Raw genomic sequence first — 72,089 nt, forward strand, 5'->3', positions numbered from 1 at the left:
GCCCAAAGCCAACATAGGTGATCTTTGCAACTATGCAACAGCCCAAGTTGCTTCTTTGCCAGAGGTGGACGTGATGAGGTTAGAGCCTCGAGTTCAAGAACACATCGAGGCAAGGAAGCATAGATCCGGTAGGAGAAGAATGGACGACCACAACCACACTTTTGAAGTAGAGACACTCTCAATGCAAGAAGAAGGATGATGGCAAGCAAAACTCAACGTGATCAACACACACGGTCGAGATTGGACAATGATGGTGACGATCTTTGGTCAAATTTAGCAAAGCAAAGGAGAAGGAGGTGGGGATAATAGAATGAAAGACTGTTTGAAGGTGAAGTAGAGCAAGGAGAGGATCTAGTAGTGAAGAGAATGAAGAGAGAGAAGCCCAACATCCACCACCCACTCAACGCAGCTTTGTAAAAGTTGGGGCAACTGGCTTTGTAATAAACGCCCATTCAAAATGCTAGTTGCAATTTTTTTATCCAAACAAAACTTTCTAGACTTTTAATATTCTAACCTAAGTTTGGAACATCCCAGAATGTTATCCAAACACACTAAATGTCTTTGATTGTTACACATAGGCGGCTAAAAAATATGAATTTGAATCTCCCCAATGTCTTTATAAATATGTGAATTTTTATATTTGATATGAACTTAAGAGTCAACTTTTCGCTATATTTATAAAACCCATATATAGTACAAAGTTAAGATTCAGAATCAAGGGATGCGGACCAAAAAATAATATAATAATTTTAAAAAATGATTACATTAGGCAAAAATATAATAACATAAATACAATTATGCATATTTTTTTGGGGAAAAATATAAGGATTTGTTTGGGAAAAAATGTGTTGAGAAGGTTGAAATAAATCTGAGTTTGGTGGAAAAAGAAAAATATTACCTTAAAGGATGACTTTATTTGTTGTGCTTGGATTTTATTATATAATAAACAACTCTTGATCCATTTTTTTTAATAATATGTCAACTGACTTCAAATTTTTTGGTTTAAATTTAATGGAATATGAGTTAAAATATCATTTATTAAAAACATTTTGAACCCAAATATTTTTTATTAGGTCTGAAGGGTTCATTCTGATTCCTTTCTATAGTTGATAGTTAAAGACATCCCATTTTTCCTATACTTCTCGAAATGTAGGGCTTGGAAAATGGGGGTGAAAGGAATTATAATTTATAAAAAATATAAAAATAAAATTTATCAAATATAAATTGTCCTGATCTCCTAATTCTATTCATTTCAGGTTATCTAACTATTGGGAAAGAATGCGTCCATAGTCTAAATAGAGTTTATATGAATTATAATGTACACAGAACTAACTAAATAATAAATTGGTTTACTTGCATTATATGGAATATCAAAACAAGAAAAGACTTGGAGTGTATTGTGATCCTGAATTCTAGAATTCAAGGTTTTTTTTTGGCCAATCATATCTATTTTAAATCCCAACATATGTTTTAAAAAAAATCCAAAATCTTTATATGCGAAAGCTTTCGCGACTGCATTCAGAACGTTTCTAAAAAATAATAATAATAACAGAGACTGTCTTGCATAGTAAAGCTGTTGTGTTTGCGTCCTTCTCTTCTTTCGTCAGAGTCAGATTATGTTTATATGCACACGAAGGCATTATAAAGTCACCAAAATGAAACCCTAGTTTCCTCCCCTCCCTGCTTCTTTATTCTATTCTCCCAACTTTAATGTCATGTTTAGTTACCAGAAAAGAATGGAATATAATAGATTAAAAATATATAAAAATAAATTAAACCATCATTCCTTTTTACGGTAAGTATGAAAAAACTCATTAATATACACTATAAATGTGAGAATCATCATATCTTTTAAAAATTTCATGAATCACAATTCTTAATTTCATGAACTAAATTACCTCACTTCTTTATAAATGTGATTTACTATTCCTTTTGATTATCTCATTTTTAGCTTTATTTTTTCAATTCATTCCATTCCATTTCCCTTTAATAACCAAACATGACCTAATTTCTCCTCCTTTTCCTTCCTTCCTCTCTACTTTTAGCTTTTTTGATTGATCAACAACATAGATCAGATTGCAACCTTTTTCATTACTTTTAGCATTAAAATTGCATACGTCCAACAAAAATATTAGAATAGATAATTTGGGCCAAACTCGCTTGAAAAAAATTTAGAATTGGATTTGGCAAAATAATAATTTTTTAATATTAAGGGGTTTGGGCTTGGCCTGTATATTGAAATGAAAAAAATTATATTTTTCAAAAATATATGAAATATAATAATTATTAATTAATTTTTTAATTTTTATATCATTTTATACTAAAATATCATATATTTGTATTATTATAGTTTTCTTAAAATTAAAAATATTTATATTTTCAGATTTTTCTTATTTTTAATCAATAAAATATTTTAAAATAATATTTAAAATATATTTTAATAGTAATTTTTATATTTTAAGACTCATATATTTTTTGAAAAAAGTTTTGAGTCTTATACATTGTTTAAGTATCGAAAAAATATAATTTATATTTTTTATGAAATGAAATAATTAACTTTAAAGTAAAAATTAAATAAAAAGTAATTTAAAAAATATAATTTAGACATGTATGGATTCTTGACTCTATTGTTAGATCAACATAATAAATAAAATAATATTCTTAAATAATTATTTGGTATTAAAAATTAAAAATAACCTAAAGTAAATACTCCTTATATATAAGGGTTAAACAATATAAGAAGCTAAAGAAAAATAACATTTTACTCATAATTAAATGATTTTTTCTATAATATAATGATGATTTTTTTTTTCATATTCTTAAAAAGGAAAAGTTTAGTTTACCCAAAAGTTATTGAAATTTTTTAATTAATGAGGACAATAATTTTAAGTTAGTGGTTTAACTATGATTGAATTAAGATTAATTTGATCATAATTAAAATATATAAAATATTAATATATAACCATTATAAGAGTACTATTTAAACAACTGTAACATGGATTTATAAATAAAGAAAATATTCATGAATAAATTATACATAATACAATAAAATAGTAATAGAGTTACTTAAGTATAAAGTTGATAAATTATTTTAAATTTAAAATAATATTTTATGCTTAATAGAGATAATTAAAAATTAAAATTGATTCAAAAAATAGAGAAAAGAATATTTTTAAAAAGTTTTAGCTATTCGGGCTGGCTCGAATTAGCCCAAAGGTGTTAAGATTGGATTTGATTATATAAACTTTTTGTATAAGGTAGGTTATTTTAAGCTCAATTTGAATATGCCAGGCTCACTCGAATTAGTGGCTCTAAAAAAATGCAAAGCAATTTGCTTTGCTATTCTTGATCAATATTCTAGTTGACTAAAAACTAAGGAGTTATGAAAAATAAAGTAATGAAAAACTTCAAACAGCGCATTGTGTACCTACTATCACGATTATCATTTTTATTGCATACGTTATACCAATTTGGTATTAGCGCGGAAGAAGAAAATGATGCCCAGGAAATTACCACCGTTCAAGAAGCAGGTGACATGATTGAGAATCTAATTGCATCTAAAAGTGCTTAAACTATCAAAGAGAGGACTCTGAAGTGAATTTTACGGGTTTGCCATATTGGCTGAAGGTAGGGATTCAAAATTATTGATTTTATCTTACTTCAGTATGAGCTGTCTCTCCCATGACTATTCAATATGCAATTTGTAGAACTTGAATGACTAATTTTTGCGCATGTAAATGTCAAATGATAAGATGTATACATTCCAATGCAATTTGCTATTGTTTCCACAATGAAAAGATCCTCCCTATGCCCACTGAGTTTAATTACCCAGACGTACACCATGCATGGCCTCACGGTTACTCTTTCAGCAATTAATGGTTCTGTAACGATCATCAAATCTGATAACAATTTAAGAACGCAGAATATATTGGATAAAGGAATCATTGCCTCAATTTCTCAGTATCGGGTTCATATAACAACAAAATAGTCACTCAAATAAGAGTAACATTACAACTGAGAAACTAGCAACAAACAAAAGTGACATCACAGTGCAGAAAAGGAAATTGCTCAGGGAGGATGAAGAAGGGCAGACGGAAGGAAAGGGGCCACAAAATTCTTCTCGGCCTCCCAACACTGCTTTAGCCCTACATATACCCAATTCCTTTCCATTAAACCCATTCCTTTTGAGCCCAAATGTAGCTACTGGCCCATCAATTGATAACTCATAACCCGGTCCATGAACTTCTTAAGCCTGTTCGTTTCAGATTCACTCGAAGCCATGGCCACTCATATGGCATCATGCTAAAATACATCGGGATAGAGATTTAATTATCGGGCAGAATATTTGGCAATGCCTCTTTTCCTAGTTGACTAGTTAATAATTCTTTCAGATTCACTCGAAGCCATGGCCACTCATATGGCATAATGCTAAAATACATCGGGATAGAGATTTAATTATTGGGCAGAATATTTGGCAATGCCTCTTTTCCTAGTTGACTAGTTAATAATTCTTTCAGATTCGCTCGAAGCCATGGCCATTCATATGGCATAATGCTAAAATACATCGGGATAGAGATTTAATTATTGGGCAGAATATTTGGCAATGCCTCTTTTCCTAGTTGACTAGTTAATAATTCTTTCTTTAACAACAAATGCAAAGTTCATTAACAGAGGGGCAGAGAGTGACCCTTTTGACGCAGGCTATAAATTACCACACTGAACTATAGTCACGTACTGGATATCCGAAACATTTGAATTTCTTTGACTGATATGCTGCAAATGTTTCGGATAGACAATCAAGGTGGGTCCGGACAATCAAGGTGCAATGTTGCTATTTTCATTATTCTTCTATATCATACTGTGATAATTTCTGTGAATTCCTATATATGATAGATCTTCACAATCGCAACCCGTGTATACTGTTAATTTTTTTCTTCCAGACACAAAGGATATATATATGACTAAACCATCTTAATCACAAGTCTCCCAATAACTCCGTCCAATTTGTTCGCAATGATCTCTCTGATTATTATTTTATATACAAAACAATCACGAGCAAGGTAAGAATTAAGATAACTATTCTTCCATCATGTACGTGAGAGGAACGAGAACAAATTCTTGCTCTTTCATTGAGTCAGAGTGAATGTATTAAATATTTATTTTTTGGCATCAATGATGCCTGACGATACTTGCATTATTTCCAACGGCATTTGTGCTTTCTGTCTTCCCATAGCTTTTATTGCTATTTGCCAGCATTTAAAGATCAGTCACTTGAAGTGAGGATTGGGACCTCGCGGGACCCAGCACGACGCGTCTTTTTTATGTTTTGTCTAAACATGACTGCTCGCGATTCTTTCATCTTCGGATTTCAATGAATTAAGGAAATGGTTGTTAAATTTTTGAGTTAGACTCTGAGTTTATCATTTTTAATTTATAAAATTATGTCAACTTGCTCATAAACTATGCCGCGAAGCAAACTTGGTTAAAATTGTGAGTTGATTTTTCGAGTCTATAATTTTTATATTTTTAACTTACAAAATCAAGTCAACTTATTTATATACATGAACTAAATATAAATTTAATTAAACTTGTGTGTAACTCTGTTAAACTTGCTAAACTTGCTGATTGTTTATTGACTTGAGTGGGTTAAGTAGATATGGGGTAAAACTCAATTAAGGGAAGCGGTAGGACCCAATTCAAAAAAATAAAAATAAATAAAACTAATATTAATAAAAAAAGAAATACCAAAAAGCAGTTGTCCAATTTTAAAATTTCTATGTTGAGTATGATAATCTATCAATATAGATTGATTTAATTTTAATAATTTAGATTTAATAAAATTTTTAAAATTATAATCTATTTTGAATTTTAAATATATCTAAATCAAATTATGGTCATATCTTACATTTTAATTATTTAATTATGTACTTTTAATGGGTATTTATTAATAGAAACAAACTCTTATGAGTTTATGATTCGAATTTACATTTATGTTATGAGTTTACTTAAATTTGTGAGTTTGACAATTTTGATCAAGGATGTTATTGTTAAATTATATAATATTAATAAGCAATAAAGGTATCTTTTTAGCTTAACCATTCAAATTCAATTTTTGGAATAATGACAATGAGTTAAATTGAGCATCTAAATTCAAAAATATAATATTTTCACTTTCACTCACGATCACTTTTGTTGTAATGTTCCCTTTTAACTTTTAAAAATTATATAATTTGGTTCCACCGTTAACAAAAGTTTACTATAATCACTTGTTGACAAAAAAATGACAAAAAGGGACCTCGAAATTACACAAATGGATACAATAAATTTTTCTTGATCTATTTTTGTAATTTTGTAAGTCATTGTCTATAATTTTTAGGTTCTTCAATGTAACTTTCTATAATTTTTGTAACCCTTTTCTATTATTTTCATGTTAATTAACATTCAAAGTTAACTTTGTTAACAATAAGGATCATATTGTGCCATTTTTAAAATTTAAAAATAAATATTATATTAAAATTGAGTTTAAGATCTCATATGCTTATAGACCCATACTTTAGGGGCCAATTTTATGTTTAAGCCTATTTTTAATCCTAATATAACACCTCACATTCACTTTAAAAAAGAAAGTTGTGAATTCTAACCTCAAATGATGGAGGGTTGAGTGCGTTCATAAGCCCGAAAAAGTAAAAACATGTGAGGAAGGGGAAGATGTATGTAAAAAGTAAAAACATTCTCAAAAAAGTTTATAGTATACTTATATTTTCCTATCTCATGTGTAGATCAAAACACACCATTTACGGCATTGTACCCCTTACTCCTCCTATCCAATATAAAACACACGGTCTTCGGCATTGTACCCCTTACTCTTGCTATCCAATATACTTCATTTGATCTCATTTATAAAGTACATTCTAAAAGATTTATTTAATCTTATTTATAAGTTAAGATGCAATTTTTAGGAAATATTAAAAAAGAATATGACATCATTTTTTGAATTTCTTATAGAGCAAATGACAGTTTGGTCACAAAACAATGAATTAATACTAGTTCAGTCCTTCATAAATTTTTTTACAAAATAAATTAGAAATATTAATTCAAACAGTTACAAATAAAAATTTATGTTACAATCTAAAAGTTAAATTTGATATTTAAATATTTATATGTAATTGAAACTCTCAAATTTATAATAATTTGGATTGATATTTTTAACTTACTTTTTTTTAAAAATTGTCGAGAACATAACTAGTATTAATTCACTGTTTTGAAACTTAACTATCATTCTCTGTTTTTTTTTTTTTTTACATAGGGGCATTTTTTAAATTTTATATACTTTTATTTTATTTATTTTTTTACATTGATATTTGGGAGATTGGTGGGAGTCACTTCTCAAAGGCACCGAAGGGAATATTGATAAACCTGACACACTTACATCAAATTCATTAAAATATTGTCAAATAATATATTTGCGTCAGAATCAGTTTTTAATAATTTTTTGAGAATTAATTTTCATTGATCAATTTCATTACTGAAATTATTTCTTAAAGAAAGGACAATCGTAGAAATGTTTGGGATCCCCAGAACGCCAACAACATGTGCTGGAATTTTCATGAATCAGCTTTGAATCACATATCTCGTAACTTGGAGCTACCATCATAAAAAATACTCAAACTCTACCAAAATCATCATTCTCAAGCCTCCGACTTGGTCTTGGATCGGACACCAGTTCCTGCCACGTTACACACGTGTGTTATGAATTAAATAAAACAACTCTCTCTTCTTATATAAATACTTGTGATACTATTATAAATACGTGCAAATTGGATAACATTCTTGTTCGGAACTTGCATCCATTAATTGCTCTTCAATCAACCATCCATACTTTTCTCCAACATACTTCTTGAATCACCAACGTTCCATCCAAAGTAAATGCTTCTTTTATTATTATGTTTAACACATTTTGCCAAAAAAAAATTCCTAAAACTCATTAAAATTCTGTTTAAAAATTTAATAAAATTTTAATTTTGTGCTATTAAATATCTGTGTTTTAATAACATACTTTTTCTCACCAAGATAAAAAGAAAAATTTGCAATAAAAAAATTGATAATATACATTTTATAATTATGACAAAAAATTTTAGGTCCTTTTTTATAATTTTTTGGGTCATTATCTATAATTTTTAAGTCCTTAAGCATAATTTTTTTGGTCCTTTTTGTAATTTTTACGATCATTTTTTGTTATTTTTAATTAACTAACAGTTAAATTTTACTTTTGTTAAAAATAGGAGCTGGATTGTACTGTTTTCAAAAGCTAAATAAAAAATTTATACAACAAATAAATTTAGTTGCTTGGTGTTACTCATAAAGTTTATAGGATAATTAATTTGCTTATTTACCTAAAAATCAATTCAAAAGAAATCTATTTCTATTTTTTTTGATACGAGAGTTTTTTTTTCAAAAATATTCCTAACTTGTTTTCAAAATGTAGAGGTTTTGTATTTTTTTAATTAAACATTATTATGAGATCTAAAGAGATTATGTAATTATTTATATACATAAATTATGTTACTTCCTACATATTAGTTCAAAAGAAATAAACCACACTTTTTTTAAATTTCTCAAACAAAATATATATTATATTGATATTAACTTGTAAATTCCAAAGAGAGGGATGAAAACAATGATGGTGTGGGATTTGAGTGCGCCAAAAACATATTATAATATTACCGTTTAAGATTTAGAAAAATCATAGAACCTTATTTTTGTCATCGATTTCATTCAGTTTCATAAACCGTGAGCAATATGTTTTTTTTCTCTCTCCTCTCATCATTAGTCACGGTAACAAAGACATGCTCGCGAAGAAGCCGAAGGAGGAGCCCTCTCTCTCTCTCTCTCTCTCTCTCTCTCTCTCTCTCTCTCCCCCCTCCCTTCCTTCATGGCAGCTTCTTCCTTCTTCTCTTCACTTTTCCTCCCCTAACCCTAATTTTCATCTCTTTCATAGCTCCAAAACTCCGCCAATTCTCGTTCTCCTCTCTCCTAGAGAAAATCGTTCACCGTACACAGCGACCGGAGAGATTTTCTTGAGACTTACTTCGCTACTGATTAATGGCTGGAGCAACGGGGCACTGTTGTCGGGGATTCCAGATCTGTGACCATGTTTGAGCCTGAGGTCCTGTAGCAGCAGAGGCTGAGCGTCAAAGGTGCGTGGTTACCAGTCCTCGATTTAGTATATCCGAAGCCGGCCTTTTGTTTCTTTATATATGTATACAAGAAACTGTGTATCTCACGAACTAGATAATCTAGATCCCATCAAAACATTTTTTTTTTATCTCGCTTTGGGATTCTGTGGCACAGTCTGTATCTGAACTTCCATTCCGTTTCACCCAAGTTGGTTGGTAGGAATAGTAGTTTTCTGGCCAACAAGATCGAAATGAAGTTAACATCTATTTCCCAAGAAAAAGACCCAGAAAGTTGGATGAGAGTACCATTTCAATTCCTTCAAAATCGCAATAATAAGCTTCGGTTTCTTCAACACAGAGAAGGCGAGAAGCGAAATACAAGTCCGATGGCACTAAACTTGGCGAGGTCTAAACGCAGATGAAACCAGCTGATCAGAAAGCAAAACATGAGTCCCGCCAGAGCAACGAAGCAGGTCCACCAGATGGATATATATTTTCAACGCAGAAACAAGGTATATATGTTAGAGTTCACCAAGCTCTTAATCAATCAAGTCAATATTGGTACCAGAAAACAAACGGATTAAACATTTTCATTATTCTTGTAATTATCATGTAATTTCTGTGAATTCCTCTTGTAGATCTACACAACCGTGTAATGTTAATTTTTTTTCCTTTCAGACACAAATTAAAGGCTCTGTATATAACAATTCTCCCCAATAAATCCGTCCAACTTATTAACAATGATCTCTCTGATTATTAGTTTATATACAACAATCACGAGTAAGGTAAGAATTAAGAACTATTCTTCCATCTTTTTCTTTGTTTTTTTTTCCTTTTTAATATAAGGTCATCACTGTATCCCACCATGAAGATGGATTATTGAGTTTGCTTGGCGAGCAAACTCACATATTCATCGGCTTAATTCTCTAACTTCTATCATTTTCATGGTGACAAGATGAAGGTAAATGAAAAATACTCTAATAAGGGAACAACTGCTCCTGGCCAAAAAGTAGAAGGTATACTTTCTTTGACCCAATATAGATTGTCACATATTCTTCGTTTTAGCATGATAAGAAGCTCGTACATTTATCTTGTTATCATCCTTCTTATGGGAAAATTCAAAACTACAAATGTAGAAATTACTCCACAAATTTCATAACTTATAACTCACTAGTGCAAATTTGACTTTTTATGGGGATACTTTTTATATAGGTTGTTTAGCAAATGATATAGAAAATCAAGATGGTAGCAATTTTATAATTATCAACTTGAATTGAAATTTACATTAGTTCTTAAAAAGTAATATTTTATACATCGGTTGCTTGATAAACTGATGTAAAAAGTGATTAAAAATTTAAAAATTTTAAGAATTTATTACTTTATACATGGGTTCCATAAGGAACCAACATAAAAAGTCTTTAAAAAGGTCCCTTGCATTCACTGATCTCCATCATCACTCTCATCAATGCCTCATCATCGTGGTTAACCCACGGTGCTCCTATTCACTGTGCCCAAAACTTGTTGGCCTTCGTTGATGCTCTTTCTTCATTATTTTGCTTGTATTCCTCCATTTTTGCCAAGAGAAGAGAGGTAATGTTCTATGGGTTAAATGCCCTATTTGATTTAGGAGTTTTAGAATGGTTGCTCTCTAATTTAGCATGCTATACGAATCCTTCATGTATATCCTTGATTTAATGAATATTCCGCTTTAGAATGGTTGTTCTCTGAATATATATATATATATATATATATGCATCATATGTCATCTCACTTGATTTGTTTTATTCCTATTTAGCGTTTGTGTTTCTTTCCTTTTTCCCAATGGCTTGTGCGTATATTCGCATTCAATTCAAGCTTTAACAACTACAGCTTTGATTAGATGTTTTGGGTGTTGGATCTATCGCCTTTGCATTCTTGCCAAAAGAATAAGAAAGGACTACTGGTTTTATTTTGTTGCATTATTGAGTATTTGGTTTGTATTTGATGGAATCTGTACAGCAATGGGAATTGTAAATTAGAGCTGCTTCACAGAGAAATAAAGGAAAAAAAACAAAGCTAAAGAAGAAGACTAGAACAAAGGACTTGGAATTAGGCATTTTGGTGATGTCCCTTTTGGAGAAGCCTGCACTTAGTGGTAGTGGTACATTTCTATTCTATCACTTAACAAGTATTCATTATTTTGTGTTTGTTTAAGAATATTGGCCTATTCAGATGTGCATATGCGAATGAAAAAGAGATACAACAGAAAAGCAAGGACTAGGAGTGTTGGGTAAATTTACTTGTATCACTTCAAGCTTACTAATATAGCCGTGGTTGATCTTTGAATCACTTTCTGATTTTTTTTTAATCATCTACTTCTATATATAGCTTTTACAGAACATGAACTAGCACTGGTACCTGATTAATTAAGAAAGATGAATATATATATATATATATACACACACACATATATGCTGTGACTTGTTAAGTGGGTCCAAAAGTAAGGAAATGTCTCAGTTTAGTTTTTTTTTTTTTTTGCTTTTTGATATTTCTGATGCTGTTTTAATTTCTAAAAAGGGCGAAATTTAATTTTGATCATTTCACGAATAATATAACATTCATGAACCCTCTCATACGTTTATTGGAATTGAGAAGTACAAATTGTTTACTTTTTTTATGCTTGCATACGACGGGTGAAGGTAATTTTTATAGTTTCTCTTTTTTAAAAAAAAATTCTACTCCTCTAAATCCTTTATATTAATATATTATAGCTGCAGTTATGGGAATCTTGAGCTCAATCATTTCGCATCAGTAAAGCTTTCCACTTGTCATTCTACTTCTTTGTTAGTCCATCTACTATTAATGAATAAGCCAAAAGCTTTCATTCTCCTTTTGGCCATTTCAGCTAATATATAGTATTTCAAAATTGCCTTTTCTTTTTATTCCATGTTTCTTTTTAAATGTCCGGATTCAAATTCATTTTTGAAGTGCCTAATAATATGAAGATGAAATTGTACTGGCTCTTAATAATAGAATGTTCATTTTCTGGAAGTCAGTTAATAATCTTATTGTTCTTTCATTATTGTACTCCAAATAGGAAAGACTGAGGATGAAATAGACAATCCAAGGAACGAAAATATTTATTGGTTTATTGTTCTTCCTTTTCATTATAAATTTATTGTATTCTAAATGTTGAAAATATCATTAAACTTGTCGAAATATTAGAATTTATTGTATTTATTATAAAATTTATTAAAATTTATGCAATGATAATAAAATAGGGTCTTTTTAATGATCATTTTGTTTGTTTCAAAAGATGATTTTGCACACCAGTTCTAGTTAGAACTGATGTTAAAAATAAACTTTTTATATTGGTTCTTATTACAAACGATGTAATTATGGCTTGTACATAAGATGATCATTTTGTTTCTTTTTATGCCTTGTACATAAGATGAGAAGGAATTAATTATAACATATTATAAAAATCCATATCAATCGGTCTAGTTGAACCAAAAAAAACAGTAAACCAATATCTTGATTGGTTTAATAAAATATTTTATGATTGATTTGATGACAATACAATTTTAACTATTAATATTCTAATTATTGTCTTATTGCTTTGGTTTTCAATGCTTTTAAGGGGAAGGAATGAATGAAATAATTTGTCATTATGCATTATTATAAAAAAAATAAAAAGAGCAAGATGCTAGGTATCGATGGAATTGAAGACTACATCCCACGGGAAAAACATATCACACATTTGGAAAGGACAATTAAAAAAAAACAAAAACAAAGCTCAAGCCTCAAGTTATCCAAGCCAGCACGCCAAGACAAACCAAAGCTGGGATTCAGAAATTTTTTTTTCCCCATTCTTTTTACAATCAAAAGCTCAAGCCTCAAGAAGTACTAAAAAAAAACAGAAGAAAAGAAAAGAAAAGAAAACCTCAAGCCCCAGGTATATTCTATAAAAGCCTCAAGAACTTGGCCACTGAAAATGATCTCTACCTCATACAGCTGATAAAGTAGCTTCCTTATCTGACTAAAAATTGGCATAAGCGGGTGACATGGTGCGCGGTCCTGCGTGATGAATTTAATCCCTTCAAGTGAATCTGTATGAACTTTAATCTTGCACAAATTTCGTTCCTTACAACTGAAGTCCAGCTTTGATACCTTCAAGTTCTCCTTCAGTAGAGAAACCATTTCCCAGCATCTGTTGGAAACCCAAGATCTAGTCTCCTCGGTGATCTCATGTCTCAATATTCCAGCACAAGTTTTATGACCCGAAGCATCCACCGATTCTATAAGTCCCTCGTAACTCGTGCATGTTAACATGTTAAGCATCGTCCTCAACCTTTGTTGGAGAATATATATATATATATATATATACATAAAAAATATCACAAGACCTACCATTCCTAATTATTGGAGAACAGCTGCAGCCGTTAATTACGGGACGTTGAGGTATGACAGTCGAAGGTGGCCCCCACCCTTTGTTGGTGCCTTCCGGCTGTCTGATTGCGCATTAGACAAATGTCTGATTCCGGCTGTCTTACATGAACATGATACACTAGATTTAAATTCGTATTTCCACTAAATTCATAACAGCTGCAATTATTGTATCGGAAAGAAAGAATTAGAGATGATACTGAGGACAATGAAGACGAATGTTTAACTAAGACATTTGGTCTCCCAATATTTAGTTTTAATATATAAAAGAATATGAATATGGATGTGAAACCAATATACCATCATATATTTTAATTTAGGAAAAAAAATTGTTTATAAAATATTTATCACCAATAAAAAATCTCTTTGAATTCTGAGTTGGTAGATTTCCGTTTCTATGTTTCAATATTTCGGCAGAAAAGTGCTTCCACCGAGGCATTCTTGCATGTAGCAGGCAGATGGAAGAAAGAGAGTTACATGAATTAGATAAAGCTCAGTCGAAACTGGAGGATGTAGCGCCAGAGGTCCAAGAACCCTTGCCTTGGAAGAAGTGAACCTTGGCACCCCTGAGGAGCCGAGGTTGTCTACTGCGGAAGCCAGCCCAGCACACACAAATAGATATTTAATTGCAGACTCTTTCAGCTTCTGTCAACTTCTCACGAAACCTCCACGAAATTCTATCTGCCCTAAAGAACATTTAGTCTCACGGTAAGCACGTGCAGAGCTTCTTCTTCTTCTTTCTCCATAGTAAGTGAGTTGATTAAAAAAAAAGCTTATTTAATTTGCCCCCATTAAGTGAGTTTAGGAGGTTTGTCTGCAGTTCTTTGACATACCGCACCCCCTCAACCAGGGTATAGGGGTAATTCAATGTGGATAAGAGGTGTGACCATGGAGAAAGAAACAAGCAATATATAGTTGAATGCTGAAAATAATCCTGCCACGTGGAGAAGAGAAAGCTGGAATTTTGTACCTCACTTGTCTGGAAGATATATATATATATATAGTATATTTTTTCAAACTATTTAAATTTAAATCTTATTCTTGTGTTTTAAATTAAAATATTATGAATTTAATCATTAAATACTTTTTATCTTTATTATATTATTTTTCAATAAAAATATTAAAAATGGGAAAATATATTTTCGGTGAGTAAAAAGTAAAAACTGTTCAAGTAAAAAATATTGAAAATTTAAAATTAAAACTGTCTTAGTGAGAAAAATCAACTTTTTTATGCTTTTCAGAATCTCAAATCAACATTGTTATGTCTCTGAGTATAAATTATTAAAATAATATATTTATATATACACATATTTTGATAGAAACAAATATTTAAATACTTTTTAAGCAAATATGGAAAATAAAATAAAAGCAAAAAGCTGCATAACAATAACTCAGCAAAAATGACAAAATGATCTGCTACTAAATTCCTTTTTGTTTTTTATATAGTGACTAACACATTTCTTCCACTCCTGCTATCTGATTAACGAGAGATTGCCTCATTCTATACCTTGTTATGTGAAAAAGCAATATGCAAAATCAAAATTAATTACCCCCGGGTGGGGGCGGGGGGAAGCTATTTCTTAGCGAAACATGTAGGATTAGGAACGGCAACTCAAACAAGGATGGTCAGTGAGTAGATTTGTGAAGATAATTAGAGGGAAGTGCGTGGATGAAAAGTGGCCGATATGTTGAAGTGATCGCCCGAGAGAATCATTGCTGGAAACTGGAAAGGAGGAAGCTTTGGGAGATTTAATTTGATGATACAAAGCCGTATTGCTTTTGAATTGTTCAAATACTCGAATCCATCTATGGCAAAATTGTAAAATCATGCACCAACCACCACTCTACTGAGTAGCACATCATCATCATCATAATGGCGCCATAGTATATAAGACAGGACTATGGTGATAGCAATTCATCTTTTGAATCATTAGTTACTAGTGAGAAATTATTTTTTATGATGCCCAAAATCTAATTTGGATAATTCCATGGTCGGATTAAAAATTACAAAATTGAAGTTAGAATGAACTAAGATTTGTAAATTGAAGTTAGAATAAAAGTTTGTAATTTCAACATTTTTGAAAAACAAGTGAAGAAAGGCAAGATGTATGTAAAAAAGAAAGGAAGGCAAGAAGAGTGTATAAAATATGGATTTAGATTTACAGGACAATGCGTGATCAATTGGGATTTAAAGCGCAAAAAGTGAGCGGCGTGCAAAAAGAAAAAGAAAAGGAAGAAGAGTAACGTACTACAATACAATACAATAAATAAATAAATACCACAAAGTACGTCCTTCTTTCCCGTTGATGGGGGGAGATCTCATGGGCGTTGTGTGTTCAAATTGTGGAACGGATTCGAGTGTGGGAGCATCTTTAATGGTTGCCATGGAACCTCGAACAATTACCAAACCTAACTGAAAGGGGTCCGCTCACACAGTTTTGTTTCTGCTTTTACGATTTCTGACCTTTTCAAACTGTGACACAAAGCTGTTATATATGATTATGGCATATATCATAGAAAGAAGGAGGGTGGTGAAAAACTGACACGTAGCGTCACAGTCGCAAGTAATCAATGAAGAAAATAGAAGGGAGATACTCATACCGGAAATGAGTTGTTTATACGTTGAGTGGCAATCATGAGTGCAATTCTACGGCAACATTCAACAATTTATACAATGGGCAATAATCAGAAATAGAATTGCAGAGGCCTGCCAGAAGAGAGAGAATTATCAGAGGAAAAGATTCTATTTGGCTTATACTAGACCTGTATCTTATGATAGCAGACGATATATAAACATTCTTTAAATTTAAAAGTAAGTTTGTCCAGGCCTTATTAAGCTTCCTGGACCAAATTCTTTTAAACTTATATACTCTGAATCATAATATACGACATTTTATAAAAATTTTATTTAATTCAAAATATAAAATAGTGAGTAATTTTTATAATTATTTTTTTAACTATAACCCTTTTTTTAAAAAAAATGATACATTAAAATTTTAATTATCATTATTAAAGCACTTATATAGAGTATTTAATAAAAGTAAAATTGAAAAGATGTAAAATTTTTTAAAAAATTAAAGTTTCAACTAACTTTTTTTTCATAAATTGTAAATTAATTACCAATGCCCTACATCTTGATTTGGACAAAATAAATAATTAAACCATACTCCTTCCATCCTAAAATATAAGGAATTTCCATGATATCTTTCAGTAATTACACACTTTTGCATTTATTATCTTGAAAAAGGAGAAAGAGATATTAATTGTATATTTTATCAATCACCATGATATTAATTATAACATTATTGGAGGCAAAATAGAAAAAAATATTGTAATTTTATATATTTTCAACTAGAAAACAAATTTTAATTGATATGTGAGATCCCTTTAAAATTATCTTATATGTTGTAGCGAGGAAGTAGATAACATATAAATAAAAATAAAGATGTGCTTTGTATATATACTTGTCAATGTCAGTATGTTTTATAACTTCACTTATATATCTATTTTTAATTAAATTTATTAAAATTTTCAGTTCTTTCCTTTTGCTTTCGTTTTTCCCTCCGGTGGATCAATGACCGGATGCATCATACCGTGCAAAGCTAGTTACTTAGAAACAAAAAGAAAGAATTTTTTTTAAAAAAAAAAAAAATACAAGGGCACGGATAACTAAGCAACAAGAAGAAATTACATCAAACTGACATATTCATCTGCTTCTCTTACTTCCATTATTTTCATGGCGACAATGAAATTACTCCAAACTAATTAAGTCTAAGGCAAGAAGTACACCAGACCAAAAACGTTGATTATACAATCAATATACGTCCCTTGAAATAACATCTCTTTGAGAACTGACGTAAAATAATTTTTTAATTGCTATTAAAAGTCTTTATTTTTTTGTAGCGACTGATTTCATGAATTAAATTACTCTTTTCTTTATAAATATAAATAGCCTATCTTCATACTCCTTGTTTTGATCACTTTATTTTTTTATTTCTTTTAATGCATTTAATTATTTTTATTTTTTTTCAACAACTCCGCCTATGTTTATAGCCGGTCTTAAGCCCGGGTAAAGGAGGAGGGTTGTGTTAGACTATCAACAATCAATGTAAAACTTTGTTGAATCTATCATGAACATGGATAATAGACGTTATAATGTTGATAGAGCACATTGACGTCTTGCAATCCATGTAGCCGACCCCACGTAGTGGGATAAAGGGTTGTTGTTGTTGTTGTTGTAATTATTTTTTTCAACAATGGCCTGTGTGCCAGTAGAAAGACAGGGAAAGCTAGAAAGAGTTTTTTTCAGTCAATCTTGAATGCTCAAGCGGTCGGATATAACATTAATATCATGTAGTGGTAAGAATGGTAATTCTCTGGCTCTTGATTGGGAACCACGTCGTTTATCACCTTTTCCTTTGTGAATTTCGTTGAGAAACTTCAAGAATCCACCCAAAAGTAACAAAATAATGAAGACGGACCGCCGTGTAAGCTGCAGAATCAGACATATCAAAAGGGCAACAGCCACAGAGCTAGATGCTGGCACGAGCACTCCAAACCGAGAAGCGAAACCACGAAACAAGAACTTCATTGCTACAATGAAGTAATATGCTACAGAGCATATGATAGAAGCCTCAAAGATTATGGGATGAAGTTTGAATGGTGAAAGACTGGTAGCTGAACTTTGTATTTGAAGGAAGCTGAGTAGAACTGGAATCAAGGGAGCGTAGATCAAGTTGGAGGGAAAGGCTTCATGAGAGAAATTGAAGTTATTGGTGTCCAAGAACATAATAGAATCTTGTCTTCTTGAGCAGAAGTTGTGGCTATTGCTGTGGTGGTTATATGTTGTCTCTCTTTGCTGAAAATAACAGAAGATGAAGCGATCATATGATTATCCATCGTGCAGGCATAAGCCTTACTGAATATATTTCTCCATATATTGTACGGACAAAATTAAATATATGAAAAGAGGTATAGGAGAAGAGTATGTAAAGAGTCCAAATGAAAGATGAAGTCATATGTATGATTAAATATGCACTGTGCAGGCACAAGCTTTTCTCAATATATTTCTCCACATGTTGTACGGATGAAATTGAGGCAAAATTCATCCGCAAGTCATTCTAATTTTTTTATTGAATTTCAATTAGGTCCTTGTATTTTATTTTGTTTTAATCAAGTACTTATAATTTGATTAATTAAATATATTAATCCTTGAAGATTAAAAAATATATCTACATATATAATCCTTTAATTATTGAGAATCTATTTTATTTGTATAATTTTTAGGGAAAATTATTTTAAAAAAAGACCAAGGTTGTTCAAAGGAATTAAAATTCTTGGTCCGTCAAGTCATTTCTCATTTAACCTTAATGTCTGAATTAATATTAAAATTGTTCAAGGAGAATCCCATTATATTTGTGACAGTGGAACAAATTAAATACCGATAAATAACTATGAAAGCAAATTTAAGCTCTTAGCTGTGCATACGAAAAGGGAATCTACTAACTAAACTAGACGTTTCTTCAGCATGTAAACTCACCAACAGCAGACTCTGACTATTGTTTGCTTCCATACTGTACAGATCGTTCTCGTTCTCACCCTCCGATGATGGTGGCATCGATGGCGGCAACAACCATGTGCAGAGTTTCCTCAGCCATAATGCCACGACTCAGTTGAAGATGATCGTCACAAAAAACGTTAGAGCTTCAGCCGCTCGATACATCATCTCTGCCAATCAAATACAGAAATGGATTCAGCAAGAAGAGAGAGAGAGAGAGAGAGATTTTATATTGAACGTCTGTGCAGAGCGGTTTATTAAAAAGCATGAGTGAAAAATTTGACAATCAGCCTTGTAATAGTAAAACAGTCATAATGAATAATGAGTTTTTTTTTTTTTTTTGTAACTCTATCAACATGTTGCAGCCTTTCATGTAGTTCGCTCTTGTTTTTTTTTTTTTTTTTTTGAAGAGGTCAATTTCTTTTTTTTTTTAATAATCAATAACTAAAGTTTGTCACCTGAATATGTCAGGACCTGCCTACACACCGCCCCCCCCCCCCTCACAACCAAAAAGCAATTATATAAAGCTTCACTGCGGATCTGCTTGCGCCCCCCCCCCCCCCAAACACCCACACACACACACTCTCTTTCTGCTTGCAACTTTTATTTCTTTAATTATTAAATATATAACAATCTAAAAATTTTAAACTAGCACGTCTGAAAATTAACTTGGAAATTTAAAATTAATATTCATCCAATCTATATTCTTGTTATTATTCTTTACCTTTTATTGTTTAAAATAGTTTGCAAGTATTTAAAAATATATTAATTTAATTAGGACTGTGTTGGCCACTTTCAAAAAATTGAATCTTGAATCATCCAATGCGTGACTATAGTTCAATTGGCAATCTGCCCTTTCCTAACCTAATTAATTGTAATTAAATTTAAAAAATATGTCTTACTTTTTTTCATTTTATTTATAAATCATTTTAAATATATTTTATTGAAATTTAAAAAATATTAAAAATTATAAAAAATATAATAAATTTTAATTTTATTCATATTAAATATGTATACTTTGATTACATAATTTCCACAGACATTTATTAGAGGTATAAGGAAAATTTTGTAATAAAAAGTCAACAACTTACTTTATAATGAGAGAATTTGTTTTTATGGCTTGTATATAAGATGAGAAGGAATAATTATAGCATATTATGAAAATCCATATCAATCGGTCTAGTTGAACCCAAAAAAAATGGTTAAACCAATATCTTGATTGGTTTAATAAAATATTTTATGATTGATTTGATCACAATACAATGTTAACTATTAATATTCTAATTAGTGTTTTGATTGGTTTGGCGTTCAATGCTTTTAAAAGGAAGGAATGAATGAAATAATTTACCATTATGAATTATTATAAATAAAATAAAAGAACAAGATGCTGGGTATCGATGGAATTGAAGACCACATCCCACAGGAAAAAGAAGTCACACATTAGGAAAGGTCAAGCCTCAAGGTATCCACGCCAGGGCGCTAGGACAATCAAAAGTTGGGATTCAGAAGGTTTTTTTTTTTTTTTTAACATTCTTTTTACAATCAAAGCTCAAGCCTCAAGAAGTATTAAAAAAGAAAGAAAAGAAAAGAAAACCTCAAGCCCCAGGTATATTCTATAAAAGCCTCAAGAACTTGGCCACTGAAAATGATCTCTACCTCATACGGCTGATAAGTAGCTTCCTTATCTGACTAACAATTGGCATTAGCGGGTGACACGGTGTGCGGTCCTGCATGATGAATTTAATCCCTTCAAGTGAATCTGTATGAACTTTAATCTTGCACAAATTTCGTTTCTTACATAACTGTAAGTCCAGCTTTGATACCTTCAAGTTCTGCTTCAGTAGAGAAACCATTTCCCAGCATCTGTTGGAAACCCAAGATCTAGTCTCCTCGGTGATCTCATGTCTCAATATTCCAGCACAAGTTTTATGACCCGAAGCATCCACCGATTCTATAAGTCCCTCGTAACTCGTGCATGTTAAAACATGTTAAGCATCGTCCTCAACCTTTGTTGGAGAATATATGTATATGTATAACATAAAAATTATCACACAAATCATACCATTCCTAATTATTGGATAAAAGCTGTAGCCGTTAATTACGGGACGTTGAGGTATGACAATCGAAGGTGGCCCCCACCCTTTGTTGGTGCCTTCCGGCTGTCTGATTGCGCAATAGACAAATGGATCTTTCTTTCCCAATTCCTATTTCCACTAAATTCATAACAACAGCCATTATTGTATTATAAAGAAAGAATTAGAGATGACCCTGTGGACAATGAAGATGAATATTTAACTAGGCTATTTGGTCTCCCAATATTTAGTTTAATGTATATAAAAGAATATGAATATGGATGTGAATCCAATATATCCAACATAGTTATGATGATATCATGATAGATTTTAATTTTAAAAACAATTTTTTTTATAAAATATTTATGACCAATAAAAAAAAAAACTCTCTGAATTCTGAGTTGATAGAGAAGAGAAAGTTGGAATTTTGCACCTCACTTGTCTGGAAGATATATATTAATTGTAATATCTTGAAAAAGGAGAAAAAAATATTAATTGTATATTTTATCAATCATCATAATATTAATTATAACATTATTGGAGGCAAAACTGAAAAAATTATTATAATTTTAAATATTGTCAACTAAAACAAATTTTAATTGATATGTAAGATTCCTTTAAAATTATATATGTTGCAGCGAGGAAGTAAATAACATATAAATAAAAATAGAAATGTGCTTTTTTATATACTTATCAATATCAGTATGTTTTATAACTTTACTGATATATCTATTTTTTAATTAAATTTATTAAAATTTTCCGTTCTCTCCTTTTGCTTTCGTTTTTCCCTCCGGCGGATCAATGACCAGATGCATCATACCGTGCAAAACTAGTTTCTTAGAAACAAAAGGAAAGAAATTCTTTCTTAGAATACAGGGCTACGAATAACTATGCAACAAGAAGAAATTATATTAAATCAAGACTAATATGGAATTGACACCTTGAGGGTGGATCATCAAAAATTAAAGTATCAAAATTATCATTCGAAGCTTGATGAGCAAGCCAATCCACAATTGTTGGATTCTCTAAATTACATGGTTAAAGTTAATAACCTAGTCCTTCATGGTGAGGCATTTGGTCTTTTTCATAGTTTCGTTGAGAGGATAATTCGCGTTTTATGATAATGTTGAATAAGCGTTAGAGCTTCAAGAGAGTTAGACTAAACATTAACGTTAGAGAATTTGTTCCTCTAACAAAGTTCGAGACCTTTAAGGAAATCCAAGAGCTCAGCAATAGTGCTAGGTTGATAATCAAGATATTTGGTAAAACCTTTTATCCAGTTACCTTGGCTATCACAAATGAGATCTCCACATGCTGCAACTCCATTGGTGTAGACAACTTCGTCAGTGTCCAACCTAACCTAGCCAGGTTTGGGTAGAATTTATCTAGCAAGAGATCTATCATGTTCTAAATGCATATTCTTGCATTTAATTGGAGATAAAGGTAATTGATGATGTCTTGGGTACTAGCAAAAATGATGTCTTTGTCAGGAATATGATCTTTCAAATATATATATAATTGCAGCGCTCTTTTTAAATGTTCCAACATATGCGGGCATAGAGAAAAGAAAGTGTTAAGTTTGGAGTACTTCACTAGTTTCATCCATACTTCCCTTGACCTAGTGCAATCACCCAAATCTGACTTTGCCCTACATCATCCTCTTTGACAAATCATGCTTCTTCCAAATATATGCAAATACATACATACATATCTATGCGTGTGTGTCTATATATATATATATATGCCAATCCAAAAATAGCAACATAGTAGGAATTGATTTTAGCAAAAAAAAATATATTAGGAATTGATATATATTGGGATGGCTTCATTATAGAAACATATATCTTGCTTACTTAAAATTGATATATGTTGTTTTTTTTAAATAACATGTATATCTAAAAATTTAGAGTTAAAGTATTATATATTTAAAAAAAATTGAACCCAAACAAATATTTTTTGATTAAATCTAGGGATTCAAAATTTCAAAAATATATATGCACATAAAGTTGCAAAATTTACAAACTACATATGCAATTTTTTTGATGTCACACATGGCTCTACCAGTGCCTCTAATATCTTTGCATTCTTTGTAATGTCTCTGTTTATTCATTTGCTTTTGCATCTTTCTTTTAATTATTAGTTTCTAGATAAAATTACAGACACTCATGACTAATGGCGACCCCACGTTGAAGCCGGGGGTAAATGCACCCCCTCAGTTGGGTGTAATTCCGTGCGAAATGAGATGTCAATGCTTTGCACCATTTAATTACAAAATCTTGAACACAATGTGATGAGGGAGGGAGAGAAATTAGGAGACTTGAATTAATGTTGAAAATCTTGTCAAGTAGGGAAAAATTAGAAACCCATAAAAGTCTTGTGCACCATTAATTAATGCTTTTGCTTTCTATTCATTGTATAAACTAACTCTTTATTTTATACTGAAAATGGAAATATTTCATTTTACAAGTAGATTGTGTAAGATTTAGGGAAAATGATAGTTAAGGACCCCCTAAGTTCCTTAATTACAATTAGGGACCCTAAATTATTGAAATCTCAATAATGGACCATGGTTCTTACTTGTAATTAAAACATACATGAGTTTACAAAATTGCCCACTACTTGAAAAATAAATAAATGGCAGTGCTGAATTTACTATTATGAGATGGAAATGTTATTAATCCTAATTGGGAAACTAAAGAACAATAGTTAGAAATGAATTGTTTCCCAATATAAAACTAAAATTCACTTTTGAAATTATTTAAGGGTACTTGTAAATATACAATAGTTACTTTTAAATAAGAACCCAATCACTTGTGAACATATAGGTATATCACTTGAAAAATAAAGAAATGATACTGCTGAAATTACTATTATATGATGAGAATATTGTTAATCTTAGTTAAGAAATCAAGGAACAATAGTTGAAAATGGATTGTTTTCCAATATCAAACTAAAATTCACTTTAAAACTTTTAAATGGTATTTTTGAATATACAATAGTCATTTAAAATGTACTAAAGTACTTTTGAGGAGCATTTTAAACTATTCACATTTTTTTAATTCATTATTGAGATTTCAATAATTTAGAATCTCTAATTGTAATTAATGACCTTAGAAGATCCCTAATTGTCATTTTTCTTAAGATTTATTCCTTTAGTCTCCTCTATTCTTGATATTTTATACACCTTACACTTATTATTTGGAGTGACCTACTCTTTATTTATATCTAAATATATTTAATGTAAATAGTTTTTTAGATATTAATTGTAAGCTTTAAGCATAAATTGTAACTCATTAATATTGAATATGTCATTTTTTTTTTCATTTTCATATATCAAAGCCAAATTTTTCACAACAGTTTTTTAAAAATTATTTTTTTATATTCAGTGTTTTTGAAACATGAAATCATAATTATAATATATGAATTTAAAATTTTAAAAATTTCTCTTTGTGCCACAGGCTACGGCTTAAGCACCATGCGTCGCGGCACTTTGCACAAAAATATCAACAATTTTGCTATCATTTGATAGCAAAATTAGGAAACTTCTGACATGTTTCAATTCTCTATCCAACGTCCGAATGACGTGATCTAGGTGTCTACAGAAAGCTCTTAACATCAACTAGCTAGTGGCATAGGTTTCACTTCTAAAATAAGTCACACCATGAAATTGGACACCCAGATACATTTTAATCACTTTACATAACTTTCACATAGAAAGGGTGTCCAAACCCTCAACAAGTACCATCAGCCTTTCATAACACCTAAATCATGTCCATTGGACCTAAGACTATCAGTACAACACATCTCACGTACTAAAACAACAGCATAACATAAATTCACTTTTTGACCCCTTTTTACTAAAAAATAAAAGGGGAGGTAAATTTTTATTGCATTGGATCAAAAATCATTATATCATGTTTAAACATCATTTCTACACTTGTATTAGTATTTTTACCCTATCAACAATTCTATATCACCTTACACAAAAACTTAAGACCCAAAATACAACTCAAACATTTGTAACAACAAAATAGTGCAAGTGTGATAACATGACCTAGAATTGGTAATCATATATTATTACACAAAATAAATCTAAACTAGAGGTATATAATAGAAATGTGCTAATTCCTAGCCTCTTGACCTTCTCCCTCTCTATACTAGAGCTCAAGCCTAAAAGGTGTTAAATGAAAGGGGTGAGTCTAGCCACTCAGTAATCAAGATAAAGCCTACCTTATGCAGTTATACATCAATTGTAAATCAAAACACACACATATGAAACCAAGTATTTAAAACGGGCTTTAACACATACCAACACTTACCAATCTAATTAACAAGTTTTCATCTCACACATGTTAGGCACATAATCACAAGACACTCACGCATGTGATCATGACTCGCTACAACCCGCGATTTGTTGCAACTCAAAAACATATGACACTTCATATATTTATATAGGCAATGATCAACTAACCTTAGACTCTCCTTATTTTCTCATACTAAAACCATGGACTATAACTCTAAATAGGGCTCCGTCTATGTAACTGGACTACTTAAGCTAACCAATAGTGAGGTGTGATTTGGCCAAAGATCATATGACTCACTCTCGAACCATGGCTTCCCCTATTCTTGAATATTTGTGGTGTCTCATACCCTAAGCTATTCTCCTCGTTGAACTGGTAGAAAAAGCAAAGTTCTAATCCCTTAACAAACTATAGGACAGTTTCTTGACAAACTATGGACAAGACTATACTCCTGTGCACCAAAGGGCAGCCTAAATATCATATAGATTTTTCTCTACTCCTAATCCTCAGGTGAACTCTCACCTATTGATCATGCCATAATCAATACTCACTCATTTTTACATTTTCATTTATTCAAAATCAATCAACACATTGGGCTTAAGACCGTGCGCTACCCAAGTGAGTAAGAATTCTCATTTTCCATTATAACTCATAAACACCTCACTTTTAACCTCTTTTATTCCTCTTTAACATGTCCATCATCAATCACTCATTCACAACACATTGGAAAGGGAAATGCCTTTTGAACACTACATTTTCCACTTCAAAACTCATTTTGAAAACCACTTTCACATGTTTAATACACATCACACAATTACAAGTAACACCAAATTTCAATACATGTAACTCAATTTCACAAGTTATAATTTTCATGATAAACACAAAATTAACATCACAATTAATATACAACTATCCAAAGCAGGGTTCTCTCGATTACCTCTAACCTTTGAGAGGTCAAAAGTTTATCCTCCAATCCAATAACTTTCAAGCTTGAATTTCCAAGCCAAACAGGTGTCCAAGAGCCAAAACTACAATCAATAAAGTTGATTACTATTAATATAGCTAAACTTAAGCATTCAACTCTCATCTCTACTTTGAAATTACCCAATGTCCACTCTACATGAGTTTGAGTCTATCCATTAGGTTTATTAATTATCTTTAATCCCCAATATCATTAATGAGCTATTAAACTCCTAATAATGGCATCACACTCTTCCAACCACCCATATTAAATGCAAATTTGGATATCTATGATGCCTAACAATCCAAAACACTAAAATTCATTATACCTAGCTCTAAATACTTTAAATAACTCCCATTAACTCCATTTGAGTCAATGGGTTTGGACCTATATCTCATATAGATTGAAATCACCATCCTTATCCAAACCCTAACTCAAATCCTTAAGACAATAGAGGAGGAAAGGAGAAAAAGGGTTTAGAAATCTTACTTTAGATGATTTGAAGCTTCAAACCTTCTTAAATCTTCCCCTAGGTCATGCCGTAGTAGAACTTGGTGTGTCTCTTCCGTTTTCTCCTTTTTTCCTCTCTATTTTTGTCTCATTTTCCCCTAGGTCATAGCACAATTCGCACCATGCACCATAATGCCTGGCCTTACATGCTACGACATGTGGTACAGAGAAGGTAGCTCTCATTTTGTGGCCCTATGCACTATAGCATATGGCACAAAGACTTTTCAACTTGTTTTTCTCTACTTCTTGGTCCCCAAGTGACCCAATTTCACTTTAGACCTAAATTATACTTGAAAATTCAACTAAAAACACTTATTATTCTCCTCTGACCACGCACCATGTCAACTTATTGAATTATCCTAATTAACCTTAGTAAATCATAGAATTAAAAATTAGGATGTTACAGTACCAAATGCAACATTAATATATTAAATAAAATTAATCTTTTGAAATATTGATGTATATCAATAGCTGGCATCATTTTTTAAATTAATAGTGCTTGAGATTTTGTATAGTCTAGAGCCATTGCTTGGGATAGAAGTGGAGGTATTGTGATGTGTATACACAAGAAGAATGTGTGAATATTTATATTAATCAAGACTCTAGAGTCTTGAGAATTAATATTTGCTTGACATGTATGAGTATTCATAATAGTGCCTGATGTGTGTTTTTTTAAGGATAGGCATAAATCCTAAAGTATTCATCTAAATGAAACAGGGTAGGCCTAATGAAGGAATGGAGCAGAGCATTAAAATAGGATATGCAGCAACTACAACTACATACATATATATATATATATATAAAATATTTATATTTATTTATAGATTTTGTTCCAATCACATTTGTATAAGTTCCTAACCTACTACATAATCTAGAGGCTTTATTCATATCGGAATGCAAATAGTGGAGTTAATTGGAATCCATAATAGTGGGACGCTAAGCATCCTAGGGAAGCTGGTAAACTACTTCACGCTTTGCAGGGACTTGAGGACTTGAGATGTGTTATCAAGGAAGACATTTGAAAAATCAAGGGCAGTTTAAGAAAGTCAACATGATAATAAATTTTTAGCTTGAATCTACAGACAATGGACCCACTTTGTTGATGTCCATCAATTAGCTTATATAGCTTTTGGTTTTTGTTTTGTTATTTTTCCTTTTCCTTTCTATAATTTGCTTTTGTATTATTGACTTTTTATCAATAGAAATATAATTTAGAGGCTTGGAAGTTATTATTCCTATGGCTCAGCAAATTCCGTGTGAAAGCACGGTGGGGTTCATCAACTTGCCTTAATAGTACAAAGTAAATGAAAAGTGAAATCAACAATATATAATTTAATCACTATTGAAAGCATAGCAAAGGCAAAACAAAAAGGGAATTTCATAATTTGGAAAAGATGTCTTCCCACGTGACTTGTTGGACATATAGAAGCTCACACATTTCCCAATCCCCCTTTCTGCACACATTACTATTATGAACCCCACCTAATAAAAAGATCCAAATTTTACAAAGCTTATCTATAAAACCCCAATTCCATTTCAACATAACAACCCACCGTCCATTGATAGCAAAATCTAAAAGTTATACCAAAACAAACTTTAAAAACTTTAAGCGTACCTTTCGAAGCTTTTGTTCCTTTCCAAAACAAATGACATGGATGAGAGAAATGGAAGTGTGAGGGGAGGGAAGGGACGTGGGAAAAAAGGGGATAGAAAAGGAAGAGGATGTAAAGGGGATAGAAAGGGAAGCGAGAGAATCATCTCCCCATATGAAACTATTGAAATTGGCAAATGATGCATTAATTAACTAAAATGAGCATACATTGATTAGAAATTATAAATAACTAAGTAAGTATTTGTAACATGATAATGGATAAAGAATTATCAAGGAAAAATGACTTAAAAAAATACCCTTGAAATATACAAATAACAAAGAAGTACTCCCTTAGTTTAAAAATGTAAAGCATTTTTCATCGAATCTCATTCTCAATAAAATAGTTATCTACTTTCAAACTAACCCTATCGTTTTGTATTTACCCTTATTAAACATTCTATAATATAAATATAAAGTTACTATCAATAGAAGTATTTTTTTTAAAAAAAGCAATGATTACACCTCGAAAAATTAAAAAAGCTTTACATTTTTTAACATTTAATTTTTTAAAAAATGTCATATATTTTTTAACGGAGGGAGTATCATAAAATGTGATAATTATTATGTAGTTTCAAAAGACGTGTTTGACATATTAATTTTTTGATGAAGAAATGACTTTAAAGTTTAAAATAAAACAGGTGGAGGACGGAATCCTTAAAAATATATTATACTTATATAATAAATGTTTTTTTTAATAAATTGAAAACCAGAGAGAGAGAGAGAGAACTGACACATAGTGTCGCTGCCAAGAACAGATAGTCATACTGGAAATGAGTTGTTTATATATTGAATATCAATCATGAATGCAATTATATGGCAACATTAAACAACATAATGAGTAGGCAATAATTCCAATAGAATATGCAGAGGAGAGCCCGAGGATAGAGAAATGTCAAAGGGAAAGATTCTATTTGTCATCAGCACGCCACGCTCGTTTCCTCACATTGTGGCCTTGTACTATTCCTTCCTGGTTCTCTAATTCTCGAATCTTCCGCATGGGCTTCCACAGCCGTCCATTACATCTCAGCCCAACAGTCTGCTTTGGGCCTTCATCCTTGGCCCATGACATGTGCACGAGAATCAATCATCATCCCCTAATGATTGAATATCGGCAGGAGGGGCTGTGCTGTTCTTGGCTGTGGGCGAATTATATTGTCATCTTTGCCGTGAAGCTTCTTGGGGAGGTTAGAAAACCCTCCGACAAATATTGATTCAGTTCCTAATTTAAAAGATTATCTGTTCAAATTTTATTATCAATGTGAAAATTTTATTAGTGAATGATATATAAATACTTTTTGAATATGAAAGTATACTCTAGTCTTGTTGAGTTTTTAGAATTTAAATCCTCTAAATTTATATACCCCCTCTGAACCATAATATTTTAAAAATTTTAGTTGGTTTAATGTCTTAGTAATTTTAGTTACCTCCTTTCAAAAATTTAAATTGCTCCCCTCATATATTTTAAAAAATTTCACTTGTCCATTGGAAAATTTATAACCTAAAATGTTGTCTATGTACTATAATCTTAAATAACAAACGTTTTAGAATGGAAAAGTAATAATTTAAAAAAAAAATTTGTTTATACAAATTTTTATCACAAAAATTTCTACCATATAAAAAAAAGTGGATAGCTTTTATTCAACGGATATAAAAAAGACGTGGTTCTAAATTCTAATAGATAGAAAAAGTTGTTTATATAAAGAGAGTTTTTTTAATCTTATTATAATTTTATGTTTTATACATTATTTTTTAGTATTTATTTATTCTATTAAAATATACCCTTAATATTATTTGCTAGATATTTTAAATTATTTTAATAAAAATATTAATATTTATTTTAAGTATAAATTATGTCATCACTAACTTATTATATTTCGGATCCATCATTGTCGAGAGGTATGCATTGGATTACCTTTATTTGAGGTCTCTTTTTGGTTGGGCGATCGATATTCAAAATCAGATTAATATATTCACTACTAATTTCAAGGTTGAGTAAGGTAGATAATGCATTCACTACTACAAAAATAATTTTTTGGTGGCATTTGAAATTTTAATCTTATAACGTTTAATAAACACTATAAATTTCAAAACTATAATAGGTATCTCGTGGCATTCATTAATTAATGAAACGCCATGATACTAACATGAGAATGAGGGTGTTTAGTTTTCAAACGCCACCTCCATCAGATCTTTTTTTTTTAATTAAAGAGGTGACATTTTTTTCTAGAACAACACTACCTCTCTTATACCTCGAATTAATAGAAGTGGCGTTTGTTTGAAGAAAAAACACCATCTCTCTCAAACTTAACTTAACAGAGGTGGCATTTCTTCCTAAAACAAATACAACCTTTCTCATACCTCGGATTAACAGAGGTAGTGTTTCTTTTTAGAAAAAACGTCACTTATTTGTTGTATTATTTTTTTTTTGTTCATAACACAATTGTGAATTTTTTTATAGCTAACAATTCTAGATATTTAAAAAAATTATTATAATTAAAAAAATTTAAATTCAAATAGGTGGCATTTTTACTGGGTTGAAATGCCACCTATTTGACTACAAAGGTGGCATTTGATCATGAGGAAATGGCACCTCTTTGGTTGTTTTTTTTAAAAAAAAAACAAGCTTAGGTGGCGTGTTTTTGGTAAAAATGCCACCTATTTGACTACAGAGGTGGTGTTTGATCATGAAGAAATGCCAACTCTTTGCTTCTTTTTTTTTTAAAAAAAAATTACATTAGGTGGCGGAAGAAACGCCACCTAATGTAATTTTTTTAAAATAAAATTTCATAAATTTATTAACCTAACTTTTAAACCAGTACAAAAGATTAAATAATATATATCAACTAGTCCAACAGTTTACAAACAGTCCAATTATATAATAAAAAGAAACAGCTTTGTGATACCAACAAGAAATCTATAACTACATTAATATAGCTAAGTTCTCCAAAGAGGTTGAAGATATATAATAAAAATTTTTAAAAGTTTCTACATTAATAAACTATTTAATAATTACCTATGTTCTGTCATCCTAAAGTCAAAACAAAAGAAGATCATTCTTCAATTTAATCATAAATTTGCTCATTACTATATTTCAAGCACTTTTTATCCTCATAGTACTACAAAATATATTAAAAATGATGTCATAAACAACTAAAAATGATAAAATTTTAAATTGAGTTAAATTCATGCCTCAAATGGGATAGAAGTTTGACCATGAGTGATCACGTCTTTCATGAATTTCATAATATAGTACCACAGTCATTGTTATTTGGTTGGAAAGGACCCTAAAAAATTCATCAAAATATAATGTAAATTTATGAATGAAATAAATATAGTCAATAATTTAATAATTCTGTAAAGTATAATTTATATCATGATTTTTGTCCATTGATAACTTTTAGAGAATTCTTTATTTCTGGAAAAGGAGAGCTCTTTGTGACCTCAAAAACTGTTTAATGCTCTAATAAAATAGAAAAAAATTAATTAATACTAATTGATGTAGATATATATAAAAATGTGTAAAATAATTTTTATAAGTATAAATACTTATTGAATAACCTCAACATATTAGGCCGATCTGTTGGCATACCTTCAGATAGAGGATCCAAATAATAAATTAAAGGCAAAGGAACAACCACAGGATTGATAACAATCAAAATCCAATGTTTCCTGAAAAATTTAAACTTTTGTTATGTCTTAATAAAATTAGGTATCATACATAAAAGAAAAAATTAATCAATAAACTACTTACCTACATTGTAAGGAATTAAAAATAATATATGTTTTTCAACTTCTGCCTTCTCTGTGAACATTTCTTTTACTAGATTTACTTGCTTAGATGGACCCAATGTCGACCTATGACTAATATCATGAGGATTAATAAATGTAAATCTATTCATTTTCTCCATGTCTTTTAGAAAAAAAATGTACAAATACCTTGATAAATAGCAAAAACTTGTATCAAAACCAATAATAACAAATGATAAAAACATCAATATCAAAGAATATTATAAAACAAGTACCTTATCTAAGTGTTAATAGCAGAAGCACTCGCCTATTCTCAATTAAGTATTTTCATGATGGTATTTCTATCAAGATATTCCCAACTATCTTTATAATAAATTTATTCCTCAAATCTTATTTCAATTGTTTGGCCATTAGCATTAAGCTTTGGCAAAAGAGACCGAAAAGCTTCACGATAATTATTAGCCCTTTTCAGTTTTGAAGCTCCATGAGATACACTTTTTTTGCTTATGCATGGTATTTGATTCCTTAGAGATATTACCATGTGATTCAATTATTTTCTTATTCTTTAATTTTGATTGAGTTTGTAAAAATAATATAAAAAACTAAGTCATCAAATTATAATTATATGTAGCAAATTATAAAGAAGTTTGAATTATATAATTATCTTGTCGAATGACTTAATGAGATATAGAGACCACGCAACAAAAGTCCCCTCTGCATCTTTAACCAATACAATATCTTCATTAAGAAGTATTGGTAACTAGGGGTGTTCAATCTGGACCCGTCCCGATTGGCCCGGTATCGTCCCGATCATATCGGGACGGGTCTTGTCCCGGCCCGAAAATAATCGGGACGGGACTTTACGGGACGGGACAGGAAAGGGGTTCGGGACGGGACGAGACGGGACACGGGATTACCATCGGGATGTCCCGTCCCGTCCCGAATATTATATATATTATTTTTTTATTTTAAATATATTAATTATATTAATATAATTTATACTTATATTAATTATATCAATTATAATTTTAATACTTACAATTCTTATTTAAAACTAAAGTATTTTTATATTGATAATTTTAATGGTATGGAGTAAACATGGCGATATCTTTTTTATAATATATTAATTATATTAATATAATTTATTCTTATATCTATCTATTTAATAACTTTTATTTATAACATACTTCTTGCTTATTTTTAGAAAAGTAATTAGCTTAGTATATCTTCACTAAAGTAGAAGAACAATTATTTGATGTTGTATTTGACTTGCCTGTTGTTGCTAATTTTATAGCATAAAGATCACTTGTATTTTTTATTATAATATGTAGTTGTAATTAAAATAATTCAATAATTGATTTTAAATTATTGTTATTTATGTACTTGTGTTATTTTAATTTTAAACTTAATAAATTATATAATTTAAAATTTTAATGAATATTATTATCCAGATCTTTTTTCGATATTATTTCATTTATCGAGACGGCGGGACGTCCCGATCTTATCCCGGTCCCGTCCCGACTCTTAACGGGACGGGATGACTTTCGGGACGGGACGGGACACGGAACCAAAATTCAGTCCCGATCTTTTTTTCGGGACGGGACACGGGACGAGGGTGTCCCGGTCCCGGTCCCGTCCCGTCCCGTGAACACCCCTATTGGTAACTTGGCATCATCATTAGTTCAAATGTCTACAAAAACTCATAATGTGCCACGGTATAATGGTATTGTATGTAAAATATCTTTAGCAAAATTATAAACATCACCCACAACAACTGCATTTTTAAAGGAAATTTCTGTGTAAAATTTGCATTTTGATTCCCCTTAGGAACAAAGAAAATTTTTAATGATTTATATTATAAAATTAAGAATATAATGAAAGTAGTGTAGAAAAAGTATTACCAGAGGGAGAGCTGGGTGGTTTGACATAGAAGTACACCTATCCCTCAAATTAGGGCTTTCAACTGCTAGAATTCTCACTAAGCCCTGTTACATCATATTATTCATTTGCTGGAATAAATTTTTATTTTGTTCTTGTAATTGACGATATTGTTCTTCACAATGCTCCTCGCGCATATTTTGTTCTAGCATTTGTTATCGAAATGCATTCATTTTCTTTTTCAACTCAGCAATTACACTCTTGCTTGAGCATCTTCTGCCACCGAAATAAGTAGTTTGGGTAACACCAAAACCAACCTCTTTGACATGACTCGAGACTTCTGGAACATTTAATGCCTTGCTAAGGATATCTTCACGACCAAATTGTTGTGCTTCTTCTTACCTTTCTTGTGACAAATTTTGCTATTATGTAAAATATGAGATTTAGTTTTCAGCATAAAATATTAGATTTAAACAAGAATTAAATATTAATACTTACACAAGTCTGTCAAACTTGCCTCACATTGTCATCTTCAATTTCACCTTTTGAATTTAGTCATCCTTCAACTCAGACTTCATGTCTTGAAAGTTGTTCACAATTTAAATTGTCTTTTTTTATCTACATATTAAAATAATTAACTAAATTCATAAATAACTCAAACATATAAAATAGATGCATGTAATAAGTATTAAATATGAGATATGTACTTTATCTTGTTCAATGAATGTGTATTCTTTCCGTCCCCTTCTAAAGTAATATTTTGGCTTTATGTTAATTGAGGGTATCGCTCACTTTTCAACTGTTAAAATGAAAATTGAATTCATTTTAATTTTATATAAACAAAACTATATTCGATTGGCCAAATCTAGCATGAATTATCTTAAATTCTTCTGTTGTGTGCACTAGAATAAATTCATCCCAATCTTTTTGAGATATGATCCCATCATAAAGTTTTGGTGGATGTTCAATGATATTTTGATTATTATCTACTAAATACCACTTGCAAATATCTGCATGAAATTTCCTAAGAAGAACCCCAGCTTTTTTAAGGATATATGTTTTATGAATCTCACCAAGCTCAAAACAAGACTGAAAGAAAAATAAAAAATATTTTAGATCACTAAATGTGCAAGAAAAAATAATTAAAAAAGATAAAATCTAAATGACTTCTTTTTTTACCTCAACTTATTCCTATATGAATCTCTTGTACTCATTCAGAACTTTTCTCCAATCAGTAAATGTAATAGGCACATGATCTCGACCTACAGCTCCAAAATAACTGACTAATTTTTCTCTATTTGGTTTTATAGGTTGACTCTTGATATTCCAACCAACTTGTAGCTTTATTCCCATGTTTCTATTTCTGATCAACTTGGCCATCACAGTTCTACCACAATGAACATCTCGAAACATTTTCTCCTTTGCTACTTGAGGATCATCGTCATTTGAACTGGTATGAGGTTCGTCGTCACTATAAGAACTCATTGTCCTTCAAGTTAAAATCGATTCATTAACATATGCATAAGTAGAACAAACAAGGTAAATTAATTTTGAAAGAAGTAAAAATGAAAAATAAAATTACTTTTTTATTTTTTCTTTGTTTGATTTAGACTTGACAGGTCAACCCATATCCTATCTCTATGATCATCTCTCATGTACAAGTGCTCATTTTCAATTAAATCATTATTAAAAGATTGAATTATCTCATAGAAAGGATCATCTTCAATATTCATATCTTTATTACCATAAGCTTCATCATCATCGTCATCTTTTTTGTTTGACAAAAGTACAATAGACCAATTCTTTTTTACAGGATTAGGAACGAAAAACATTCATTAAGCTTGCGAAGCTAAAATAAAAGGGTCATCTTTATACCCAACCTAAGAGAGATCCACTTGAATAAATCCGAAATTATCAATTTGGAATCCACTATAATTGTTAATCCACCTACATTCAAAGACTGGCACCCTAAACATAGAGTAATCCAACTCCCATATACACTCAATGACACCAAAGTATGACATTTCTGCATAAACAAGGTTGGTATCTTTTGAACTGGATATATGTAGACCTCCAGCAATAAGCGTTACTCCACTATTTTGCATTGTGCTTTGATCATCTTGTTCTTTAGTATAGAAAGTGTAACCATTGATTATGTAATAAGTGTAAAATAAAACTTGTAAACTCAGCCCCTTAGCCAGCCATCTCAATTTTTCAAAAACATTATCAGGATCTTTCTCTAACAAGAATGTGACTTCTAAACCACTTTATAAATCATTGATTGTGTTCTTTTATTACAAAATTCTCATTTTTAACACCGAACATGTCTCTAAGAATATCCTTGTGTTCTTCCACAAATGGCTTAACTTCTTCAATGTTGTGCAGAACACATAGATGAGCTTGTTCACATTCAACTACTGAGATGCTAACAACTTTATTTTCAATTATTCCTTTCCCTGATCTTCATCCATCATGATGAGACTTTGGAATCCCTATAGCATCAATGTTAGACAGATAATCTATACACAATTTAACTACTTCTTTGACTATGTATCGTTTAGCGATACACCCCTCGAGTCGATATCTATTCTTTACATAGCCTTTTAATATTTTCATGTAATACTCAATCAGGCACATCCATCTTAAATATGTTGGCCCACACATTTGAACTTCTTTGACTAAGTGGACAGCCAAATAAACCATGATATCAAAGAATGAAGATGGGAAATACATTTCAAGTTCACATAGAGTTAAAACGATTTGTTATTGTAGGGCTAGAAAATTTACAAGGTCAACCACTTTATTACAAATCATCTTAAAAAATAAGCATAAATTAGTAATGGTGCGTTGCACTTTTTTTGGCAAAATAGACCTAATGTTAATTGGTAAGAAATTTTAGAGGAGCACATGAGAATCATGAGATTTAAGCCCCTGTAACTTCAAGTCTTTCATTAATACAAGACTATTTATATTTGAAGAATATCCCTTTAGCACTTTAATAGTATGGAGGAATTCAAGAAAACATTTTTTCTCTTTATTCAATGGAGTGTAAGCTACTGGTGGTAGATATGTGTGATTTCCTTTCTCCACTGGAGCTAACTCCTCCCTTATTCCCATAGAAACCAAATCCAACTTTGATTTAACACTATCCTTGCTTTTTCCTGGCAATTGGAGCAATGTCCTAATCACACTGTCACAAATATTTTTTTTTCAATATGCATCACATTAAGAAAGTGTCTTATATGTAAGGACTTCCACTATAGTAGATTAAAAAAGATTGATTTTTTTCTTCCACCCACTTGTTGCAACATTTCTCATAAAGGGTTTACTAAAATGATTGTCAAAATCTTTCACCTTTTCAAACACATTCATACCTGTCTTTAGCCTAGGCGATTTCTCTTCTTCAGATTAACCATTGAAAGCTTTTCTCTACTTTCTCCAATGATGTGTTGAAGGCAAGAATCTACAGTGTCTTATATAAATTTCTACAGAGATCTAACCATATTGAATGAGTGTCTTCTTCATATATAGGACACACACTATGTCCTTTGATACTATATCCTGACAAATACCCATAAGTAGGGAAGTCATTAATTGTGCCAAATAACATGGCTTGTAAATTAAAATTTTCTTTTTTATTCCCATCATAAACCTCCACGTCGATGTCCCACATTAATTTCAAATTCTCTATCAAAGGGGCCAAATATATATCTATATCATTTCCTGGTTGTTTAGGCACATAAATTAACATAGATAACATCATAAATTTACATTTCATGCATAACCATGGAGGTAGGTTATAAATTATTAATATTACCGACCATGTGTTGTGAGTACTGCTCTAAACACTATGTGGGTTGATTCCATTAGTTGACAGTGCAAGACGAAGATTCCTTTCTTCCTCTCTAAAATTAGGGTACTCAAAATTAATTTTTTTCTATTGAGGGGAATCTGCAGGATGCCTAAGCTTGCCATCTTTAATCCTTTCATTCTCGTGCAATATCAACATGTTGGTGATTTTTGCATTTCCATGCATGCATCTAAATCTCAATATAATGGGAAAATACCATAGCACTTTTGCAGGACTTGATTTCTTTCCATATCATGATGCTTCACATTTAGGGCACTTCTCTAACGAGGCATACTTATTAAGAAATAAGATGCAATTGTTAAGACATGTATGTATTTTCTTTTAGTCTAAACTAATTAAATAAAGCATTTGTTTAGCCCTATATGTCTTTGTGGGAAGTTCATTATCAGCGAGAAATATATCTTTCAAAGCATTAAGCAGTAGAGTGAAACTTTTATCAATCCATCCACATACAACTTTCAAATTGTACAATACTAGAACTGATGATAATCTGGTGTATTTAGTACAACCAAGATGCAATGGTTTCTTTGAATCACCAATTAACTTTTCAAACATTTTAGGAAAATCGTGAAAATCATCCTCTATTGTGTTTAGAATTTCATCAAGACGATCAATCTCACACGCACTGCTACCAACATCATCACACACATTTTGTCTCTCAAAAGACCTAGTGGTATGATCCCATTCACCAAATACATCATTCCTCTCCCTATGCCTTGTCCAGTGTGTATAACTTTGATCAATTATATGACATATTAAATGATCTAACAATTTAGCTGGAGTAATTCTCTTTCTATAGCAACAAGCTAAGTAAGAACATAAAATTTTGTTTGGATCCTTCACATGTTGAACCACAAAAGTAATAAAATGTTTCACACTATCCCTATATTCTCTTGACAATCAATTAGCAAATATCCACTATTGGTCTATACTCACTACCTATTATAGGAAAGTGTCAGGTATGACTTGATGGCATTTGTGTCATGCATGCATAGTCTACTAATAATTTTTTAATATATTGTTTATATTTTAAAATAAAATCAATAACATAACAATTTAAAAATAAAATTTTGACAAATTATATATTAATTCAAAATTTTTAAAAAATTTTAACAGCATAACAACTTAAAATTAAAAATTTTTCTGGGTATTAAACCCTTTATTCAACACTTGCAAATATTTAAAATAATTAATTTAACATATTCTAACCAATGACCAAATTAATAGCCAATAGAAAATAAATCAATAAATGTAAATATAATTTTAACTCACAGCTAATTAAAATATTAATTAAATATTTTTTTGCTTACTATAAAAATTGATTTTTTTTCTTTATCATTTAGGGAAAAACTAAAAATTTTAGGGTAACAAATATAGTACTTCAAAATTTATCTTAAATTAACCCATATCTAATGATATAACTAAAACTAAAAAAATTTTAAAAAAATGCAAAGCCTTCCAGGGGAGCTGGAGAAACTATGAAGATCAATCTGTCGATGTTAAGGAAATAATGTTAGGACCACACAGGCTGAAGATCATGAGGTGAAAATGAAGAATAAAGCTAATCCAGTATAAGTTGAAGTTAGGGACCACAAATTTTAGAATATTTAAAAGTTAAAATTTTGGGTATTAGGAATTATATATGAAAGTTGGGCATTAATGGTGGGGACATTTGGGAGAAGGAAAAAAAAAATATTTGTGGGGACAAGAGTTACCTGTGAGCTGCTGAGTTGGAAGAAAAGGAACCACGAGCTGAGAGCTTCAAGAAGAGGAAACATGAGTTGCTGGAAGACCACGAGCTGCTGTAAAACCATGAGCGAGCTGAGAGTTTAAAGCTAAGAGTGAGCTTGAACAAACACCATCTACACGAACTGGAAGAGGAGAACATGAGCTAGAAATCACAAGCTGGGAGCTAGACCACAAGCTAAATGTAAACGACACTGAAGAAAAAAAAAGGGAAGTCATAGACTTACAGTATAACAAGTAAGGCAAGGACGGTTTACACAGCAACAAGACAAAGTTGGACACTTTTTAGAACCAATAGCTGAGATTGCCCATGTCCCCATTGCATATTCCTAACACACTGACACACATACTGCCCGCTACGTCCTGTACAGCAACACACACTGTACCATATTTTAATTTTGTTAAAGAGGTGGCATTTTTAAATGGAATAAACGCCACCTCTCTCCTAAAAAAATTATATCCATATTATATTAGTTAAAAATATACATAATAAATAATAGTTATGATGTTTTTAATTTAAAAATAATTATTCAACAAAATATTAGATATACCTACAAATATTAATTTACAATTACAAATATTTATTTAAAAAATATATATTTAGTTAAAATAGATATATGTATACAATTAAAGTACTAATAAAGTACTTATAAAAATATTATTATATTTATTGCTATCAATGATCAGCTATATCCCTTAATAATTATAACCAAACAGATAGTAAATATTAGTAAAAAATATTATTAAATATTAAATTAATATTTATTTATTAATATTTAATATATAAATTTTTAATAAATGATATAAAGAGGTGACGTTTGTTTGAAGAACAAACGCCACCTAAAAATAAAAAAAAATTAGTTATATTAAAAAATGTATTTAGTTAAAAATAAATATATGTATATAATTAAAGTACTAATAAAGTATTTAAAAATATTATTATAATTATTGCTATTAATAATTACCTATATTGTTAATAATTATAACCAGACAGATACTAAATATTAATAAAAATTATTATTAAATATTGAGTTAATATTTATTAATTAATATTTAATATATTATTTTTTTAATAAATGATATAGCGAAGTAGTGTTTGTTCGTGGTGTTTTTTAACAAACACCACCTCTTTGACAAAAAATTAAACAAATTAGTTATATTAGGAAAAATATATATTTAGTTAAAAATAAATATATTACACACACAATTAAAGTACTAATAAAGTACTTGTAAAAATATTATTATAGTTATTATTATTAATAATGACCTGTATTACTTAATAATTATAATCAAATAGATACTAAATAATAGAAAAATAATAATTAAATATTTATTAATATTTATATATTAATATTTAATATATTTATTTTTTAATAAAATATGTAGAGAGGTGGTGTTTCTTCAAACAAAAGCCATCTCTCTAAATAAAAATTAGATTTATTTAATTAATTATTATTTATTAATATTTGGTATTTTATTTTTTTAATAAATGATATAGGTAGATGGTGTTTATTTGCAGAATAAATGCCACCTCCCTGACTAAAAATTTAAAAAAAATTAGCTTTCATATTTATTATTAATAAGTAAATATTTATTTAAAGAAAGATATATCTACACAATTAAAGTATTAAAAAATACTTATAAAAATATTTTTATAATTATTGCTATTAATAATTACCTGTATTGTTTAATAATTATAATCAAGCAAATACTAAACATTATTATAAATAAAAACTAAATATTTATTTAATCATTATTTATTAATATTTGGTATATTATTTTTTTAATAAAAGATGTAGAGAGGTTGCGTTTGTTTAAACAAACGCCACCTCTCTGAATAAAAATTGGATATGTTTAATTAACTATTATTTATTAATATTTGATATTTTATTTTTTTAATAAATGATATAGAGAGGTGGTGTTTGTTTGAAGAACAAATGCCACCTCTCTGACTAAAAATTAAAAAAAAATTAGCTATCATATTTATTATCAATAAGTAAATATTTATTTAAAAATAGATATATGTATACAATTAAAGTACTAATAAAGTACTTATAAAAATATAGTTATTGCTATTAATAATTAGTTATATCACTTAATAATTATAACCAAATAGATACTAAATAATAGTAAAAATAATAATTAAATATTAAATTAATCTTTATTTATTAATATTTACAATATTATTTTTTATTAAATGATGTAGAGAGATGATATTTGTCTGTAGTATAAATGTCACCTCTATCCTAAATATTAGAAAAAGATTTATAATATTTAATAACAATAAATAAAAAAATAATTTGTTAATAAATTATAGAGGTGCCGTCTAGAAGGCCTACAAACACTACCTCTTTCCTTAAATATATAAAATATTAAAATTAATTTGTAATATTATATATAAATAATCTAATTATATTATAAAAATATTAAGAGTAAAAATATTTTTATAATAGTTTAAGGAGAGAGGTGGCATTTTTTTTTCAACCAAATGCCACCTATCTCAATAACAATAAATAAAATATTATGTATCTATTAAATATAGATAAAAAATTATAACTCAATAAAATTAATTTGTTATTATGTAATAAAATGATCAATACCTGAATTTGTATTATTTAAGAATATATGTAGATTAATAGTGATAATTACTACATATTTTATTTAGTAATTTTTAAAATTGGTGGCGTTTAAAGTTTATAGAAACACCACCTCTTTAAGTTAGTTATTAACTTTTTTTAATAAATCAGAGAGGTGGCGTTCCCATATAAAAGAAACGCTATTTATATTGTTTTGAATTATTAAAAAATTGTACATACAAATTATTTATATTTATTGTGTATTTACAATAAAATAATTATATAATATTACAAAGCAAAATAATTATTTATAACAAAGTAGAGAGGTAAAGTTTAAATATTAAAATACCACTTAGTTGTTGATCAATATAAATCTATGGCATTTCATTTAAAAAATGCCACCTCTATGAATTTACTATAATTATAAAATAAAAATATAATTTGAAAGCTGTGGCATTTGATGAAACAAACGCCACCTTTTTTTTTTTGAATTTGAGATTGATAGCATTTCATTTTTTATTACTACAAAATGCATGCTATTAAACATCATTTATGTAGTAGTGATTGTACGAAACCTAAAAATTTTAAAATCATATTATAACATTTAAGATTTTTTTGCAATTTTTACATATTGATGATTTTACAAGTTATTTGATCTTGAAAGTAGTTGAAAATCTGATATACAAAAAGATGATTTCTTTCAAAAACGAGAAAATAAGGGAGTATATAAATGAAAGACTCATGAAAGAATTTAATATTCAATAAAGACTTGAACGGATTGAATAAAAGTTAAAATAATAATTTCATTTATTAATTGTTAATGTTTACTTATTTAAAGTCATTATTAGACATTAAATTCTTTTAAAAGTTCTTCAATGATATTCTCCATTTTTTTAACATTGCATTTTTTTTTAACTTTTTGTTATAGATCCCTAAAACTCTGAAAAATAAAAGTGTAGGGATTTAGAATATAAAAAAAAAAGGTACATGAAACCATTGCAAAACTCAAACAAAGTGTAGGGACCTAAAGTTTTATTTTTCCTTTTAAAAATTTAGACACATTTATTTAAACTGAACCACTTATTTACTAACACTTTTAAATATAGATGTTGGCTTATGTATGTATGTATGTATGTTGACAAGGTGGCCTAATTGAATCAAAATTTAATGTCGAATAGAAGGATAAATTGATCAATAATATTTATATCTATAATTTTAATTAATAGATATTATTTTTGGAAACATGCAATACTATTTTCTAATGATGATAATAAGTTAGATTAAAGTACCTCAATTATATCTCTAACTTATATTACCTGCAGCAGGCTACAAAGAGAGACTAAATAAAAAAAAAAAAGTAAAAATTTACCTTACATACAAACCATCAGGAATTTTCACTTTCTTTTCCAAATTTACTAGCGCATCACGTTTTGGAACATGACAGCAGAGTAGCCAAAGAGGTGGGTATTTATAAAAGTGACTGACGACCTTTCTGCCAGAGATATAAAAAGATATAACACATATATAAAGTTTAGGATGTATTTAATTAAATAGTTTAAGCTATTTTATTGAAATATACTACCCTCAAGTATATACTTAAACAGGGTATTAACAGCTTTTTTATTAGGGACAAAAATTCCTTAAAAAATCAAGAAAGAAAAAGAAGGATGAAAGATGAAAAAACAATTTAAGAGATTAAAGAAACTAAGAGAGAAAAGGAGGAGGAAGAAATTGAATAGACTTAAAGTTTTTGGGACTTAAAAAAGTACAAGTCCAAGCCAAAAGAAGAAAATTTGAGAAAAAAGTTTTAGGAGAAACATCAGAGATGAAAAAGTCACACATCTATGACAAAGATGCTTTCTTTAACTGTAATAAGGATGTATGGTTAATTTAGAATTTGAAAGGGGCTGGTGTTTGGAGCAAAATTTTTGGCATTACTTGTTGGTTTCTTTAGCACTGGTGAAACAAAAGGATGTTTGATACTAGTTTTGATAGGAATGATATTTCAGTTCATGCTATTCTAAAATATGAGGATAAAGTGAGACATGCTTATGATGGTGAGGGATTGGTCTGTGAGAGGAAGGTTTGGAGGAATATTGCTTGGGTAAGGCCTATTTCTAGTTGGGTCAAATTAAATATTGATGGCTTCGCTAATGGGTGTCCAGGGGAGATTGGGTGTGGAGGATTGATAAGGGATGATGTGGGAATCTGGATTAGGGGTTTTTGTCACAGTGGGATTCGGCTTTACATTCGAGTTAGAGCTATGGGCAATACGATCAAGATTGTAGCTGTTGAGACTTTTAAGTCTCTGTAAAATTGCTGTTGAATCTGATTCTCTTGCTGTTGTGATTATTTCACGAGATTTGTATGTAAATGGGGAAGAGAAAAGGATTGTGAAGTGTATAGCCAACCTCATTGATCCAGGTTGAGATTTACAAATTGTTCATACTTATAAAGAAGGAAATACTTGTGACGATTTTTTGGCTAATTGGAGTTTAGGTAGAGAGAGGGGATTTCAAGCTTTGATTGATCCTCTTGATGAGTTGCAGGAGATACTGTAAGAGGATGCTATGGGCTTGTTTGTGCCCCGTTTCATTACTATTGCCGCCCTGCACTTTAAAAAACAAAAAAACAAAAAAGTCCCACATTTAAAAAAGGGAGAATGACAATTAAGGACCTGGTAAGAACATTAATCCTAATTGCGGATCATGAAATTTTGAAATCCTAATTAAGGACTATGATCCTTAATTGTGATTAAAAAAATGTAATTTGTGAGGTGAAATTCAGTATTGACACTTGGGAATTCACTAACCCAACTTGAGAAAATTTGTAACGTATATTGTGAAAACATGAAACCCCACTTAGAAATGGAATGTTTAACAAAAAGCGCCACTTAGCAATTCACTAACTAGACTTGAAAAAATTTCTAACGTATATTGTGAAAACATGAAACTTCACTTGGGAATCGATTGTTTAATAAAAAACACCAATTTGGATAAGTCACTTTTTATTAATGATTCTCAAGTGAGGTTTTATTTTTTCATAATATACGTTAGAAATTTTTTCAAGTCTAGTTAGTGAATTCTCAAGTGGCGCTTTTTGTTAAACATTCCATTTCCAAGTGGGGTTTCATATTTTCACAATATATGTTAGTAATTTTCTTAAGTTGAATTAGTGAATTCCTAAGTCGCGTTAGTGAATCCCACCTCACAAATTATTTTTTTATCACAATTAAGGACCATGGTCCTTAACTCTAATTTTAAAATTTTACGGTCTGTAATTAGGATTAATGTTTTTAGTAGGTTCTTAATTGTCATTCTCCCTTTAAAAAATTAAAAAATAGATCATAACTTAAGCTATATTTTAGTAAAATACATTATCTTTAAGCATACTCAATGTGCAGGGTCTAACATTTTCTTGCATATATAATGGTGTATTTATCACAAATTCCATGCTCATCTACCATCCCGTAGGGACCACCAAACATCATTGTCAAGAAACAACCTGCTAAAATATAACGGGAGAAAAAGGTTTTTAGAAATGGTGGACATAATGCAATATAACTAATTTAAAAAAAAAAAAAACAGCGAGAGAATCTGGCCTAGCCATCAACTACTTGAATCCATTAATCCATTTACGTATTAAATGTCTTCGATTGTTATTACACCAAACAAATGAATTTGAATCTCTCGATATACCGAGTACTTCTAAAAATATTTGAAGTTTTATATTTGATATGAAATACATAATTCGAAGATTGTTCAATTGACAAGATGAGGGAATCATAATGTAACTCTGGAGGTGCATCTGCCCCCCAAAGTAAAGTGGCCCCTTTCCTTTTAACCCCTTATAGGCACAGACAAACTCAAGGACGCACTTACTTGTATCGTAATGGAGGCAAGTGCCTGCACTAACAAAAAGTTAATATTGCATTTAGAGAAAGAAAGTTACACATAATTGCCTTAAAAATAGTCACTTGTCCCCTCTAAAAAATAATTTTATTTTGCCCCCAACACATAAAAAAAAAGTATGGTTGACTCCATTTATATTTTTAAAAAAAAAACATGAAACACATATGATATATGATGTATGTATGTATGCATAGTTCTCTGTCATATTGATTATAAAAATATACTAGTTCTTTAGAAACTAATTTTAGTATATGTTATTTTTATATTAATTGAATATATATTAAAATTATATCCTATATTATTAAGTTTAAATATATCTATCTCTTCTTCGAATTCTTTTTTTGGCCAGTATCCCATATCTTCTTATTCTCATTGAGAGAGAGAGTGTGTGTGTGTGATGTTGGATATTAAAAGAACCACACATGTAGGCTGTAGGTACCTCTATTTAGTAAAATAAGACTTGTTATTATCGTTGAAGATTAAAAGAAGTGCAACCTGACTGCCATATACTGAGGTTGTTCACAAGCATTCCTGTGCCATCTCTGCATTCATTCCAAATCATGTTTTGAAGTTTTTGATATATGAAGGTCACTATCGATTCCGTGTACCTCATTGTTTTTTTCTTCTCAGCACGTTTTGAAACCTACTATTCCTGTGCCTGTTTGGAAAATTAATCTACTTTCGATTAGTTTCAAAGCTGTTAACCATATTAGGATGCTCATTATTTCCAATCTCGTTATTAAGATAATGCAATGTTCATATAATCATTAACTTGAGACCACACCATTCATGATATATATTTAATCTGAACTATTTCGCAAAAAAAAAAAAGGAAAAGGAAAATTAGAGTCTGGCTTAGACCTCAACTAGTTTAATCCATTAATCCATTCGATGCATTAAATGTTTTCGATTGTTACACACAGGCAACGAAAAAATAAATTTGAGTTTCCTGAGTATTTTTAAAAATATGTGAAGTCTTATATTTGATATGAACTAAATTAAAAGTCAAAGATTAACAATGGAAATTCTTTAGAATAAAATAATTCAATCATATTGTAAGATCAAAGAAGGGCTCGAGTCTCTGGTTTTTATTTTATGTCCCATAAAGTTTCTATGAAACTTGCCAACGTCACGCATCCTCCTTTGTTTTTTTTTTTTTATTTTAAGGCAACTCAAGGTCGCAAAATATTGGATCAAATTATAAATTCTTCAAAGAATTAATTTTTAATTTTTTAAGAAGCGCTGATTACTAGTAATGGAATTCATCATTTAAATTAATTTTATTTTATTTGGCAAAAAAAATTTATTTTATCTTTGTTCATTATCTTTGTTTTTTTTTTTCAAGGCAACCCAACGTCACAAGATAGAATTATATTCTTTTTTTTTTTAAGAAATTGAATGCCGTTGTTTGCATTTCATTGTTTCTGCAATCCTCTCCATTCTCTATTTTAGCTTTATAATTGTTAATAATTAAGTAGACACGTTAATTGGTAAACATATAAAATAAATTATTTTAAAAAACCCGAAATCCTAAGCGCTAGCAAGAGTAAGACTTAAGAGCCACCAAAAAATAAAAAAGGAAAAGGACATACTATTTCATTCATTCATATTTTCGTTCATCGATCGCAGACTGCTGCTTCTTCCTCCTATCACCAATCACAGTGATAACGAAGACATCCTCAGGAGGAAGGCAAGAAGCCGAAGAACAAGACGGAAAACATGAGTTCCACTGCAACGAAGCAGATCCATTATCAGATGGATATTTTCAACGCAGAAACAAGGTTTATATGTTAGAGTTCACCAAGCTCTTAATCAATCAAGTCAATAATAGTCATGTTTTCACCAGAAAGCAAATGGATTGAACATTTTCATCATTCTTTTAATTATCATGTAATTTATGTGAAATCCTCTTGTAGATACGCAACCATGTACTGTTAATTTTTTGCTTTCAGACACAAATTAAAGGCTATATATATATATATAGTATAACAAGTCTGCCAGTAACTCAGTCCAACTTGTTTGCAATGATCTCTCTAATTATTAGTTTATCTACAATAATCACGAGTAAGGTAAGAATTAAGAACTATTCTTCCATCAATTAAGAACTATTCTTCCATCATTTTCTTTGTTTATTGTTTCTTTTTAATATAAGGTCATCACTGTATCTCCCACCATGAAGATGGATTATTGAGTGTGCTTGTCCAGCAAAATCACATATTCATCTTAATTCTCTAGCTCCCATCATTTTCATGGTGACAAGAACAAGGTAAATGAAAATACTCTAAACTAACTATGACAAGCAAATCTTAGATGGAGGCTTTGAAACAAATTAAAGCAGTGATAAATAATAATTCCCTCAACATTTATGCATATATAAATCAAGTTTGCTGAGCCCTAGCCCACCAATGGAACACCCAAGCAGCCGGTGGTGACCACCGGAGAGAGAGGAAACCAACACCATTATCACAGGACGCAGAGGAAACAAAACCCGACAAAAGATGGCTGCAAATCTCCCCGATTAAAAAAAAAAATGGTGAAAGCAAAGGGTTTAAGCTCTTAGCTGTGCATACGAAAAGTGAATCTAATAACTAAACCAGCCATTTCTTCAGCAAGAAAACTCACCGGCGGCAGACTCTGACTATTTTACTTTCATACCGTACAGATCATTCTCGTTCTCACATTCCGGTGATGGCGGCGGCGGCAACAACCACGTGCATAGCTTCCTCAGCGATGCCACGACTGAGTTGACGATGATTATCACAAACGACGACGTTAGTTAGCGCTTCAGCTGCTTGATGCGCCATCTCTGGCAGTCAATTACAGGAATGGATTCGGCAAAAGGAGAGAGAGAGAGAGAATTTTATATTGAACGTCTATGCAGAGCAGTGAAGCTGGTAAGTAAGAAGAAATGGGCGAGGGAAGCCGAAGCTGGAGCTCGAAACTGATAAGAAGAGAAGAGAGAAGAGAAAAGAGAGAAGATGACGATTTGAGTGTAAGAAGTAACATTGGATATGATACGCACATGCAGAGTGAGGGAGCATTGGACCACAATGACGGACCTACTTTTACCACCCACTCTTCTTTAAAGAATAAAAAATAATAAAAAGAAAAATACTCTTGCCCCTCCTCTTCTCGCAAAAATTTCGGTTGTGGCCCTATATAAAATTTTATTTGTCACTATTTACATTTTAATTTAAAGTCTTAAACACATATATTTTTCACTCAATCATGAGAAAGATTCTATTTGTCATCACTATGCCCCACTCCTTTCCTCCATTCCTGGTTCCCTAACTCTCGAATCTTCCACGTGGGCTTCTGCAGTTGTCCACTACGTCTCTGCCCAATAGTCTGTTCGTTCTGGTCTTCTTCAGCATTTGGGCCTTCCTCTTGGTCCAGTGGATAAAAATTAGGCTTATACATATATACATGCATATATCTGAAAACATAAACATCAATTTTTATAATTTCATTGAGTTTTATTTTTAATTTTTATAATTTTTTAATATTTTCAATCTCTTATAGTTTGAACAAGATTGAATAACATTTATTTCTCAAATACCTATAGTTTAAATGTTTTCAATTTTTATAAGGATTGAAAATACTGAAAAAATTAACGAGACTGAAAACAAAATTTGATAAAATTATAAACACTAGTGATTTTGCTTTTTTCCATATATATATATATATATATATATAAAGGAAAGAGCAATCTAGAAATGTTTAGGATCCCCAGAATCCCAACCACATGCGCTGGAATTCGCATGCATCGGCTATGAATCAAAATAAATCCATTTCTATTGTTGCTGGTATTGAAGTATTTTCTTTCAAAAATATTCCTAGCTTGTATTCAAAATCTAGAGGTTTTGTATTTTTTTTCATTAATATTTTTAGGGGATCTAAAGAAATTGGGCAATGTTCCCTTTTTGTTGTAATGCTAGGGACTCTTAAACTCATTTTTATTGTAATGTTCCCTTTCAACTTTTAAAAACCATACAATTTGGTTCTATTATTAACAAAAGTTAATTTTAATCACTTGTTGACAAGAAAATGACAAAAAGGGACTTTGAAATTACACAAATGGATGCAATAAAATTTTCTTGATCCATTTTTGTAATTTTTTGAGTCATTATCTATAATTTTTAGGTCCCTCAATGTAACTTTTCTATAATTTTTGACATCCTTTTATATTATTTTCATGTTAATTACTTGTCAAAGTTAACTTTGTTAACAATAAGGATCATATTGTGCCATTTTCAAAATTTAAAAATAAATATTATATTAAAATTGAGTTTAGGGTCTCAGATGCTTATAGACCCAAACTTTAGGGGCCAATTTGCCATTTAAGATTATTTTTAATCCTAATATATATTTAAAGAATTCCTAAAATCTTCCTAAGTCTTGGCTTAACAACACTTCACATCCACTTAAAAAAAGAAAGTTGTGAATTCTAACTTCAAATGATATGGAGGGTTGAGTGTGTTTGTAAGTCCTAAAAAGTAACAACAAGTGAGGAAGGTGTATGTAAAAAGTAAAAACATTCTCAAAAAAGTAAATATAGTATACTTATATGTTCCATATCTCATGTGTAGATCAAAACACACCGTTTTCGGCATTGTACCCCTTACTTCTCCTATCCAATGAGTTGCTTCAGTACCATTTATAAAATACATTCTAAAAGATCTATTTAATCTTATTTATAAGTTAAGATGCAATTTTTAGGTAATATTTAAAAAGAAATGTGACATTACTTTTTGAATTTTTTATAGAGAGAATGACAGTTAGGTCACAAAACAGTAAATTAATACTGGTTTAGTCCCTAATAATTTTTTTTACAAAATAAATTATAAATATCAATTTAAATAGTTACAAACAGAAATTTATGTTACAATCTAAAAGTTAAATTTGATATTTAAATATTTATCTGTAATTGAAACTCCCAATTTTATAATAATTTGGATTGATATTTTCAACTTACTTTAAAAAAAAAATTGTCAAGAACATAACTGGTATTAACTCACTGTTTTGAGACTTAACTGTCATTCTTTTTTTTTTTACATAGGAGCATTTTTAAAATTTTATATACTTTTATTTCATTTAATTTTTTTACATTGATATTTGGGAGATTGGTGGGAGTAACTTATAAAAGGCTCTGAAGGGAGTATTGACAAATCTGACACACTTACATCAAATTCATTAAAATATTGTCAAATAATATATTTGCATCAGAATCAATTTTTAATAATTTTTTGAGAATCAATTTTCATTGATCAATTTCATTACTGAAATTATTTCTTAAAGAAAGGGCAATCGCAGAAATGTTTGGGATCCCCAGAACGCCAACAACATGTGCTGGAATTTTCATGAATCAGCTTTGAATCACATATCTCGTAACTTGGAGCCACCATCCTAAAAAATACTCAAACTCTACCAAAATTATCATTCTCAAGCCTCCGACTTGGTCTTGGATCGGACACCAGTTCCTGCCACGTTACACCCGTGTGTTTTGAATTAAATAAAACAAATACTCTCTCTTCTTATATAAATACTTGTGATATTATTATAAAATACGTGCAAATTGGATAATATTCCTGTTCTGAACTTGCATCCAATAATTGCTCTTCAATCATCCATCCATACTTTTCTCCAACACACTTCTTGAATCACCAACGTTCCATCCAAAGTAAATGCTTCTTTTATTATTATTTTTAACACATTTTACCGAAACAAAAAAATATTCCTAAAACTTATTAAAATTCTGTTTAAAAATTTAATAAACTTTTAATTTTGGGCTATTAAATATCTGTGTTTTAATAATATACTTTTTCTCACCAATTTTAATAGAAGATAAAAAAAAACTTGCAATAAAAATTTAATAATATACATTTTATAATCATGACAAAAATTTTAGGTACTTTTTTGTAATTTTTTGAGTCATTGTCTATAATTTTTAAGTCCTTAGGCATGATTTTTTTGGGTCCCTTTTGTAATTTTTAAGATATTTTTTTGTCATTTTTCAATTAACTAACAGTTTAAAGTTTACTTTTGTTAACAATAGGAGCCGAATTGTACTGTTTCAAAAGTTAAATGAATAATTTATACAATAAATAAGTTCAAATGCATGGTGTTACTCATAAAGTTTTAAGATAATTTGCTTATCTACCTAAAAATCAATTCAAAAGAAATCTATTTCTATTGTTGCTGATACAAGAGTTTTTTTTTTTTTTTAAATGTTCCTAACTTGTTTTCAAAATGCAGAGGTTTTGTATTATTTTAATTAAACATTATTACGGGATCTAAAGAGATTATGTAATTATTTATGTACATAAATTATGTTAATTCATACATATTAGTTGAAAAGAAATAAACCACAATTTTTTTAAATTTCTCAAACAAAAAATATATTATATTGATATTAACTTGTAAATCCCAAAGAGAGGGATGCAAACAACGATGGTGTGGGATTTGAGTGCGCACAAAACATATTATAATATTACCGTTTAAGATTTAGAAAAATCATAGAACCTTATTTTTGTCATCGATTTCATTCAGTTTCACAAACCGTGAGCAATATGCTTTTCTTCTCTCTCCTCTCATCACTAGTCACGGTAACAAAGACATGCTCGCGAAGAAGCCGAAGGAGGAGCCGCCCCCCCCCCCCACCTCTCTCCCCCCTTCCTTCATGGCAGCTTCTTCCTTCTTCTCTTCACTTTTCCTCCCCTAACCCTAATTTCCATCTCTTTCATAGCTCCAAAACTCCACCAATTCTCGTTCTCCTCCCTCCGAGAGAAAATCGTTTGCCGTACATAGCGACCGGAGAGATTTTCTTGAGACTAGCTTCGCTACTGATTAATGGCTGGAGCAGCGGGGCACTGTTGTCGGGGATTCCAGATCTGTGACCATGTTTGAGCCTGAGGTCCTGTAGCAGCGGAGGCTGAGCGTCAAAGGTGCGTGGTTACCAGTCCTCGATTTAGTATCTCCGAAGCCGGGCTTTTGTTTCTGTACATATGTATACAAGAAACTGTGTATCTCACGACTAGATAATATAGATCCCTTCAAAACATTTTGTTTAGCTCGCTTTGGGATTCTGTGGCACAGTCTGTATCTGAACTTCCATTCCGTTCCGCCCAAGTTGGCAGGTAGGAATAGTAGTTTTCTGGCCAACAAGATAGAAATGAAGGTAACATCTATTTCCCAAAAAAAAAAAATGGTTGACTTGACCAAGAAAGTTGGATGAGAGTACCATTTTAATTCCTTGAAAATCACAATAATAAGCTTCGGTTTCTTCAACACAGAGAAGGCGAGAAGCGAAATACAAGTCCGATGGCACTAAACTTGGCGAGGTCTAAACGCAGATGAAACCAGCTGATCAGAAAGCAAAACATGAGTCCCGCCAGAGCAACGAAGCAGATCCACCAGATGGAGATATATTTTCAACGCAGAAACAAGGTATATATGATAGAGTTCACTAAGCTCTTAATCAATCAAGTCAATATTGGTCATGTTTTCACCAGAAAACAAATGGATTAAACATTTTCATTATTCTTTTAATTATCATGTAATTTCTGTGAATTCCTCTTGTAGATCTACACAACCGTGTAATGTTAATTTTTTTTCCTTTCAGACACAAATTAAAGGCTCTGTATATAACAATTCTCCCCAATAACTCCGTCCAACTTGTTCGCAATGATCTCTCTGATTATTAGTTTATATACAACAATCACGAGTAAGGTAAGAATTAAGAACTATTCCTCCCTCTTTTTCTTTGTTTTTTTCCCCTTTTTAATATAAGGTCATCACTAGTACTGTATCTCCCACTCTGAAGATGGATTATTGAGTGTGCTTGGCGAGCAAACTCACATATTCATCTGCTTAATTCTCTAACTTCTATCATTTTCATGCTGACAAGAAGAAGGTAAATGAAAATACTCTAATAAGGGAACAACTGCTCCTGGCCAAAAAGTAGAAGGTATACTTTCTTTGACCCAATATAGATTGTTACATATTTTTCGTTTTAGCATGATAAGAAGCTCGTACGTTTATCTTGTTATGGGAAAATTCAATACTAAAAATGTAGAAATTACAATACCCTCCACAAATTTCATAACTTGTAACTCACTAGTACAAATTTGACTTTTTATGGGGAGACTTTTTACATAGGTTGTTTGGCAAATGATATAGAAAATCAAGAAGGTAGCAATTTTTTAATTATCAATTTGAATTGATATAGAAAGTTTTTTTTTACATCGATTCCTAAAAAGTAATATTTTATACATTGGTTGCTTAGTAAACTGATGTAAAAAGTGATTAAAATTTTAAAAATTTTAAGAATTTGTAAAAAGTGATTAAAATTTTAAAAATTTTAAGAATTTATTACTTTATACACCGGTTCCTTAAGGAACCAACATAAAAAGTCTTTTAAAAGTTCCCTTGCATTCACTGATCTCCATCATCACTCTCAAGGTCTCACTACTGAACCCTAGATCGTCAATAGATAACTCATCGAACCCCTCATCTACTCTAGCCTCCAACATCTTCAACCTCTCTATTCTAAACTCATCAGCTGTTGCTATTGCAATCTCTGATCTCCCCTCCATGCCTCCTTGTTTGCCGCTGTTGTCCGTTCACTCCTCTGTCATCAATGCCTCCTCATCGTCGTTAACCCACGGTGCTCCTATTCGCTGTGCCCTAAACTTGTTGACCTTCGTTGATGCTCTTTCTTCGATATTTTGCTTGTATTCCTCCATTCTTGCCAAGAGAAGAGAGGTAATGTTCTATGGGTTAAATGCCCTATTTGATTTAGGAGATTTAGAATGGTTGCTCTCTAATTTAGGATGCACGAATCCTTCATATATATCCTTGAATTAATGAATAATCCGCTTTAGAATGGTTGTTCTCTGAATATATATGCGTCATATGTTATCTCACTTGATTTGTTTTATTCCTATTTAGCATGCTGGGTTTGTGTTTTTTTCCCTTTTTCCCAATGGCTTGTGCGTATATTCGCATTCAATTCAAGCTTTAACAACTACAGCTTTGATTGGATGTTTTGGGTGTTGGATCTATCGCCTTTACATTCTTGCCAAAAGAATAAGAAAGGACTACTGGTTTTATTTTGTTGCATTATTGTGTATTTGGTTTGTATTTGATGGAATCTGTTCAGCAATAAGAACTGTAAATTAGAGCTGCTTCACTGAGAAAAAGGAAAAAAAAGCTAAAGAAGACTAGAACAAAGGACTTGGAATTAGGCATTTTGGTGGTGTCCCTTTGGGAGAAGCCTGCACTTAGTGGTAGTTGTACATTTCTGTTCTATCACTTAACAAGTATTCATTATTTTGTGTTTGTTTAAGAATCTTGGCCTATTCAGATGTGTATATGTGAATGAAAAAGAGATACGACAGAAAAGCAAGGACTAGGAGTGTTGGGTAAATTTACTTGTATCACTTCAAGCTTACTAATATAGCTGTGGTTGATCTTTGAATCACTTTCTGATTTTTTTAATCATGTACTCCTATATATAGCTTTTACAGAAAATAAACTGGCACTGGTACATGATTAATTATGAAAGATGAATATATATACATATATGCTGTGACTTGTTAAGTGGGTCCAAAAGTAAGGAAATATCTCAGATTAGTTTTTTTTGCTTTTTGATATTTCTGATGCTGTTTTAATTTCTAAGAAGGGTGAATTTTAATTTTGATCATTTCACGAATAATATAACATTCATGAACCCTCTCATACGTTTATTGGAATTGAGAAGTATAAATTGTTTACTTTTTAATGTTTGCACACAATGGGTGAAGGTAATTTTTATAGTTTCTCTTTTTTTTAAAAAAAAAAATTTCTGCCCCTCTAAATCCTTTATATTAATATATTATAGCTGCAGTCGTGGGAATCTTGAGCTCAATCATTTCGCATCAGTAAAGCTTTCCACTTGTCATTCTACTTCTCCGTTAGTCCATCTACTATTAATGAATAAGCCAGAAGCTTTCATTCTCCTTTTGGTCATTTTGAAGCTAATATATTGTATTTCAAAATTGCCTTTTCTTTTTATTCCATGCTTCTTTTTAAATGTCCAGATTCAAATTCATTTTTGAAGTGCCTAATAGTATGAAGATGATATTGTACTGGCGCTTCATAATAGAATGTTCATTTTCTGAAAGTCAGTTAATAATCTTATTGTTCTTTCATTATTGTACTCCAAATAGGAAAGATTGAGGATGAAATAGACAATCCAAGCAATGAAATTATTTATTGGTTTATTGTTCTTCCTTTTCATTATAAATTTATTGTATTCTAAATGTTGAAAATATCATTAAACTTATTGAAATATTAGAATTTATTGTATTTATTATAGAATTTATTAAAATTTATGTAATGATAATAAAATAGGGTCTTTTTAATGACCATTTTGTTTGTTTTAAAAGATAATTTTGCACACCAATTCTAGTTGAAACCGATGTTAAAAATAAACTTTTTACATTAGTTCTTATTACAACCAATGTAATTATGGCTTGTACATAAGATGACCGTTTTGTTTCTTTTTATGGCTTGTACATAAGATGAGAAGGAATAATTATAGCATATTATGAAAATTCATATCAATCGGTCTAGTTGAACAAAAAAAAATTGTTAAACCAATATCTTGATATTAATAAAATATTTTGTGACTAATTTGATTACAATACAATTTTAACTATTAAATATTCTAATTAGTGTCTTGATTGATTTGGTTTTCAATGCTTTTAAAGAGAAGGAATGAATGAAATAATTTATCATTATGCATTATTATAAAAACAAATAAAAAGAACAAGATGCTAGGTATCGATGGAATTGAAGACCACAACCCACGGGAAAAACATGTCACACATTAGGAAAAGGACAATTAAAAACACAAAAAAAGCAAAGCTCAAGCCTCAAGGAATCCACGCCAGCGCGCCAGGACAATCAAAAGCTGGGATTCAGAAGTTTTTTTTTTTTTCCCATTCTTTTTACAATCAAAAGCTCAAGCCTGAAGAAGTATTAAAAAAAAAAACAAGAAAAGAAAAGAAAGGAAAAAAAAACAAGAAAAGAAAAGAAAGAAAACCTCAAGCCCCAGGTATATTCTATAAAAGCCTCAAGAATTTGGCCAGTGAAAATGATCTCTACCTCATACAGCTGATAAAGTAGCTTCCTTATCTGACTAACAATTGGCATTAGCGCGTGACATGGTGTGCGGTCCTGCATGATGAATTTAATCCCTTCAAGTGAATCTGTATGAACTTTAATCTTGCACAAATTTCGTTCCTCACACAGCTGAAGTCCAGCTTTGACACCTTCAAGTTCTGCTTCAGTAGAGAAACCATTTCCCAGCATCTGTTGGAAACCCAAGATCTAGTCTCCTCGGTGATCTCATGTCTCAATATTCCATCACAAGTTATATGACCCGAAGCATCCACCGATTCTATAAGTCCCTCGTAACTCGTGCATGTTAAGCATCGTCCTCAACCTTTGTTGGAGAATATATATATATATATACATGATGAATATATATAACATAAAAATTAGCACAAGTCATACCATTCCAAATTATTGGAGAACAGCTGTAGCCGTTAATTACGGGACGTCGAGGCATGACAATCGAAGGTGGCCCCCACCCTTTGTTGGTGCCTTCCGGCTGTCTGATTGCGCATTAGACAAATGTCTGACTCCGGCTGTCTGACATGAACATGACACACTAGATTTAAATTCGTATTTCCACTAAATTCATAACAGCTGCAATTATTGTATCGGAAAGAAAGAATTAGAGATGATACTGAGGACAATGAAGACGAATGTTTAACTATGACATTTGGTCTCCCAATATTTAGTTTTAATATAGAAAAGAATATGAATATGGATGTGAATCCAATATATCATCATAGATTTTAATTTAGGAAAAAAATTTGTTTATAAAATATTTATCACCAATAAATTAAATCTCTTTGAATTCTGAGTTGGTAGATTTCCGTTTCTATGTTTCAATATTTCTGCAAAAAAAGTGCTTCCACCAAGGCACTCTTGCATGTAGCAGGTAGACGGAAGCATTCTTACATAAGTTAGATAAAGCTCCCTCGAAACTGGAGGATGTAGCGCCAGAGGTCCAAGAACCCTTGCCTTGGAAGAAGTGAACCTTGGCACCCCTGTGGAGCCGAGGTTGTCTAATGCGGAAGCCAGCCCAGCACACACAAATAGATATTTAATTGCAGACTCTTTCAGCTTCTGTCAACTTCTCACGAAACCTCCACGAAATTCTATCCGCCCCAAAGAACATTTAGTCTCACGCCAAGCATGTGCAGAGCTTCTTCACCAGGGCTTCTTCTTCTTCTTCTTCTTCTTCTCCTTTCTCTGTAGTAAGTGAGTTGATTAAAAAAAGCTAATTTAATTTGCCCCCATTAAGTGAGTTTAGGAGGTTTGTCTCCAATTCTTTGACATACCGCACCCCCTCAACCGGGGTCTAGGGGTAATTCAATGTGGATAAGAGGTGTGACCATGGAGAAAGAAACAAGCAATATATAGTTAAATGCTGAAAATAATCCTGCCACGTAGAGAAGAGAAAGCTGGAGTTTTGCACCTCACTTGTCTGGAAGATATATATATATATATATATATAGTATATTTTTTGAAACAATTTAAATTTAAACCTTATTCTTCTGTTTTAAATTAAAATATTATGAATTTAATCATTAAATACTTTTTATCTTTATTATATTATTTTTAAATAAAAATATTAAAAATGGGAAAATATTTTTTCGGCGAGTAAAAAGTAAAAACTCTTTGAGTAAACAATATTGAAAATTTAAAATTAAAACTGTCTTAGTGAGAAAAATCAACTTTTTTATGCTTTTCAGAATTTTAAATCAACGTTGTTATGTCTCTGAGTAAAAATTATTAAATAATATATTTATATAGACACATATTTTGATAGAAACAAATATGTAAATACTTTATAACCAAATATGGAAAATAAAATAAAAGCAAAAAGCTGCAAAACAATAACTCAGCAAAAATGACAAAATGATCTGCTACTAATGAATCTGGATGACCAATCCATGATAAGGCCTTTCTCATTATTCCCTTTTTTATATAGTGACTAACACATTTCTTCCACTCCTTCTATCTGATTAACGAGAGATTGCCTCATTCTATACCTTGCTATGTGAAAAAGCAACATATAAAATCAAAATTAATTACCCCCAGGTGTGGGGGGGGGGTGGGGAAGCTATTTCTTAGCGAAACATGTAGGATTAGGAACGGTAACTCAAACAAGGATTGGTCAGTGAGTAGATTTGTGAAGATAATTAGAGGGAAGTGTGTGGATGAAAAGTGGCCGATATGTTGAAGTGATCGCCCGAGAGAATCATTGCTGGAAACTGGAAAGGAGGAAGCTTTGGGAGATTTAATTTGATGATACAAAGCCGTATTGCTTTTGAATTGTTCAAATACTCGAATCCCTATATGGAAAAATTGTAAAATCATGCACCAACCACCACTCTACTGAGTAGCACATCATCATCATCATAATGGCGCCATAGTATATAAGACAGGACCATGGTGATATCAATTCATCTTTTGAATCATTAGTTATTAGTGAGAAATTCTTTTTTATGATGCCCAAAATCTAACATGGATAATTCCATGGTTGGATTAAAAATTACAAAATTGAAGTTAGAATGAACTAAGATTTGTAAATTGAAGCTAGAATAAAAGTATGTAATTATAACATTTTTTGAAAAACAAGTGAGGAAAGGCAAGTTGCATGTAAAAAAGAAAGGAAGGCAAGAAGAGTGTATAAAATATGGATTTAGATTTACAGGACAATGCATGATCAATTGGGATTTAAGGCGCAAAAAGTGAGGGGCGTGCAAAAAGAGAAAGGAAAGGAAGAAAAGTAACGTACTACAATACAATGCAATAAATAAATAAATTTTTCCCGTTGATGGGGGGAGATCTCATGGGCTTTGTGTGTTCAAATTGCCGAACGGATTCGAGTGTGGGAGCATGTTTAATGGTTGCCATGGAACCTCGAACAATTACCAAACCTAGCTGAAAGAGGTCCGCTCACACAGTTTTGTTTCTGCTTTTACGACTTCTAGCCTTTTTTTTTTTTTTTGAGTAAAAGGGAAATACATTAAATCAAGAGGAAACTGTACAAGAATGCAATCAAAGCATAAGAGAAATTAACATATTACAGCAAAGTAGTAATAGTGGAAAAACAGTCTAAAGAATGATTGACAACAATTTTAATATGTGAAAGCACATCATTTTCCAAAAAGCTCTCCTTAGTGAAGATGCACCGGTTCCAGATTTCCCATAGCTTCCAGCAAGTAATACTAATGCCAATCTTCCAGGATGTATCAAGACAAGGATTGTGTAGGCAGTCAATGAATCAAGAGCTGATAGTCTTCCGGTAGAAATCATTACACATATCCAAGGGAAGAATTTTCTTTCAGACTGATGCAACAAGAGGACATTCTTTAAAAGAGTGATTACGACTCCTTGCCTTTTCAAACTTACCATTACTGAATCTAAATCATAGATATGATTATGACATAAAGCTATTTATATGATTTATATGATTATGACGTAAATCATTGAAAGAAGGAGAGTGGTGGAAAACTGACACGTAGCAGCGTCACTGTCACAAATAATCAATGTAGAAAATAGAAGGGAGATACTCACGCCGGAAATGAGTTGTTTATATTTTGAGTAGCAATCATGAGTAGAATTCTACACCAACATTCAACAACATATACAATGGGCAATAATCAGAAACAGAATTATCAGAGGGAAAGATTCTATTTGTCTTATACTATACTATTCTTGTATTTTATGGTTGTGGATTTATGTCGACATTCTTTAAATTTGGAAGTTTGTTCGAGCCTTATTAAGTTTCCGGACCTAATTCATCTAAACTTATATACTGCCTCCGAATTGCAATATATGACATTTTATAGAAGCTTTGTTTGGTCCAACATATAAGATATTGAGTAATTTTTATAATTTTCTTTTCAACTATACCCTTATTTTATTTATTGCTCTTTTTGAAAAAATATTGCATTAAAATTTTAATTATCATTATCAAAGCATTTATATAGAGTATTTAATAAAAGTAAAATTCAAAAAATGTAAATTTTTTTAAGGAATTAAAGTTCCAACTAACTTTTTTTTGTAAACTATAAATTAATTACTAATGCCCTACATTTTGATTTGGATGGAATAAATAATTAAACTTTATTCCCTCCATCCTTAAATATAAGGGATTGCCATGATATCTTTCAGTAGTTACAAACTTTTGCCTTTATTATCTTGAAAAAGAGAAAGAGATATTAATTTTATATTTTATCAATCACCATGATATTAATTATAACATTATTGGAGGCAAAACTGAAAAAATTATTCTAATTTTATATATTGTCAATTAAAAAACAAATGTTAATTGATATGTGAGATTCCTTTAAAATTATCTTATATGTTGCAGTGAGGAAGTAAATAACATATAAATAAAAATAAAGATATGCTTTGTATATATACTTATCAATATCAGTATGTTTTATAACTTTACTTATATATATCTATCTTTTAATTAAATTTATTAAAATTTTCAGTTCTCTCCTTTTGCTTTCATTTTTCCCTCCGGTGGATCAATAACCAGATGCATCATAGTGTGCAAAACTAGATTCTTAGAAACAAAAAGAAAAAAATTCTTTTTTTTAAATACAAGGCCACGAATAACTGTGCAACAAGAAGAAATTATATTAAATCAAGACTGAAAAGGAATCGACACCCTGAGGGTGGATCATCAAAAATCAAAGCATTGATATTATCATTCAAAGTTTGATAAGCAAGTCAATCCGCACAATTGTTGGATTCTTTTAATACATGGTTAAAGTTGATAACCTAGTCCTTCATGGTGAGGCATTTGGTCTTCTTTATAGCTTCATTGAGAGAATGATTCGGGTTTTATGGTAATGCTAAATAAGCATTAGAGCTTCAAGATAGTTAGACTAAACATTAACGTTGGTGAATTTGTTCCTCCAACATAGTTCGAGACCTTTGAGGATACCAAGAGCTCAGCGGTAGTGCTGGGATGATAATCAAGATATTTGGTAAAACTTTTTACCTAGTTACCATAGTTATTGCAGATGAGGCCTCCACATGTTGCACCTCCATTGGTGTAGAAAGCTCCATCGGTGTCCAACCTAGCCTAGCAAGGTTCGGGTGGAATTCATCTAGCAAGAGATCTGTCATGTTCCAAATGCATATTCTTGAGTTTAATTGGAGACAAAGGTCATTGATGATGTCTTGGGTACTGATAAAAATGATGTCTTTGTTAGGAATGTGATCTTCCAAATATATATAATTGCAGCACTCTTTCTAAATGTTCCAACACATGTGGGCATAGAGAAAAGAAAGTGTTAAGTTTGGAGTACTTCACTAGTTTCATCCATACTTCCCTTGACCTAGTGCAATCACCCAAATCTAACTTTACCCTCCATGATCCCCTCTATCAAATCATGCTTCTTACAAATATATACAAATACATACATACGTATCTATGCATGTGTGTGTCTATATATATATATGTATGCCAATCCAAAGATATCAACATAGTAGGAATTGATTTTGGCCCAAAAAAAAAAAGTAGGAATTGATATATATTGGGGTGGCTTCATTATAGAAACATATGTCTTGCTTACTTAAAATTGATATATATTGTTTTTTTAAGTAACATGTATATCTAAAAATTTAGAGTTAAAGTATTATTTATTTAAAAAAAATTTCAACCCAAATATTTTTTTGATTAAATATAAGGATTCAAAATTTCAAAAATATATATATGCATATAAAGTCGTAAAATTTACAAACTATATATGCAATTTTTCTATGTCACGCATGGCGCTACCATTGCCTCTAATATCTTTGCATGCTTTGTAATGTCTCTGTATATCATTTGCTTTTGTATCTTTCTTTTAATTATTAGTTTCTAGATAAAATTACAGACAGTCATGACTAATGGCGGACCCACCTTGAAGCCGGGGGTAAGTAATTGCAACCCCCCAGTTGGGTGTGATTCCATGTGAAATGAGGTGTCAATGCTTTGCACCATTTAATTATAAAATCTTGAACACAATGTGGTGAGGGAGAGAGAGAAATTAGGAGACTTGAATTAATGTTGAAAATCTTGTCAAGTAGGGAAAAATTAGAAACCCATAAAAGTCTTGTGCACCATTAATTAATGCTTTTGCTTTCTATTCATTGTATAAAATACTCTTTATTTTATATTAAAAATGGAAATATTTTATTTTACAAGTAGATTGTGTAAGATTTAGGGAAAATGATAGTTTAGGACCTCTTAAGTTCATTAATTGCAATTAGGCATTTTAAATTATTGAAATCTCAATAATAGACTATGGTCCATACTTGAAATTAAAATGAACATGAGTTTACAAAATTTCCCTCTACTTGTAAAATAAATAAATGGCAGTGCTGAATTTACTATTATGGGATGGAAATGTTATTGATCTTAGTTGGGAAACTAGAGAACAATAGTTAGAAATAAATTGTTTCCCAATATAAAACTAAAATTCGCTTTTGAAATTATGCAAGGGCACTTGCGAAAATACAATAAGTTTTTTCTAAATAAGAACCCAATCACTTGTGAACATATAGGTATACCACTTGAAAAATAAAGAAATGACACTATTAAAATTACTATCATATGATGAGAATATTGTTAATTTCAGTTAAGAAATCAAGGAACAATAGTTGGAAATAAATTGCTTCCCAATATCAAACTAAAATTCACTTTTAAAACTTTCGATAGTATTTTTGAATATACAATAATCATTTAAAAATGTACTAAAGTCACTTTTGAGAAGAATTTTAGACTATTCAAATTTTTTTAATTCATTATTGAGATTTCAATAATTTGGAATCTTTAATTGTAATTAATGACTTTAGAAGATCCCTAATTGTCATTTTTCCTAAGATTTATTCTTTTACGTCTCCTCTATTCTTGATATTTTATACACCTTACACTTATTATTTGAAGCCACCTACTCTTTCTTTATATCTAAATATATTTTATGAAAATATTTTTTTATATATAAATTGTAAGCTTTAAACATAAATTGTAACTCATTAATATTGAATATGTCATTATTTTTTTCATTTTCATATATCAAATCCAAATTTTTCACGATAGTTTTTTTAAAATTATTTTTTCTTATTCAATGTTTTTGAAATATGAAATTATAATTATAATATATGAATTTAAATTTTTAATTAATAAAAATTTTATTTTTAAAGGGTCCTAGCTCTGCCACTACTCATGAAATAGCACAATTTTTTAATATTTTTCATAAAAAAATCATAAACTTGTGTAGCTATAATATTTTTTCACAAAATATTAAAAAATTGCAAAACAACACCATTTTAATTTCCCTAGTCTTGCATTTTTTTATTATGGTAATCAGTTTTAAAATTGTTTATTTATTCAAAAAAATTCTTTTTTACCATAATAAAATTTGAAAATTCGTTTTTTATTCGACTCTTTTGATTTTCGGGGTAGCATGATACGTTGTTATATTTGCCATGCTCTCAATTACATTATACTGATTTTCGGGGTAGTATTCATTTATGTCATTGTCCATCTTGCGGTGCAGTAGGTGGTTGGTTCCACTTAACACGACATCCACATCTTTGTCTCACTGTCTTATAATTTTATTTGAAAGGTAGAAATTAATGAAAAATATCTTATAATTTTTAAGCAAGCTAAGGGTAGTGTAATTGATATAATTAAAACCTTAAAACCAAACCATCATTATATTAATTAATACGAAATATAAAGTTTGTAACACATTATTAAAAACTATGGCTTCCTCCATGTGTTGTGCTAGAATATATTCGTGCTGGGTAGGAATGACATTTGAAGAAATCATTTTTTATCTTCTTTTCGGCCAACAATCTTCTTTATCCCTTGATTTATCCCTAAATGAGTAGCAAATTCAATTCTCATCGAATTCCTTCATCAGTTATTGAATTTTCTAAACAATTGTTAGATTGACTTCTATTACTATAAATAAGAACAAACCTAAGGAACTAATTAACCGTCCTTTTCAAAAAAATACCATTAGGAGAGAAGCATCTCTTTGGTTTCCCTTTCACATCAAATCCAATAATCCAAACAGTAAATAGTTACTGCACAAACATAAACATCTCGAGAGAGAGAGAGAGAAATAAGGAAAAAATAGCAGAAAATAGAGCAGCTTGAAATGAGGTGCGAAGAAATAGAGCAACCAGGCATGACCCACTAACCAAGCTGCCAATGGCAAAGCTGTTGGTATGTGGATCTTAAAATTGAAAAATTAATATTAAAATACAATTTAAATATTATTTTGAGATAGCTTATAGATTAAAAATAACAAAATTATGATAATATAAATATTTTATTTTATTTATTAATATTTAATATAATAAATGAAAAAATAACTATATATTAATAAATATTTAATAGCTGCAAAGACCAAGACGCGCGAGAACTACATATGAATAAATGAGTAATTATATAAATTATGAATAGAAGGAAGAGGAATTAGGGGGCAGGTTTCAGAAGGCAAGTTAACATAAAGCTTGGGGTGGAATTAGGGGAGGGGAATAAAAGCATGGTCATGATTGGATGATGATGAATGGGGCTGGGTGATAATGCAGATAATTGTGGGACCCATGGTTAAAAAGATAAGAGTAAAATAAAAATAAAAGATAAAAAGATAATAATGAGTACCTTTTGCAAGGAAATCAGCAACGAGCAGAGGTTCACGTTTGCAGCCAATGATCTCCAAGTCCTTCGCAATAATCTCTCTAATTATTTACCGGCAATGTGAAAGGAGTTGGCCTTTGGGAATTCAGACGCGTTTGGGTAATCAAGGTATGGCATTAAAAATTTAGTTTTCAATTTTTAGAATGTTAAATGTTGTTTAGGTAACTTTCGAGTGAGCAACTTTTAAAAGTGGGTTAAGACAGGGTTGAGACGTGAATTTGCCAACTCTATTTTCTGGTGGATTTGAAATTGTAAATGAGAGTTGGGTTAAACTTACTTTTGTGAATGACTATATACCCTTATTATAGTTTAATTTTTCTAATATTAAACCATATATTTTTTATTTTTATTATTTAACATGTTACATTTTATGTTATTTTAAATTTTTCACACCTTTTAAACATTTTAATATATCATGTTTATATAACAAAAATTATCAATTATCATAAATTAATGTTCTTTTTGGTTATTACATATTCAAAAGTACTAATTTTAAAAAATATATCTAAACACAAATTTTATTATAATAACTGAGTTTCACTAAACTAACTTCTGTCAAATGAACTTTTGGCAAACTTAAAAGCAAACACACACTTCATTGAACCCCACGTTCAACCCATTCAATGCCAAAATTATAGTTGCAAAAATTAAAATCAAGAACCTGTGGAGCATCTTATTTACATAAAAGCATTAAAGGATTCTAAATTTACTCTGTAAGATTAAAGGACCAAAATATAATTAAATTTTAGTATAAAAAGATAAAACTATCTCTTATTTTTTAAAAAAAATTCCCCACCATCACCAGCCGCTAGAGTTTTCGTGTTGATGGCTAGACCACCTCGCTTGACCAGATGACAAGTAATCATTTGATAAAGTTTTCTTAATAAACCATATTTAACACCAAAATTCAAGGTAATAATGAGAATACCTAATAGGATTATTAAGTTTGTAAACTTTACAAAAGTGAGATTTCAAGTTTTCATAATTCAAACACTCAGCTATATAGATATTTATTAGAAATTAGAGTACAACTTTACAAAAGCATAGAAATCCAATTTATATTACAGCATTTGCAAAGGAAGTTGGAAAACCTCATTTTCAGCAAAACAGTGTAACATCCTGAATTCCTAATTATGAAACTAATTACTAATTAGGGTAAATTAGTAAATTATTGTGTGATTAAGATTTTGGATGGTAAAATAATATTAATTTTGGAACTAATTACTAATTATGGTAAATTAGTAAATTAGTGTGTGATTAGGATTTTGGATGGTAAAATAATATTTTGACTCTTTGAGATGTTGAACGAGCATATTCGAGTAGGAAAATGGCATTATAAAGAAGAACGTGAGAGTGCGATAAGAGTTTTCCTCACTATACCATATGCCACAGCATATATGCTGTGTGCGTCACAGTGCATGGCACAGAAAAGTGACAAATATGTGTGTGTTCGCCTCGTGAGATCAGAGGAGGAGAGGAAGGAAAACACGAAAAGAGGGAGGAGAAAGAGGACTATATGCTAGGGCAAGAGATTTTGAAATATGCAATGTGTAGGCGCTTGAATTACTCCAATTGGACATCGAATGTAGAAACAAAACACATCAAAAGTTTGGCTGTGCATGTGCCTTATGTCGCGGTATATGGACTAGTTCAAGTTAAATATGCCATTTCACCTCTATTTTCTTTTGGTGCTTAGCATGAGTGATTATATTGCTTCCGTTGTTTACAAATGCAATTTTTTAGCATATTTGTAATGGTTTCTCAAATGAATTTAAGCCAGGATCTCAAGCTTTTGAAATCTATTTTTAAACTATGTATGTGAAGTGTTAGCTCGTAGTGTCGTAGCACTGTAGCTCATCTGCCTTTGTGCCATGCGTTGTTGTGCATTGCACGAATTTAACAATAATTATGTTGTCATAAGATAGCATTGGGGCGAACCTTTAACATGCCTCGTTTTTCTTTCTGATGTCCAATTGAGATAATCTAAATGTCTGCAACGAGCTTTCTCTTAACTTTAACTAATTGTACTGATTTTATAATCAAATTATTTTTCAATCTAAAGACAGACTTCCATTTTCAAACCCACTCTTTTTGCACCATAATACATAACTAGGGTGTCCATTTCACAATACAAGCACCAAAACCCTACGTTAACCCTTAGATCATACTCAATTGACTATCTCGAACCCATGTAACATACCACAACCGAATAATCACATGCACTAGTATAGTTAACTCACATTTTTTATGCTCAACCCCTCAATCACAAAAATATAAGGGGGAGCCAGTTTCTCATAATTCAAAATAATACTAATCATATTCAATTATTTATATAACTCCCTACTTGCACTAGTATTTTAGCTCTATTTAAACTTTACAACCGCATTACTACAACCCAGTTCACAAAATACACATTCAAATTAGTCACAATTAGTGCAAATAGTTAAAATAATCACATGATATCCTAGTTGGCAAATTATCAATGAAAACACACATGATATAACTATGAGGTCTACTAGTAGTATTTTTTTTCCAATCCAAAGCCTCTAATCATTTTTCTCATTCCTGATTCAATGAGCTAGACCCTATAATAATGAAGAATGAGGGATGGATACAACCACTTAGTAATCAAGGTCAATTTAGCATATATAATTGCATATCAATTAATTATATATGCAAATGACAAGAATAACTTGCACAAGTTTTGTATATTTACAAAAGGAATGCCACGGCTGTAATAACCCAGAAAATTTTATGTAAAAAAAATTAATATACAATAGTGTTATTAATTTTGGGACAATTGTGACAAGAAGGAGTGTTGATGTAGTTGAAGCTGAGCAAATAATGCATTCATTTGGTCCCAAGTTGAGCCTGAATAAGACCATAGGGAGTTTTATTTTTCTACATTTTTGTTCACGAAATTACAGAATTTCCCTTTCTTCAAATCTGAAATACTTTGCCCTTCTCTCCTTCGATTTTCCAGAAGTGTGTGGGTGAGAGAGGCTTTGATTTTTTTCAGTCATTCCTTCGTCTTCCCTCAACCTTTTTCTCTTCCCTTTTGTTTTCAGTCATTGTCGGTGATCGTGGGCTCCTCGTTATTTTGCAAAAAGTATCCGGATCTGCTACCATTCCTCGTTTATGTTCTATTTCTTTTCTTATTATTGTTGCTGTCGATCACCGCTATGGAGGCCGTGGCTGGTATGTGTGAGAGCTAGAGAAGTTTGGTGCTCAAGGTCTTCAAACCTCCGACTTGTATCGCTGCCGTCCTCTTCCTTTCTGAAATACCTCGTCACTGTCATGGGGAGAGCTTCGTTTGTTACTCGAGCATTTTCTTTTCCTTTCCTCCTCTCAGGTCGGCTACACAATGGCTGCCTGATCGTGCTCCTTTCTTGTTCTGTTCTATGGGGTTGAGGTAAGGAGATTCAAAACTTTTCATTGTTGGTTCTGCTGTGAGTATGTTATGTTGTTGTTGTTGTTGTTGTGCGTGAGGTTACAGATTTTTTTTTTTTGTGTCCTGCTGCTGCCTTACTGTTGTAGAGAGGAGGAAATTCAAATTTAAACTGGAAATTATCTTGAAGCTTGATAATGATATACATATGGGTCAACTTTTGAGTTAAATTCATTTTGTTTAAATTAGTTGATAGTCAAGATTTGGTTAGGATTATTTTAGAACAGATGAGATATAAAATTCGAGGAATAATGACTATAAGATGGTTGTTGAAGTGCTTGTTAGAAGAAATTGAACTTAATTTTTGACATTTAGAAAGTTTCATTAATTCTTGTAGGAAGTATGAAATTTAATTCACATGTTGGAAAGAATATTTGCCTATGAAACTAATAATGTGATTTTTGAATTTTTGAAGATGGATAGTTGTTGATAAAATATTGAATGCTAGCATTTTTATGAGTAGATTGAAAATAATTTATGTTTAGTGTCTTGACCAAATGCTAGTGAGGGTTTTTTTTAAAAAGTTTCAAATGTATTATAGTTTAATATTGGTGGTAAGTGAGGTTGGAAAAAAAAATTATTGTACTGGTTGAGGTTTGAATAAAATTTTAATATGATTTATAGGAAGTTTGAAAGAGAAAAAATTTAAATTTTAAAAATTTCAGGTATTGTGAGGAGAAATTTAAATTCTAAAAATTTCAAGTAAGTGGATAATATCCCAACTGATTTTCTAATAAATTTTCCTTAAGTAGCATACTTTTATGCAAATCATTTTAATGACTACAATGTGATTATTGAATAATTTGTTGATTAAACTTCTTTATTTTATAAAATTACCTTTATCAATTTGAAATATTAGTTAATCAATAAATATAAGTTTGGACTTTAAATACGAGATTTCATTCTATTAATATTAGATTGATATAGAGAAAATGATTCATGTCAGTTTGACATTGAAAGTAAAAATTTATTCAATAGTGATTATTTTTTCGTATGTTTAAAATTGGGTTTGAAAAGGACTTTATACAGAATACTAGTTGTTAATAGTAGTTTCGTTAACCCTTAACACCTTAGTTAATAACTAGCTTATTTGAATTTTATAAGCCTTGTTCTCACATTTATTGTTCGTGGATCTAATACCCGCATTTGATTTCACACCTCCGAGCCATATTTGATTAGTACTAACCTCATGAGCTGCGTCTTCATATTTGTTTTGTAGATTCAGCTGCGTTTGATTACTTACCCTTGTAAACTGTGTATCCATGTTTGTTTTTGTGGCATGAGATATATAAGTTACCAAAGGTATGACTGACATGAAATATGAAATAAACTCATATTCTATAAGCCTTGATTAGCCAGAAGTTAAAATAAAATATCAATATATAAGTTATAAATATAATAATAAAGTTTGTAAAGTTTTAAGAGTTTGTGTAAAAATTTCAACAGAATCTCCCTTGTAACTTAGACCTCTCAAAATTTCTAAAATAACAAAACCTATCAACTAAACCAATAAGAATACTAGCTTCATTTCAGCAATTTATATACTAACAAAATAAAACTAAAACTAATTGTGGTGTACATAGAGCACTAATTTACAATTATAAAATATAGTACATAGTTTTACTAAAAAGGATAATATCAAAAAGTGCTTCCACTTCCTAAAAAGCAAAAGGGCCCCTTAATGATCTGTAGGAGGTGCAGGGTCATTTATAATATCTGAGATCACAAAAATTTTCAGTGAGTAACATTCCAATTTAAAATTAAATATACATACATACATACACACACACACACACACACACATATACATATATATATATACACATATATACATATATATATATATATATATATAAGATAATAAACAATAAATTCAATTCAAAATGAATTGATGAAATAAGGAAACATATGCTTAAACTAACACTAAATAACAATTTCTCTCAATAATATAACTATGAAATTAAACAATGATATTAGAATCACATAAATGTGTTAAAATTTGTACTGTTCATAAAATATAAAAATTTCTAATAATAATGCAATTCGATAAAATACTTTTAAAGAATGAATAAAGAAATGACAAATTTAACCTAAATTTAGGAGGGCTTTATCAAAACAAATAGCAAACATGGATACACAATTTACGAGAATAAATAACTAATTAAGTATGGACATATAATTCATAAGGGTAAATAATCAATCAAACGTGGCTAAAAGCCATGAAACAAGTGCAGCAGAAGCCACGAATTAAGCACAGGCATGAAGCCCACGAAAACAAGTGTGAGTACAATGCTTACAAATATCATCCCTCAAATCCACATGCGTTGGCCTTATACAAAGCTGGCACCTCCTATAAGCACCTTGCTTGATAGGTGTACTATGGTAAGCTAAGGGCTGACAGAACTGCTGTTAGCATCCA

The 72,089-nt window shown here is 30.5% G+C and overlaps 1 protein-coding gene and 2 long non-coding RNA genes across 8 annotated transcripts; 2 read left to right on the forward strand and 1 right to left on the reverse strand.

The window, feature by feature from the left end:
- Positions 1-8,816: 8,816 nt before the first annotated feature.
- On the forward strand, positions 8,817-11,517 carry LOC129316833 (uncharacterized). 3 transcript variants are annotated; one of them, XR_008594806.1, is made up of 4 exons: positions 8,817-9,197; positions 9,535-9,688; positions 9,855-9,961; positions 10,132-11,517. It is a non-coding gene; the product is annotated as an uncharacterized LOC129316833 (long non-coding RNA). The 3 variants fall into 3 exon arrangements; XR_008594804.1 differs by having other exon boundaries at positions 8,819-9,197; positions 9,855-11,517; XR_008594805.1 differs by having other exon boundaries at positions 9,535-11,517.
- Positions 11,518-17,859: 6,342 nt separating this feature from the next.
- LOC129315251 (uncharacterized) lies at positions 17,860-20,824 on the reverse strand. 2 transcript variants are annotated; one of them, XM_054958836.1, is made up of 3 exons: positions 20,815-20,824; positions 19,141-19,328; positions 17,860-18,459 (listed from the first exon to the last, which is right to left on the reverse strand). In XM_054958836.1, the coding sequence occupies exons 2-3, from the start codon at positions 19,216-19,218 to the stop codon at positions 17,911-17,913; spliced, it is 627 nt and encodes a 208-aa protein (XP_054814811.1). In that variant the 5' UTR covers positions 19,219-19,328; positions 20,815-20,824; the 3' UTR covers positions 17,860-17,910. The 2 variants fall into 2 exon arrangements, with proteins under 2 accessions (XP_054814811.1, XP_054814810.1); XM_054958835.1 differs by lacking the exon at positions 20,815-20,824 and having other exon boundaries at positions 19,141-19,335.
- A 32,170-nt stretch (positions 20,825-52,994) lies between these two features.
- LOC129316268 (uncharacterized) lies at positions 52,995-55,974 on the forward strand. 3 transcript variants are annotated; one of them, XR_008594725.1, is made up of 4 exons: positions 52,995-53,326; positions 53,453-53,559; positions 53,675-53,828; positions 54,004-55,974. It is a non-coding gene; the product is annotated as an uncharacterized LOC129316268 (long non-coding RNA). The 3 variants fall into 3 exon arrangements; XR_008594723.1 differs by having other exon boundaries at positions 52,995-53,559; XR_008594724.1 differs by lacking the exon at positions 53,453-53,559.
- Positions 55,975-72,089: the final 16,115 nt, after the last annotated feature.

This window comes from Prosopis cineraria, unplaced genomic scaffold (genome assembly GCF_029017545.1).
Source record: "Prosopis cineraria cultivar Desert tree isolate PC_DT_omini unplaced genomic scaffold, ASM2901754v1 PC7, whole genome shotgun sequence".
In the NCBI taxonomy this organism is placed as follows: domain Eukaryota; kingdom Viridiplantae; phylum Streptophyta; class Magnoliopsida; order Fabales; family Fabaceae; genus Prosopis; species Prosopis cineraria.

What these genes read in the sequence shown, in the direction of transcription:
- LOC129315251 (XM_054958836.1), bottom strand. Translation starts at nt 19,218, where the DNA reads ATGCCACCATCATCGGAGGGTGAGAACGAGAACGATCTGTACAGTATG. An exon ending in ATAGTCAGAGTCTGCTGTTG is followed by an intron (nt 18,460 to 19,140) that starts GTGAGTTTACAT and finishes TGTTATTTTCAG; the next exon opens with CAAAGAGAGACAACATATAA.